The following is a 72,089-nucleotide window of genomic DNA, read 5'->3' as shown; positions in this document are numbered from 1 at the left end:
ATACTGAGATCAGCTAGAAGCGCGTCGCGAGACCTAAAGTCAGCCTCATCCTACAACGTTGAGTTTATGAAAAGCCGAATGATAGAGATATTGACAAATTGTGTAAGGGCAGATGTCGCGGTCATGATTGGCCAAGGCGTGTTGCCTGTGGCTGCATGTTAGATGTCTCAGCTATTCAAGTAAACGATTTGTGGTTCATGGTGGCATGATCATTCCAAATCCCTTTTACTTGCTTTCATCTTAGATAGGCCTTTACTATTATTGTTGTACCAATACGGGGTGTATGATTAGTCCTCAAAATCATATCTACACCCATCAGGACTAAAATGTCCCAAAATGTACTATAGGAGAACGTGATCAGTTGTTGTTTCTTCACTTTTAGCTTATAACATAGCTTTATTTGAAATTGTTTTTAACGTATTTCCTCGCTCACGTTTTCTAAAATATTTCTTCCAAACGTGATTTGAGCATACACTACTATTGTTCGTTCAGTCTAAATTTTGCATGGTTGACTTGTTCATTGGATTAGAACAAATGTCACATAATCATTGTCTCACTACTGCAAGAGTGCGATTGTGACACTTGTCTTCCGTTCAGTTGTGGGCCGCATCTTCTGACTAGTTACGTGAGTTTGGCCTGGAGCATACGTGTAGGTTGAAAAGGAAATGGTTGGATGTGGACTGCTAATAAGGGTTGGGCCACGTAAGGTTTTTTTACCACATATAGACTTTGGGCTAGTGAGTCTTAAATTTGGGTTCATTTGAAAAACATTTTGTTCGTTTTTTAGTTCAAACGAACCCAAATTAAACCTACTAGTTCCTTCTTCCTTGCACGACTCACTCCTATTCTCTGTTCTGTCTCTTCTTGCTCTCTGAAACTTCTTTAAAGGCTATTGTTCACCGATTATTTGGGAGCATCTTCCTTATAAGAATTGTGACCACAGATGACCTATGTAGAAAATTTGTACCCCCTTTCCTAAAACCTTTAGCAGACGACATACCCAAAACTGAAGCGCTGACTTGACTGCGCTACACCTCGTCTCACCCCCGCGGAGCATATGGATCCACCTAATCGATGAACACTCAAACCAAACTCGCCCATTCTTTTTGGCACAGGGGCGCAAGAACCAATCCGAGTAATCTACAGTGGGGAGACCCCTAAGCAACAAGCGAGAATGGCTAGGTTGATAGTAGGGCTAAAGAAAAGGCGAGTATGAAAAGACGTATCGCGTAACCGTCCCTGTAAGCAGCTTCATTCTTTCTTGATCTATGAACCGACTTTATGAAAAAACATCAGTCTTTCAGCTGAAAGTGTGACTGTTGGGTATGGATAAGCAGGACCTCTTGGTTTGGGAAAAATCGGAGTTGTTGGCTAAGAAAGCTAAGCAGGCAAGTATAGGACAGACAAAATGCACATACAAATTGATTGACATGATCCCTCTCCCTCTCTCTTTGGCTAGTTGGCTAGTTGCTCGATAATCGGGAAAGCATACCAGGTAGGGAAAGAAAGGTTGCTCGATCTCCTATAAGGCCAACCCTAAACGGCGAGCTCACCAGGCAATGCTATAAGTCCGATAGAAGTCCAAGGTTTTGTCTACTACGGACCAGGAAGCTCTTGGAGGAGCTATCATGAAATGAGAAATACATTCGATTACGGCAACTAATAGATAGCAAACTTTTTTGTAGAAACTGAATGATCCCTTGGCTCGGTCAAGAAAAGGAAAAGGTTGTCGTACTCCTACCTTTTTCATTGGACGATAGGAATGTTTGAGCTGAAAGATTGAATTACACCTGGTAAGAAAGGCGGGCTTAGCAGGTTTCTCCAAACGTATAAACAAAAAGAGGAAGCAACCGGTCCTAAAGAGTATACCGATATGCATACATTCTCGCATGGAAGAACCTAGCTGAACCGGATCAAACGGTCCTAACCTAGTCCGACTGACCTTCTTTGGCTGGCCCCCGCCCCTTGTAACAAGGTCAACCCGTACGTGCTTTTTCCTTTCGTTTAGCGAGATGGCTTACCAGCTCTTTCGGCTCATAGCAGCAGTATGAAAAGCGAAATCCTCATCCTGAGTCGAGTCTGCATTGCCATACGAATCGACATCGGCCAAACCAAGACCTCCTATTTTTTCTTTAATGAAAGCAGATCTAACAGTTTCGATAAAACCAACCTCTTTTAAAGAAGGAGTCACTCTGCCTTGATCACTGTGGACATATGCAGCTCCCGCTTTACCTTTGCCTACCGTGAAAAGGAAAGTTCCCTCACGATAGGCCCATCCAGCTCCCGAACGTCTTTCTATCAATCAAGAGAGATATAGAATAATACAACAAACCAACAAGACAAGAATGGACTCATAAGATGGGCGGTCAGGGAAGCGATTTCATTTGTGTTATCCGCCAAGGAAATGATCAAGGAATTCTCTATACACGGCTGAGAGATGACCGTATTATTGAACATCATGAATAAAGTACCGTAGGCAAGCGAAGCTTTTGAAAATGAAAGCGTGTAGAACTCAGATCAACTTTCTCTTCGATTCGTAAACTTCGGATCTGAACTTCCTTTCGTCTCCAGGTGACTGAGAGAGAATTTAGGCCTGGCGTGCATCCGATTCGGTCAACAATAAGGTACAGAGCGGATTGATTAAATGGGCTTGAAGTTCCATTATCATTATGTCGAAGATCTCTACTAGGTTTAGTGCACTTTGGTAGTTGCGAATGTTGTCGTAATCGAATGTCTTTCTCATTCGACATTCTCTCTTACCAAGCACTCATACTCGCCAGGGTTGAGGAGACAGTCCGTGAGCTAATTGGGTTTCAAGATTGCGTATACGCGAAAAGAGCTCGCTTTCGACTTTCTCATTCGGTGTTTTGTGCCCGATTCTGATTCAGGAAAGGGTCTGTTCTCTTTCATTAGAGCACATTGATGCCGAAGGAGTCTTCGGAACTGGTGGAGAGGCTATGATGACTTCAGGCTATTCAAATAGCATGTCTGATACCACAAAGAAAGGGTATCTAAGTCACACTAGTGGAATAGCTTTTTCATAATAATTATCTCGATATATGATACCAAAAACCTGCCTGATGACTGATAAGGTAAGGGGTTTCAAAAGACAAAAGAATGACAATTCTACGTGTGATAGAAAAGAAGATCTTTTTTTTTTTTTTAGTGTACGCGGTTCGCCTGCCTTCCTGACCACGGATAGGCTATGGGGCTTTGCACTTCGGCCCCTGAGAATACCACATCAAGGTGACAGGATTCGAACCTATGGCTCTCTAAAACTTCTTCATCAATTATTTGGGCGCATCTTTCTTAAAAGGATTGTGACGAAAGATGACCTATGTGACGACAGCGGACAACATGCCTGCCTTCCTGACCACGGATAGACTAGGGGCTTTGCACTTCGGCCCCTGAGAATACCACATCAAGGTGACAGGATTCGAGCCTATGGCTCTCTGAAACTTCGTCATCGGTTATTTGGGTGCATCTTCAACATGCCTACCTTCCTGACCACGGATAGACTACGGGGCTTTGCACTTCGGCCACTGAGAATACCACATCAAGGTGACAGGATTCGAGCCTATGGCTCTCTGAAACTTCGTCATCGGTTATTTGGGTGCATCTTCAACATGCCTACCTTCCTGACCACGGATAGACTACGGGGCTTTGCACTTCGGCCACTGAGAATACCACATCAAGGTGACAGGATTCGAGCCTATGGCTCTCTGAAACTTCGTCATCGGTTATTTGGGTGCATCTTCCTTAGAAGGATTGTGACAACAAATGACCTATTTGACGACAGCGGATAACATAATGAAAAGTTCCTAGAAAGAATATGTTTCATTCTCTATTCTCATATTCTCTAACTTGAGACCTCTCATACCCAAAATGATAATCATACCACTTAGACCAAATGCCTTTTTAGTTGATCTATAATTCTTAGTTGCTAGTCTATATATGGTTAGGCCCCATTGATAACTATTTTATAACTATTTTTTTTTTCCTTTCTCTTTCAGAGGGGCATTCGGAGAATTGAACTCGAGACAAACTCTTGCACCCAAAGCAAGTATCATACCACTAGACCGCTAGGGTTTGCGATAATTACCTAGAGAGAAGAAAAAAATAGAAGTTATTTTCTAGTCCCACTTGAGACATGTTAAATTGTTTTCACTGAGGCCCATCTTTTGAGAAATGAACACATAAGGGCATTCCGAGAATTGAACTCATGACCTCTCGCACCCTAAGCAAGAATCATACCACTAGACCAAATGCCCTTTCTAAAAGAAATGCAACATTTTTAACTCCTACTAAATATATTTTTTTCTCTCAAGTTTGAAATCTATTTTTTTGAGCGGTTGTTGGACTATAAAACAAAAAGTTGATGATCTAGTATTTTACTTGTAAGTAAGGCATGTAATATTGAATTGTTCTAATATGCAAGTGTTATCAAATAAACTACAACCCAACAAATGAATAAAACTAATCAGTTTGGGTTGGGTTGGATTTATTCGGCTCAGTTCATCAGTTTGTTTGATTTAATTCTTCTATTTTTCTTCGTATGACAAGAAAATGAAGTTGTATTGAATGTACCATAGTTTGATTTATGACAAACTCATATGAAATATAATTGCATTAATAGTACTAAGAGTTGGAGTCTATAAACATTTCATGAACTTAAGTGCAACTCATGCTTCATTAAAGACCAGATAAACTTTAGTTAAGTAACTAGAACTTTAAATTACTTCATGTGGAGCTTCAATTACTCTATGTTAGCTACTATCTTTAGGATTTACTAATTGGACACAAGTTCTTGGATTCAGGGGATTGTTTTATGTAATTTTCAACTACAACTTATGTTTTCAAATTTTTAGGTCATAATTTAGGTAGTGGTTGTATATTATGGATGAACACTAGAGTTTCTATCCCGTTCACCACAACTACTCTAGTTTTTGTTTGAAGGCTATAATTGTCATCTATATTGTATGGCAATAAAGTTTGTTTAGATGAAATTTTAGTTAAAGTTGCATATTTTACCTCTTGGTAGTAAAAAATTTGTTTCTTAGCATAATATGAATTTAGTTGCAGAGTTATTAGGAATAAGATGGAGAAAGAAATTTTCTTTAAAATGATAAACAGACCCAAGTTCATATTTGTTGTTGTCTAATTGTGATTTTACAAAAAAGCTTAAGTAATATGAAATATCAAGAATATATCCTACACGTCATTCAAGATGACAATAAATGGAGTTAAATTGAACGCAATTTTAGTTTCATGTTGAGTAGGTTCAAGATGAAGCATAATTGTATTAATGATATTAAAGAGAAATTCGTGTTTTATTAGAAGAGACCAACTTCATTTAAGGTACTAGGAGTTTAATCTACTTCCATTGTAATTTTAATCACTCCACAATGATTACAAATTTAGGGTTGGCTAATTGGACATCAATTATCAACTTTATGTTATAATTTACGTAATAGCCATTATAATGTTAATGAGCATAAGAGTTACAATTCTTCCATGGACCATATGTGTTATAGTTAAATGAACATATATACATTATGTATGTTGAGGTTTGGGTAAAGCACAAAGTAGTAAGGAATACCATTGTCAACTCTAGAGCCACCCACAACTCGTGATGGAGACCGATACAAAATAGTTTAACATCCTTTGGCATCAAGATACAGGAAAGATGAACGCCGTCAACTTGGAAGCTTTACCTGTCTTAAGAGTCACAATGAGAACTCTAATCAAGCTGGAGTCTTGGACTAGGCAAATTGTTTAGTGATAGTTGAAATGGATGACTTCAATGTCGTGTCAGGAATGAACATCCTGCTGAAACACAAAGTCATTTACATGCCCCTAACAAAATGTCTAGTAGTAATGGAGTCTAACCCGACGATCATTCAGAAAAACATCCATCAACCAAGAGGGTTGAAAATGATGTCGATACTACAGTTGAGAAAGAATCATAGCCATGATGAATCTATGTTTGCTGCTATTGTTGTAATTGAAAAGGGGAGCTCGAGTGAGCCAACCTCAATAGAAACCTTGTTGCCACTACATGAAACAAACCACTGAAGTAACACATGTTCAAACAGAAATATCATCTAGATGGATGAAGAGAAGGGTCAGTCGGAGGCGTCGACCACAATAATTTCAAGAAAAATAAAGAGTTCATATAAGTTAAGTTTAGATAAACTTCGAGTTCAAAGCAACAAGAACCAAAAACTTGTGTGAAAATACTATGGACTAGTTAAAGTTATCCATAAGATTATGAAGACATCATATAGAATCCAGTTGCTCTTATGGATGCGGACTAACCTTGTTGTCCACGTTAGTAACTTGAAACGTTATTATTTCGACCAATAAGACATCAAGCAGAAGCAGGTGGTATGATGTCATACAAATAAGAAAAAGTTTCAAGTGAAGAAAGTAGGAAAGACACGAACAGAGAAGACATGAAGACTCAACAAACTGAGAAGTGATTTTCAACAGCACCTAGTAGGTTGGAAGACACTCCTCATTATGAGATCAGCTGGAAGCGCATTGAGAGACCTAAAGTCAGCCTCATCCAATAAATTGTTTGGGGGCAGATGTCACAGTCATGATTGCCCAAGTCGTGTTGCTTGTGGTTGCATAATGCATGTCTCAGCCATTATTGAAAACGATTTGTTGTCCAAGGCGGTTATTTGGGCAATGTTATTGTTTACCGATCATTTGGGCAACACGCCTTGAGCAATCATGACCGTCACAATTGGCTAAGACATTTGTTGTCTATATGTTATTGTTGTCCAAGAGACTCCTCATTCTGAGGTCATGATTGGCTAAGACATTTAAAGAAGTTTTACCTAAGGCAACTTCTATCACAATCCTCTTCTCGCTCTTTGAAACTTCTTTAAATATTATTGTTCACTAGTTATTTGGGCGCATCTTTCTTAAAAGGATTGTGACGACAGATGACCTAGGTAAAACTTCTATTGGGAGATCAGTGCAATAGAGAATCTGTGTCCCTTTCCTGAAACCTTTAGCGGACAACATAACAAAGAGTTCCTAGAAAAAATATCATAGAACAATTTGTGTAATGCCTTTGAAGTTAGGCTCGAGGCTTTATCTTATCTCCCAAGAATATGGTTCATTCTCTATTCACATAGAAATTCTGCAATAGAAAGTGGTACCCTCATCTTCTCTTACAAAACTTTCTCAAGTCCTCATGGAATGATTTGAAAGTGGTACCCTCATCTTCTTTTATAAGACTACCTCGGCTTTCATGGAATGATTATGCTATGTTGATTCTTAGAGAAGGGAGTAGAAGTAAGAGTAGATGACTGTTTATGGTCCAAGTCCCGAAAAAGTAAGTCTTTATGTCAAGAAAGGAGAGGAATCCTCTTAGTTTCCAAGATTTGAAGAGAATCATACATACAAAAATTTCCTTTGTTTGTTTATTTTTGTTGTTTGCTCTCTTCAATTAACATGTTATAAAGACACTCGTAAATTATAATTAAATATATTTTTTTTTTCTTTCCAAATATCCATTTGAATGACTTCTTGGTTCAAGGTTTAAAAAACCTATTTGAAATCTTATTATATTGCATGCTTCAATTTGATATAATTGTTGGGGGCATTTTGAGAATCAAACTCGAGACATCTTGCACCCGAAGCGAGAATCATACCACTAGACCAAATGCCTTGTAGTGGATCTATCATTTTTAGTTGCTCGTCCATATCTTTTATGCGCCTCAATATTTGAAATTTATCCACATGTTTTTGTTTCAATTCTAGAAATAGAAATGATATCCATAGAAATACATAATTTTACAATGCAAATAAGAAAAATTGGTGATCAAGTTTTAGATAAAAGTAGCAAATATGTTGAAACTCATAATTTATCCACATATTTTGTTTGGTAATTTTAAACTCATTATTTTTATTTGTTCATTCCACCTAATTTGTAAAAAAAAAAATTATACCACTAGACCAAATGCCCTTATAGTGGATCTATCATTTTTAGTTGCTCGTGTGTATATGTTTTTCGCACCTCAATATATGAAATTTATCCAACCTCAATATATGAAATTTATCCACATATTTTTATGCTTTAGAACCTACTATTATTATCATGTTAACTTCACATGGTCTATCACACAGTTGAAGTAGTATTGCCACTAGAGCCCATGCATTCCTTTGGAATAGATATGTTAAAAATTAGGCCCATTTGATAACTATTTTGTTTTTTTATTTCAAAATTATGTGTTTTATCCTTTTATAAAAAAAAATAATAGAAGAAAAGAAAAGAAAACATTTGAATTTTAAGCAAAATTTCACACCAAACTAGATTTTTGAAAAATATTTTTATTTATTTATTTTTCTTTATTTTAGTTTTCCAAACATAGATTCATTTGGAGTGGCTAGTTTTCAAAACTACATATTTATATTGTAAAATGGGATTAACTTTCTTTAAGTTTATGTAGTTTCTTTTTATTACTATGTTTACTTCTATCTCATGTTACTCCATTTGTCTTTACTTCGTTTTATACAAAAGTTCACCGTAATTAATAAATTCATGTGCTTAATACATTCCCTACAAAAATAAACTTGTTTGTATAAGGATAAATTACAATGAATACGCACCAAAGAAATCCAAAAAATAAGTAGAAGGTAGAAAATTTCACTCAAACACATAGTGACAAAGTGTGACTGCATGGCTCACATGCAATTCTACCACAAGAATGGCATGAAACTTGCATAGATGATGCTCGGATTTTGAAGGGAAACTTCTCAACTTGAGAGATCAATTTCATCCCTCACAAATCTGATTTTTACATAATAGTGGGTATTTATAGTCTCCTACAAAAGAAGTTAGTGGCCGGGATTTAATCTCGATCCCCTTAAATCTCCAAAAAAAAAAAAAAAAAAAACGAAGTCAAGTTGACAATTCTACCATTACAAACTAACAACTCATGTAATGATGCTTGCAACTTCATTTGCTCCTTCAACGGTGTAAATATTCACTTTTGAAGTTCCAAATGGTTCTTCCTTAATCTAATAAGCTTGTAACACATGAAATAATAGTTGAACCGAGCCTATCCAATTTTGTAGATGAAGAATGAATGCTTGTTGAATCTTCTTGGCCTTGGATCGTGTAATAGATCCAGTTGGAATATTTGGAACACCGTGATCCTTATCATCTTCCCCCTCTTCAAAAGAATTCGTCCTCGAATCAGAAAATCATCACCTACATCAAAAGGACTCAAGTCAGCAACATTGAAAGTAGAATGTGCTGAAAATTCTCCTGGAAAATCATTTTATATGCATTGTTATTAATTCTTTCAAGGACTTGATAAGGGTCGTCCCCTCTTGGATGTAACTTTGTCTTCCTTTGAGATGGGAATCACTCCTTGCGAAAATGTATCAAAAGCCAGTTACGGGGTTGAAAAATGATTTCATTCCGTCCTTTGTTAATTCTTGAAGCAACATTGAAATTTTGTTTCTCAATTGTCTCCTTTCCCTCTTTATGCAATGTTTTGATCCCATTTGCCTTACTTGTGGCTGCTTTACTCACAAAAATATTAGAATGAATAGAAATCAAATCAAGACGCGTCAGTGGATTAAATCCGTAAGCAACTTCAAAAAGAGAACAATGAGTGGCAAACATTCGTCCCAAGACTTAATATTTTTACAAATAATAGCCCTAAGCAATGCTACTAATGTTCTATTAACCACCTCAGTTTGCTCATTAATATGAAAATGACATGTGATTATTCATTTTTTATGTTATCTGGGATGACTTAATTATGACTTAATTGGGAGAGCATTGTGTTTTTTTATCAACTTGACTATTCAATCTAAAACATGTGATTATTCATTTTTTATGTTATCTCGGATGACTTAATTGGGAGAGCATTAGATTGAATATTGGAATAGGTTGACTAAGTTGCATAACTTGACTATTCAATCTAAAACATGTGATTATTCATTTTTTATGTTATCTGGGATAGCTCAGTTGGGAGAGTGTCAAACTAAAAGATTTGAAGGTCACGTGTTGAATCTCCACGTTGTTCACCGCACCTGTTTCCATTTGCATAAGCTGACTTTCAATAAAAAATTAGTTATTATTTATTTTTAAAATTTCAATGAATAATGAATTAGCGGAAATACCGCACTTGGTTGCATAAGTTCATTAAGTTGCATAACTTTATTCAATCTAAAATGAGTGATTATTTCATTTTAAAATATAATGAATTAGCATAAATACCTTTGCTTATGATTTTATTTTTCAAATATTATCTTAAAAAATTAGTTATTATTTATTTTTAAAATTTCAATGAATATTGAATTAGTGGAAATACTGCACTTGGTTGGATAAGTTCATTAAGTTGCATAACTTTATTCCATCTAAAATTAGTGATTATTTCTTTTTAAAATATAATGAATTAGCAAAAATACCTTTACATATGATTTTTTTTTTTCAAATATTAGCAAAGATAACTCAATTTTGAGAGCGTGAGACTGAAAATCTGAAGGTCACGTGTTCGATCCACGTTCACCGCACCTGATCCACGTCACATAACTTGACTTTTGACTATTCAATTTAAAATTAGTGATTATTTTTTTTTAAATATCAATGAATTAGCTAAATACCTTACTAATGAGTTTTCATTTTTAATGTTAGCGGGGATAGCTTAGTTGGGAGAGCGTCATTGTAGATCTCAAGGTCACGTATTTGATCAACATTCACCGCACCTGATTCAAGTTGACTAAGTTGCATAACCTGACTATTCAATATAAAATTAGTGATTATTTCTTTTTAAAATCTGAATGAAGTAGTGAAAATATCTTTACCGATGAATTTTTATTTTTAATGTTAGTGGGGATAGCTCAATTTGGAGAGCGTCACTGAAGATCTGAAAGTCACGTGTTTGATCCACGTTCACCCCACCAAATTCAAGTTGACTAACTTGCATAACCTAAATATTCAATCTAAAATGTGTGATTATTTCTTTTTAAAATTACTTGACTATTTAATCTAAATTTAGTGATTATTTCTTTTTTCAAATTTCAGAATTTTCATTTTCAATGTTATAGGGGATAGCTGAGTTGGGAGACCCTAATATTGAAGATTTGAAAGTCACGTGTTGGTTCGACCTTCACCATATCTGATTCAAGTAGTATAACTTACTATCTTATCTAAATTTAGAGATGATTTCTTTTTAAAATTTCAATAAATTAGCATAAATAATTTTACTGATGAATTTTCATTTTAATGTTAGCGTGGATAGGTGAATTGGGAGTGAGAGTGGGTCTGTAGATCTAAAGATAGCGTGGATTCCTAATTATTTATTTGACTATAAATGCTCTATAACAATTCTTTATTTGACTATAAATGCTCTATAACAATTCTTTATTTGACTATAAATGCTCTATAAGACATTTAGTGAAATGACTCATTTTATTGCATGGAACAATAAAATTGATGTTCCCCTAGAATTGTCAATACATTCTACTTTCAATGTTGAGTCTTTTTGATGTAGGTGACGATTTTTCTGATTCGAGGACGAATCCTGAAGAGGGGGATGATGATAAGAATCACGGTGTACATTCTACTTTCAATGTTGTTGAGTTGAGTCCTTTTGATGTAGGTGATGATTTTTCTGATTTGAGGACGAATCCTTTTGAAGAGGGGGATGATGATATGAATCACGGTGTTCCAACTGGAACTATTACACAACCTAAGGCCAAGAAGATTCAACAAGCATTCATACTTCATCTACAAAATTGGATAGGCTAGGTTCAACCATCATTTCATGTGTTACAAGCGGATTCGTTTGAGTCAAGACCATTTGGAGATTCAAAAGTAAATATTTGCACGGTTGAAGTAGTGGATGAAGTTGCAAGCATCATTTAAGGAGTGATTAGAAAACTTTATTTATTATTTTAATTTCATAAAGTTTGTAATGCTCAAATTGACTTCGTCTTCTATGGAGATTTAAAGGGATCGAGATTAAATCACGGCCACTAACTTCTTTTGTTGGGAGACTATAAATACCCACAAATTATTATGTAAAAGCATATTTGTTATCAATGAAATTGATCTCTCAAGTTGAGACGATCCCCCTTATACAAATCTGAGCATATCTTTGTCATTTCTAAGTTTCATGCAATTCTTGTGGTAGATTGCATCGGAGTCATTCAATCAAGCCTTGATCAAGTTCGATTGTGAAGTGTTTCAATTTAGAAAAAGGTTCCAAATCTTGTTTCTCAATCTTGGATCTCATCATCTAACTCTAGCTTTATCTCTCGTTGATCCAAATTTTGTATAAGACGGTGTTAATTTCTATAATACAAGGGTCCTTGCTTCCTTTAATACAAGGGTTCTTGCTTCTACAAAAGCTTGGCTCGTTGGGCTGAAGATTACGGTTGGTCTATCATCCTTCAGCGGGATCTTCTATCCCCATGACTTGCTCTGATGCGGTCGTTTTTCTAACGCCGATGACACGTCCAGTTTTCAAGATTGGTAATGTGAATTTGTAACCCATCCATTGAAGTTCTTGGAATGATTCTATAGCTTATCATTTCCATGTTTGGAGTTGGATCATGGGTCTTGGGTGAAGGAATCGTTGATTTATTGCTCTTTGAGTTGAAGGAAGTGTCATAAGGTTTTTTTTTTTTTTTTTTTTTTTTTTTTTTTTTTTTTTTTTTTTTTTTTTCAGTTTTTTTCAATTTTATTGATTTTTTTTAGTGATTTTATTTCAATTTTGTCAAACTCACTCAGGTGCTCATCTCAATCATTTTAGCCTTGTTGGCCTTCAACAAGAGAGACCTTGGAAATAACCTGTAACTATTATACTGGATTATCACATTAACAATTTGAATCAAATAAAGTGACATTAACCATTTGAATCACCTCAACCCCACTTGTTGAACTTGACCAAATGTCTATAACATAACACTAACAAAGGTACAAAGTAACACAAACAAAGGTACAAAGTTCATAAAAGTCTTTTTAATCTAAAATACCATTGAACTTGACAATTATAGTGCCTCTCAAACGTAGGTAAAGTTTAAATTCTGGTCTCCTTGTCAAACTCACTCGGGTGCTCATCTCAACCATGATGGCGTTCAACAAGAGAGACCTCGAAAATAGCCGGATTATCGCATAAACCATTTGAATCACCTCAACCCCACTCGTTGAAATTGAAACAAATATCTATAACATAACACTAACATAGGTATGATGTCCATAAAAGTCTTTTTAATCTGAGATACTATTGAACTTGACCATTAAAGTTCCCCTCAAAATGAGGTAAAGTTTAAATATAATTGGTGACCAAAGATGAAACTATAAAATAAAAAGAAATAAGAACATAATATTCAATTTCAGAGAATCAAACCAGAATCTCCTAGGTGAAAGCCAAATATCCAAACGGTTGGACAACAATGAATTTTTGGTGTAGTTGTCCTAAAGTCTTTTGTCTAATCGCTGAAGAGTTTTACTATGATGTTTTGGGTAATGTCTAACTCTTCGACACGTCCTTTCATGTGTGTGATAGAGTTCTCAGAGTTACCGCGACGTTTCGAGCTGTTTGATCGTGTGGCTCTTTCTTCAAAAGGGTCAACATCAAACGTCAGGTCTTTGATTGGCAACCCATCCAGAGGAGCGTCGATTGCATCGATTCCATCAACAGTCTTCCCATGAGTTTATGGTGCATGACCCATTTTTTATACCATTCACCTTCGAGCACCACCATAGTTTTGCATCGTCCATGAGATGCATTGCGACCAACGTAACTCTTAGGTTCTATGAGCAAGTTCCAGTAACCTTCAAGTATTGTTTTACATAAAAAAATAAAGCTTTTTAATTCCTTAGCATCCCCGTTTCCATTTAAGGGGTTGTGTTCTTGGATTTTAAGTATGTTAAGCCCACATGAACTTGGCTTGAGGTGTGGTTCTCTATAGCCCAACTTGTCAAACTCACTCGGGTTCTCATCTCAACCACGATGTCGTTCAACAAGAGAGACCTCGAAAACGAATGGATTATCGCATTAACCATTTGAATCACCAGCTCATCTCAACCATGACGTCGTTCAACAAGAGAGACCTCAAAAACGACTGGATTATCACATTAACCATTGGAATCACCTGCTCATCTCAACCATGGTGTCGTTCAACAAGAGAGACCTCGAAAACGACTGGATTATCGCATTAACCATTTGAAATTGAACAAAATATCTATAACATAACTCTAACAAAGGTACGAAGTTCATAAAAGTCTTTTTAATCTAAGATAGAAACTGTAAAATAAAATGAAGTAAGAAAATAATAATCCATTGCCAAGAATCGAACCTAGGTCTCCTGGGTGAAAGCTAGATATCCAATCCACTGAACGACAATGGATTTTTGGTGTTGATGTCCTGAAGTCTTTTGTCAGATCGCTGAAGAGTTTTAGCATGATCTTTTGCTTAATGTCTAACTCTTCTACACGTCCTTCCATGTGCGTGTTAGAGTTCTCAGGGCTACCGCGACGTTTTGAGCTGTTCGATCATGTGGCTCTTTCTTCAAAAGAGTCAATATCAAATGTTAGGTCTTTCATTGGCAACCCATCCAGGGGAGCGTCGATTGCATCGATTCTATCAAGGATCTTCCCATGAGTTTACGGTGCATGACCCATTTTTTATACCATTCACCTTCGAGCACTACCATAGTTTTGCTGATGGCGTTAATATAACACATGCGGAAGCAATTTGGATCTTAGGCACTTTTAGAACATCAATTATAGTAAATAACTAGCATGTTCATAAGTATTAAAACTTAATGAGTTTAGATACTAACCTTTTGTAGTTCAAACTCCTTTTTCCTCACGAACCGGTTTCGAACCACCACTAGTGTCTTCTCCACTATTCTCCGGCCTTAGAACGGGATTGTGGAATCTGGTGAGTGACTAAACTTGGGAGGGATTTTGTATATGTGAAGAGAGTGTTTGTGAGAGGTTTTTCTCAAGGTTTTTCACCAAGAAGAAGAAGACCTTCCATGTACCATGATCACTCTATTTAAAGAGTCATGTTTGCATGTTCATGCAAATTTGAGATCACCAAATTTTGACACTCAAAATTCCACTCAAACGTGTGGGGAGGGAATTTGATGAATTCCTCAAAAGATCCATAATACTCACCGACTCGAAATTGAGGTTTGTTCATGTTCGAAAATGTGACAAACCAAAAGACAAGATGCTAATTAATATTGTTTGTGATTGTTGTTGTGACTTCTTCATCTTTGAATACATATTTTAATATTTATACTCAAATATACTAACAAGTACTAGTAACACTAGTCTCAATGACTTAAAGAATACAACTATTATCTCGAACTATAAAGAATTTAATTCCAACCTATTATAATGGACAAACGCTTTATTAAGTATTCATGAACAAAATCGGCCTAACAATGTCTCTTGGAACTATTTACCAAAGGTGTTAGAATGAGCCGTGTGGAAGGGTTGACTTTAGATGCTTTAGTACCAATTAAGGATGTCAATATCCTAGTAGTGTGGAATGCAGGAACGTTCGAAGTTGAAAAGAATAACGAGAATAGTGGACATCGTTTCATCTACAATCGTGTGGTGAACGGTCTGGTTGGTATGACTAGAGAACTTCGTCCTCGCAGAATTTATATTATTGTGATAGAAGTTATAAATAACGATGATATTCCTTGGTCTTTTATTACAAAGGTGCAGAACTTTCTTTTTGTGCATGTGATATATCCATCGCCACCTACTCATAAACTCTCATCTTTTAAAGTTCTCGAGTTCCTTGTCTCCAAGTAGCAATACAACTACTAGAATGCTATCTCTACTTATAATAAGCCCTCTCTCTCTCTAAATATATGTGTGTGTGTTTGTGGATGTATTACTCTCTTTTATTAATGAAATATGGCATAGTCATAATGATATTATGAGTATCTTTTCTATCCCTCCCTTCCTTATAGCTATATAAAGAATACGAAGATTATAAGTAAAAGTGTACAAGTAATTTGTTACTTTTGAACTTAACATGCTTATAATTCAATTTACCTATGTTATCAACAATAGTTATCAAACAGTATATAATTTTGTCCAAGTAAGGTCGATTCGCAGTCCCTGTATGATATCATAACACAAAATCGAGCGGAAGGGTTAACGATAAAATGATAACAAAAACCCATTCGTCGAACTAACTATAAAGGAAGGGTTGGTTGGAAACCATGTCTATACTTCTTTGCTTTAATCACAAGTAACTAAAGATATATAAGAACAACAGAATATGGCATGCCCAGTCAAAACATAAAAAATTTCTTGCCATGTTATAGTTAATGAATATGGTATGCACAAAGATCTGACGTCACACTTCATGATTGGAGAAATTCAGTGAGCTATGGTCGTCCATACCGTCCTTTGGTCCAATTATGTCAAGCAAATGTTGCAGCAAGCAAATAGTTTTTAATAAGTTCGCAATTGCGAAGAGCTTGGTTTAAGGCACAAATGTCTCTGATGTAAGTAACAATGAATAAGACACATGATACAGCTTGTAAACGAAACGATGTCCATGACTCTTGTTATTTTCTTCCACTACAAACCTTCTAGCCTCTTGCACTTTTTTGTCATTGACATCCTTAATTGAAATTTGAATTGAAGGAAACACTTCTCCACAACTCATGATGGAACACCTTTGATAGATAGTTTCAACAGATTTACTTTGCCGAGAAATACTTTGAAATTCGATATTTATAGTTGAACGCTACTTAAATTGTTGAAGTGAAATCTTACAAAAGAGGTTAATAAACGTTTGTCTATTAGAAGAGAGCTTGGAATTAAATTCTTTATAGTTGGGATAAGGGATGTTTTAGTCAAACAAAGTATAGTTTTTAGTTTTAAAATAAATTAATTTTTTAGTTTAAAATAAATTGATTTTTTAGTTTTAATTTTAATCCCAGTAAATTAATTTTGATGTGGTGTTATGTATTTTAATAAAATTAATATTAACTTAAGAAACAAAAATTTGTATTTTTTTTTAAATTATAATCTAAATTAATAAAAATACCATTGAACTTTGCACTTTTATCTAAAAAAAATACTCATAATTTTTTTTTAAAAAAAATACGGTTGAATTTTCCAAAAAAAAAAAAAAAAAGCTTCAAAACTACTCTTTAACTTTCAAAAGCGTTTAAAAAAAGATAGATGGGGAGAAAATTGTGTTCATGGGGAGAAAATTGAAGGTTATTTGAGAGGAAGATTTTAAGATCCTGAAAACATAACAAGAAGTAATATCCTAGCTTATGGTCGTGATTAAGAACCTACTAGTAGGCTACTTACTAAGTTTTACTCACTCCATGTTTATCATTTTTTTTTCAAGTAACTAAGAGTTGGTCATGGATGAGAGCGGACTTTGGAGTGTGGGCCATGGACTAACCTCTGTTTTTAATCTAGTATTTTTTGTTCTTCTTTTGAGTCTGCTTCTTATTTTGTGTTTATAATGAGTATGTATATGTAACATCCCATAAAGAATAAGCCACCCAGGAAAGACCCAAAGGATAGAAAGGAAAAAAATTAAAGGATTAAGCAATAACAAAGGACTTAGTCAGTCACTCGTGTACGAGTATGTATATGTAACATTCCAAAAATGAAGGAAATTATCTCCCATAAGAATAAGCCACCCAGGAAAGACCCAAAGGATAGAAAGGAAAAAAATTAAAGGATTAAGCAAGAACAAAGGACTTTGTCAAGTCACTCGTGTACCGAGTATGTATATGTAACATCCCAAAAATGAAGTAAATTATCTCCCATAAGAATAAGCCACCCATGAAAGACCCAGAGGATAGAAAGGAAAAAAATTAAAGGATTAAGCAAGAACAAAGGACTTAGTCAAGTCACTGTGTACCCTAACAAGTAATTTCAAGGAGTTAAAAGACCTTTTGAAAAGGATTGGAAAGGAAAAAGTAAATCAAAATGGCAAAAAACTCAATTTATCAATTATCAACAATCTTTCCCAATTTGGGATTCCTTATCTAGAAGGAATCTTAAGATTCAGAAAAAGGGAAAAATGAGAAAAGAGCGATGAGAAATTTGTAGAAAAATTATGGATTTTTCCAAATGCATGCTAACACCCTTATTGTTGAATAAATGACATGAAACTAGTTTCACATACTAACGTTGCCTTTTTCTCTTATTGGTGGAAGGATAATAGGTCGATTATACCTATAGGGTAGTTTTAAGCGTGACAACTAGACTAATTTTTTTTTTAGTTAAAAATTAGAATTATAACAATCTGCCTAAAACCCTCCGACTAATTTTGCTTCATTTCTAAATGCAAAGTAAAATAATGAAAACATATAAATGAAAAACTCAAACATTTCAAAGAAATAAATAAGTTTTGATGGTATCAATGCTGACCAGAAAACAATCAACCAAATTTATTTCAAACATAGAAAACTTCATCCATCTTGTAAAGCCAATAAACCAAAGGGCCTAATATAGTAGAGAAATAAAAAAAATGTTACTCTCATCTGTTTTGTGCTGTGCCATAAGTGATCAATGGAGGTTGATGTTGACTTAGACCAATTCCTACTATTTTTTTTTCTATATTTTGAAACTATTTTAAGCACTTTTCTCTTGTACTTCTTATAATTTTACCTTTTAAGGTTGTAAATATTTTTGATTATCAGTCAACTGAGTTGAGTGGAAATAAATTTTGAAAATGAAATTAAAGTATTAATTTTCATGTCATATTTACTGAGTTTTGGGATATTATTGTTACTAAGATTCAATCTAATGCCATTAGTAATTCACAATGATAATATTCAAAATACTTGATAAAAAAGAATGGTCAACATAAGATATTTGAAACAAATAAATATTTTGTCCTCTGATATATCAAATCACTCCTTTGAAATTCCTTAATAATAAACCTGAAGTCTTACATCTTTTATAGAGAAAAGTTCCTTAAATAGAAGTCTTATCAGATACTTCTAAGCATTTAGAGATTAACTAGACATAAAGCTAAACATTCTAAAAAAGAATTAGGGGTTAAACTTTCAAGTTAACGTAATTTAAGAAACTTATGATTTTTATATTATCAAGAGTTTAATTGAGCTAGGTCGATTCAATCTAGTGGACCCAAGAATTGAACCGAACCAAACCAACTAGTTAGTAACATGATTTAGTGGAAGCATTTTCACGCAAAGTAGAAGCAATAATGGAGGGTTTGAAATAATATAGTTTTCACCCCTTGTTTCTCGAGTGAATATTGAAATAATATGGTTTTCCTGTTAAGTTTTGCACGGAAGAAAGAAAGACTGGGATGTAAAGTATTATTTCAATTTGTTTGTAATATACAACAATATATAAATTAACTATAAGAAATATATAAAATTACATGTTCTTCAAGAGCTTCAGAACACTGGAGGGTTACTTTTGCAACCACTCTAAAGGTGCTCAAGATCACAACGAGTTAGATAAAACAGCTCTAGAACTTTGAATCCAATAACTTGAGTTTGACTCGTGATAGAATCTCTCTTCTTGTGGAATCTGCATAAAATAGGAAAACCATTCCAAAATCAATTTTTACAAGAGGTTCTATGGTGTAGTGGTTAGCACTTTGGACTTTGAATCCAACGACCTGGGTTCAACTCCCGGTAGGACCTTTTTAAGAAATGACCTTGATGCGAAAACACAGAATAAGGAACGACAACACAAGAACTCCCAGTAGGACCTTTTTAAGAAATGACCTTGATGCGAAAACACAGAATAAGGAACCTTTTAAGAAATGACCTTGATGCGAAAACACAGAATAAGGAACGACAACACAAGACATTTTAAAACAAAAGGGTGTTACCTAGCATTCGATGCGAAAACACAAATTTTCTTGAGGCATAAGGCGTAACATTCTCGAGTTATTCCGAACTTGCTCCGCTATCATTTGAACCCATAATAACTAGCAACTTGTTAAGCATGATGTTTGCATTAACCTAGGTGTTTTCTTGGATTCTTGGTGATCCTAGGTTTATGCATAACGTCTTGGGTCAAGCTTGGAACTTATAAGTTCTTAGGAATAGCCCAACATGATAATTTGATTACCTTATATAACCTCTCGGGATAAGGGTTCATACAACATTTCATAAAATAAGATCTATTGAGAAAACTCAAGAAAAGGTTAAATTTTGAGTTGACTTGGACAGTTTAGTTGAACTGGCCGTATCATCATTTTCTTCCTCTGAACAGAAAGGGCTAGGGATTTATTTGATAACTTCTCGTGGATCGTAGCCTAAGATATTTGATACCAAAGTTCATCCGAAATCTAATTTATCGCTGGAGATAAAACAAAGAATTTCTTATTGGGTAGCCGATTCTAAGGGTTTCAAGGCCCTATTTCTTCATTGAACCCCTTCCATATCCTATCTTCAAGCTAAAGGAATTGGTTTGGAGGAACGTCTTTGAGTGTAGGACCTTAAGTTATGTTTTTCAGGATCTTGAAAACCTTCCCCTAAAATAACCTTCAATCTTCTCCCCATGAACACAATTTTCTCCCCATCTATCTTTTTTAAACACTTTTGAAAGTTAAAGAGTAGTTTTGAAGTTTTTTTTTTTTTTTTTTTTTTTTTTTTTTTTTTTTTTTTTAATTCAACCGTATTTTTCTTAAAAAAATTATGAGTATTTTTAGATAGAGTGCAAAGTTCAATGGTATTTTTATTAATTTAGATTATAATTTAAAAAAAAAATACAAATTTTTGTTGATTAAGTTAATATTAATTTTTATAAAATACATAACACCACATCAAAATTAATTTATTCCTACAAAAATTAAAACTAAAAAATAAATTTATTTTAACACTAAAAAGTATACTCGCTTTGACTAAAACATCCCTTATCCCAACTATAAAGAATTTAATTCCAAGCTCTCTTATAATAGACAAATGATTTATTAACCTCTGTTGTAAGATTTCACTTCATCAATTTAAATAGCGTTCAACTATAAATATCGAATTTTAAAGTATTCCTCGGCAAAGTAAATCTGTTGAAACTATCTATCAAATGTGTTCCATGATTAGTTGTGGAGAAGTGTTTCCTTCAATTAAAATTTCAATTAAGGATGTCAATGAAAAAAAAGTGCAAGAGGCTAGACGGTTTGTAGTGGAAAATAATAACAAGAGTCATGGACATCGTTTCGTTTACAAGTTGTATCATGTGTCTTATTCATGGTTACTTAAATCTCGTTGAATTGGTTCTCCTTTCACATAAGAGACATTTGTGCCTTAAACCGAGCTCTTTGCAATAGCAAACGTATTAAAAACTCTTTGCTTGCTGCGAAATTTGCTTGACATAATTGGACCAAAGGACGTATGGACGACCATAGCTCACTGAATTTGTCTCCAATCATGAAGTGTGACGTCGGATCTTTGTGCATACCATATTCATTAACTATAACATGGCAAGAAATTTTTTATGTTTTGACTGGGCATTCCATATTCTGTTGTTCTTATATATCTTTAGTTACTTGTGATTAAAGCAAAGAAGTATAGACATGGTTTCCAACCAACCCTTCCTTTATAGTTAGTTCGACGAATTGGTTTTTGTTATCATTTTATCGTTAACCCTTTTGCTCGATTTTGTGTTATGATATCATACAGGGAATGAGAAGCGACCTTACTTGGACAAAATTATATACTGTTTGATAATTATTGTTGATAACAAAGATAAATTGAATTATAAGCATTTTAAGTTCAAAAGTAACAAATTACTTGTACACTTTTACTTATAATCTTCGTATTCTTTATATAGCAATAAGGAAGGGAGGGATAGAAAAGTACTCGTAATATCATTATGACTATGCCATATTTCATTAATAAAAGAGAGTAATACATCCACAAACACACACACATATATTTCGAGAGAGAGAGGGCTTATTATAAGTAGAGATAGCATTTTAGTAGTTGTATTGCTACTTGGGGATAAGGAACTCGAGAACTTCTTTAAAAGATGAGAGCTTATGAGTAGGTGACAATAGATATATCACATGCACAAAAAGAAAGTTATGCACCTTTGTAATAAAAGACCAAGGAATATCATCGTTATTTATAACTTCTATCACAATAATATAAATTTTGCGAGGACGACGTTCTCTAGTCATACAAACCAGATCGTTCACCACACGCTTGTAGATGAAACGATGTCCACTATTCTCGTTATTCTTTTCAACAACGAACGTTCCTGCATTCCGCACTACTAGGATATTGACATCTTTAATTTGTACTAAAGTATCTAAAGGCAACCCTTCCACACGACTCATTCTAACACCTTTGGTAAATAGTTCCAAGAGACATTGTTAGGCCGATTTTGTTCATGAATACTTAAGAATTTGATATTTATAGTTGTAGTTGAACGCTACTTAAATTGATGAAGTGAAATCTTACAATGGAGTCTAATAAAGCGTTTGTCCATTAGAATAGGTTGGAATTAAATTCTTTATAGTTCGAGATAATAGTTGTATTCTTTAAGTCATTAAGACTAGTGTTACTAGTACTTGTTAGTATATTTGAGTATAAATATTAAAATGATTAGTTGTTAAATATTGTTTGAATTAAAGCATTTATAATTCAAATGATCTTCATAACCTAATTCATAAAAAAGTAAATAAAATAATTAGGAAGCATTTATGTGCTAGATCAAAATAAGATGCATAAAAAGAACTTGCCGTAATTACTTATTCATCGACCTTTAATCTTAAAAGTAACTTAAAATATTGCAATATTGTGATTCAATGGACTATTATGAAATTAGGCCCGAACTAAATAAACAATATTTTTAAAAGATGGAAAAATTCATAAGCCAACCAAAATATGTATTCAAAGATGAAGAATTCACAACAACAATCACAAACAATATTAATTAGCATCTTGTCTTTTGGTTTGTCACATTTTCAAACACGAACAAACCTCAATTTCGAGTCGGTGATTATTATGGATCATAATCGACAGTATTTTGCAAGTAGCTTTTAACATTCACAAAAGGTCGAAAGTTGAATTTCTTTAGAATGGTAACCAAGTAACCGATAATTATTGTTGAATTTCCAAAAAATACACCACAAATTTCATTTATAGATATAAATGGAACCATTGATATAAAACCCTGATTATATAATTGCATATTCACTAACAAACCCACCTCGGAGTGGTCATCTTCATCAGAGGCTGCAAATTAAGAAGCCTTCCAGGATTACTCAAAAGTGAACTTTTAAGACAAATGTAGCTATATTTAAGCAAGAAAAATTATGTTACATGTGGTTGGGATACCACAGAGACACCAATGCAAGCAATCACTACCACCTGAAGTTTCTTTGATATTGTAGTTGGATCTATGAGACTCATCCCTCAGATGTGAAAGAGTAGTTATATCCAACATTATTACTTGTGTGTCTCTTACCGTACTCTCAACAAATGGATCGCTTGATCTATTCTACTATACTTTACTTCCTCTTGATAACGGTGTGGTATTGACACAACTCATATTGCTGATAATCATCATTTACATTCATTTCTTCCTCCTTTCTAACTTCTTCATTCTCACATTAAACTTTTTTTATTTAAAAAAAAAAAATTAAACGTGAAAAGGGAGAAAGAAGGAAGAAGAAAAAAGAAAACCCTTAATTTTGAAAGCTTATCAAATACTCTTTGACCAATGTAAAGAAAGCTTGAGAATAATTTATCCTAACGCTATCGTTCTATCAATCTATCATAATTCTATCCCTTTCTACCCATAACCTAATCGTATTGTTTTATGAATCCATCATGTCCATGTCGTTTTTATCAATCCGTCATACCCATAGCACTTCGATACGTAACCAAACCATAACGTTTCATGAACATGTCTTACTCCTATCGTTACATTACGTTTAGTGCATCCTTCTCGTATCTTATCGTTACATTACGTTTAGTCGCTGAAAGTGTGACTATTGGGTATGGATAAGCAGGACCTCTTGGTTCGGGGAAAACCGAAGATGTTGGATAAGAAAGCTAAGCAGGCAAGTACAGGACGGACAAAATGCACATACAAATTGATTGACATGATCCCTCTCCCTCTCTCTTTGGCTAGTTGGCTAGTTGCACGAAAATCGGGAAAGCATACCAGGTAGGGAAAGAAAGGCTGCTCGATCTCCTGTAAGGCCAACCCTCAACGGCGAGTTCACCAGGCAATACTATAAGTCCGATAGAAGTCCAAGGTTTCGTCTACTACGGACTAGGAAGCTCTTGGAGGAGCTAACATGAAATGAGAAATACATTCGATTACGGCAACTAATAGATAGCAAACTTTTTGGTAGAAACTGAATGATCCCTTGGCTCGGGCAAGAAAAGGAAAAGGTAGTCGTACTCCTACCTTTTTCGTCGGACGATAGGAAAGTTTTTGTAGCGCCCGAAAAAAAAATGGTTACAATAGGGGCAAACTAGTCATTTCGCCCTTATTAGTTGAGGGGCCTGTTTTGGCTGAGTTAAAATGGGAAAAAGAGAAAGAAGAGGGAAAGAAGATTAGGGTTTTGAGGAAGGGGAGGAGATCGGATCAGAACCGACGCCGGAGAACCGAGTCCCCAATCTAAACCGTTGAATAGCTCGAGGCAAGGTGTTCTCACGAATCGCACCTTCCTATTTCGACAAAACGTTCAAGAACTTCAGGTTAGTCCACGAGTATCTACATTGAGAAGTCATCAAGATTTTCGTGTGCTAGCAATGTTTTGTGTTGATCCTTGGACTCTTACCCCCAACCGCGCCATCTGGTTAAGTTCTGAAGTGAAGGCGGCCAAGATCGGCGTTCGAATCGGAGTTTAAAGATAACGTAATTTTCGGTAAGAACTTGTGTTTTTCTCCGAATTTGAACTCAAATAATAAGATCTGTGATCATCAGAAAAATTTAAGAAAATTCTTTCCAAGGAGTAGAATATGAGGTCTACAAGTTTCGTGAAGAAAATTTAATGAATCGGATTACGGATTGGAAGATAAAAAAAATCGAAAGAAAATAGATCGAAACGGGAAAGAGACCTGGAAAATGAAGGCAGAAGAGAGGGTGGAGGCCGCCACGCGTCGGACGGCGTGCGGAGGAGAGCGACGGAACCGGTGATCAACACGTGTCGATCACTGGCTGGTAAGGCGCGTCCTCACCCAGCAACGGGCACGCGTCAGGCGCGCGGACCCGGCCGGCCCGACCCGCGCCGCACGCGAGCGCCCGACCGGTGCCTCTGACCCGCGCCTGCGTGGGGGAGAAGCGCGTAGGGCACGCGCGCGTAGTGACCTTCCAGGGCACGTGCGTCGCGCGTGGGGGCGCGTGCGTCGCGCGTGGTGGCGCCTGAGGCACCGTTTTTCTTCCCATTCAGTCTCTGTTTGCTTGTTTTCCGACCCGATTTTGATGCTGACCCTATTATTATGTGAATTAGGACCTGTGAAGAAAATTCCAGAATTGTTGGAATCCATTCCGTCAAGAAAACTCGAACTCGGGAAGGCACGCGTCGACCAAGTAAGTAGCCATTTGGATTTCCACGTGCAGTACTTGTAGGAACCGCTAGGAACAAGCATGCATGCTACCACCTATGAAATTAGCTAGCCTGACTTAGCGTGTTATTATAGAAACTGCGAATATAAGATGATTATGGAAAGCTAGATACAAATGTGTATTAAATCTGTTTTGGTTGAGACTCTGATAATGTATGTATGCATGAGGAGGTTGGGAAACTTGTGAAATCTGCGCTCCGGGTAAAGATGGACGTTATCTTCCCGTTGAGCATGTTTTATAATTTTGCATGAACTGCTGCGTGTAAACTCTATTGTATGATGATTGCTTGGATTATCTTTCTTGATGAATAGGAAGAAATTATGAGCTTTGATTAGGATGCTTATGGCTAAATAAGCTAGACGAGACCCTAGATTGGGGAACCTCTAGAATACCGTGCAATTAGACCCGCAAAATGATTACCGGCGGAACCAGAACCCAGAATTTCAAACCCGATAGGTTTGTGACACCAGGCACGAGAATCCTAGAGAAACACGAATCTAAGTCTAAGGCACCAAGTTCCACCCTAGAACGAATAATAGGTCACCATGGTAACTATGGGTAGCCCGCTAGAGTTGAGTAGTGAAGATAGTGTCATCAGAACCTCCACTTCTCTCTCTCCTCCGATACCATACCGTCGAGATAGAGCTCCGGTACGGTGATCGTTGAGCTTTGCAGATCCGGATAGGGAAGTGTGACAGGTGTCCAGACCTAGTGGTGATAGCTAAGGGGTCTTCTGAACAGGACTCCTGGGCCGTAGAAATCCGTCCCTGAGCGGGGGACATGGAGCCACTTAGAATGACTCAGTAGCTGACCGGCACATAGGGGGTCGCACCCCGTTTTGTGGATGTATGGTCCCGTGTGAGGGTCGTCAGTTAACCTCCACGGATGATGCTCAGAGAGATAGTCACGTATTCAGATCCAGCCATACAATCCCCTCAGATTTGCTTATGAGGTCGCGCCTCACCTTAGGACACTGATCATTTCACTGCATAAGATGGGCAAGCCTTTTATGATATAGAAAAGAGAGTTGTAGCTTAGATCACCCTGCTTAGAAACCCGAGAAAGACCGTGGTTACCTACCAAGATAAGAATGCGAAAAGAGCCTACAAGTAGGCTGCTTACTGAGTATTCTTTTATACTCATTCCTTTCTACTCTTTTTTTTCAGGCGAGTGAGGCCAGGGATCGAGGCGGGAATGCATGCTGAATCTTAATGCCACAGAGGAGTGTCCCGGGGCGTCTAGGAGTCTGTGCATAATTTTGTTTAGATTGGTCATGCATCGTTTTGTAAACCGCTTACTTACTATTCATATTTAAACACCTTGTTTTGGATTTTAAACCTCCTTCATAATTGTTAAAGTTTTCTTTTGTGTAATCTCGTTTCTCTATTGGTTCTTACACGATTTCATTGCATAGTCTGTTGGTCCGGCTCTTAATTTCGAGATTCAAATTTTAGGCTGTGACAGTTTTAGCTTAAAGATTGAATCACACCTGGTAAGAAAGGCGGGCCTAGCAGGTTTCTCCGAACGTATAAACAAAAAGAGGAAGCAACCGGTCCTAAAGAGGATACTGATACGCATACATTCTCACATGGAAGAACCTAGCTGAACCGGATCAAGGGTCCTAACCTAGTCCGACTGACCTTCTTTGGCTGCCCCCGCCCCTTGTAACAAGGTCAACCCGTACGTGCTTTTTCTTTTCGTTTAGGGAGATGGCTTACCAGCACTTTCGGCTCATAGTAGCAGTATGAAAAGCAGAATCCTCATCCTGAGTTGAGTTCGCATTGCCATACTAATCGACATCATCCAAACCAAGAGCTCCTATTTTTTCTTTAACAAAAGCGGATCTAACATTTTCGATAAAACCAACCTCTTTTAAAGGAGTCGCTCTGCCTTGATCACCGTGGACATATGCAGCTTCCACTTTACTTTTGCCTACCATGAAAAGGAAAGTTCCCTCACGATAGGCCCTCCCAGCTCCCGAACGTCTTTCTATCAATCGAGAGAGGTATAGAATAGTACAACAAACCAACAAAACAAGAATGGACTCATAAGATGGGCGGTCAGGGAAGCGATTTCATTTGTGTTATCTGCCAAGGAAATGATCAAGGAATTCTCTATACACGGCTGAGAGATGACCGTATTGTTGCACATCCTGAATAAAGTACCGTAGGCAAGCGAAGCTTTTGAAAATGAAAGCGTGTAGAACTCAGATCCACTTTCTCTTCGATTCATAAACTTTGGATCTGATCTTCCTTTCATCTCCGGGTGACTAAGAGAGAATTTAGGCCTAGCGTGCATCCGATTCGGTCAAAAATAAGGTACATAGCAGATTGATTAAATGGGCTTGAAGTTCCATTATCGTTTGGTCGAAGATCTCTACTAGGTTTAGTGCACTTTGGTAGTTGCGAATGTTGTCGTAATCGAATGTCTTTCTCATTCGACATTCTCTTTTACCAAGCACTCATACTCGCCAGGGTTGATGAGACAGTTCGTGAGCTAATTGGGTTTCAAGATTGCGTATACGCAAAAATAGCTCGCTTTCGACTTTCTCCTCGGCGTTTTATGCCCGGTTCTGGTTCAAGAAAGGGCCTGATCTCTTTAATTGGAGCACATTGATGCCGAAGGAGTCTTCAGAACCGATGGGAGAGGCTATGATGAGTTCAGGCTATTGAAATAGCATGACTGATACCACAAAGAAAGGGTATCTAAGTCACACTAGTGGAATAGCTTTTTCATAATAATTATCTCGATATATGTTACCAAAAACCTGCTTGATGACTGATAAGGTAAAGGGGTTTCAAAAGACAAAAGAATGAAAATTGTATGTGTGATAGAAAAAAAGATCTTCTTTTTTTTTTCAGTGTGCGCGGTTCGCCTGCCTTCCTGACCACGGATAGGCTATGGGGCTTTGCACTTCGGCCCCTGAGAATACCACATCAAGGTGACAGGATTCGAACCTATGGCTCTCTGAAACTTCTTCATCGGTTATTTGGGCGCATCTTTCTTAAAAAGATTGTGACGACAGATGACCTATGTGACGACGGCGGACAACATGCCTGCCTTCTTGACCACGGATAAACTATGGGGCTTTGCACTTCGGCCCCTTTGAATACCACATCAAGGTGACAGGATTCGAACCTATGGCTCTCTGAAACTTCTTCATAAACTATGGGGCTTTGCACTTCGGCCCCTTTGAATACCACATCAAGGTGACAGGATTCGAACCTATGGCTCTCTGAAACTTCTTCATCGATTATTTGGGTACATCTTCCTTAAAGGGATTGTGACAACAGATGACCTATTTGACGACTGCAGATAACATAATGAAAAGTTCCTAGAAAGAATACAATAGAACAATTTGTGTAATGCTCTTTTTGAAGTCTGGCTCGAGACGATCTTTATTCTACCAAGAATATGTTTCATTCTCTATTCTCATCTTCTCCCTTTGAATACCACATCAAGGTGACAGGATTCGAACCTATGGCTCTCTGAAACTTCTTCATCGATTATTTGGGTGCATCTTCCTTAAAGGGATTGTGACAACAGATGACCTATTTGACGACTGCAGATAACATAATGAAAAGTTCCTAGAAAGAATACAATAGAACAATTTGTGTAATGTTCTTTTTGAAGTCTGGCTCGAGACGATCTTTATTCTACCAAGAATATGTTTCATTCTCTATTCTCATCTTCTCCCTTTGAATACCACATCAAGGTGACAGGATTCGAACCTATGGCTCTCTGAAACTTCTTCATCGATTATTTGGGTGCATCTTCCTTAAAGGGATTGTGACAACAGATGACCTATTTGACGACTGCAGATAACATAATGAAAAGTTCCTAGAAAGAATACAATAGAACAATTTGTGTAATGCTCTTTTTGAAGTCTGGCTCGAGACGATCTTTATTCTACCAAGAATATGTTTCATTCTCTATTCTCATCTTCTCCCTTTGAATACCACATCAAGGTGACAGGATTCGAACCTATGGCTCTCTGAAACTTCTTCATCGATTATTTGGGTGCATCTTCCTTAAAGGGATTGTGACAACAGATGACCTATTTGACGACTGCAGATAACATAATGAAAAGTTCCTAGAAAGAATACAATAGAACAATTTGTGTAATGCTCTTTTTGAAGTCTGGCTCGAGACGATCTTTATTCTACCAAGAATATGTTTCATTCTCTATTCTCATCTTCTCGGTTCAATGTTTGAAAACCACATTTTAAATCATATTATCTTGCATAATTCATTTTGATATAATATTGTTGAGGGCATTTCGAGAATCAAACTTGAGACCTCTCACACCCAAAACGACAATCATACCACTTAGACCACATTCCTTTTGGTTAGGCACCATTGATAACTATTTTATAAAAAAAAAATTCCTTTCAAAATTATGCTTTATTTTCTTTTTTGGAGGGGCATTCCGAGAATTGAACTCGACACATCTTGCACCCAAAGCAAGAATCATACCACTAGACCAAAGCCTTTACTATGGACTATATATTAAGTTGTTTATGGAATGTATCGTCATTATTTCATTTATTTTCTTTGTTAATTAAATCCATGAGCAATTATTATTATATCTTCTAGATCTAGACCGCTGTTAAATTGATCTAGAACCGCTGTTAAATTATTTACATAGGGTTAGACCGCTGTTAAATTATTTACATAGGATAGGGTTAGACCCTTAAATTATTTACATAGGGTTTGCGATAATTACGGTAGAGAGAGAAGAAAAAACAATAGAAGTTAATTACTCTAGAGGGAGAAGAAAAAACAATAGAAGTTAATTACTGTAGAGGGAGAAGAAAAAACAATAGAAGTTAATTACTGTAGAGAGAGAAGAAAAAACAATAGAAGTTAATTATTGTAGACGGAGAAGAAAAAACAATAGAAGTTAATTACGGTAGACGGAGAAGAAAAAACAATAGAAGTTAATTACTGTAGAGAGAGAAGAAAAAACAATAGAAGTTAATTACTGCAGAGAGATGAAAAAACAATAAAACTTAATGAGTTTGAATACTAACCTTTTGTAGTTCAAACTCCTTTTTCCTCACGAACCGATTTCGAACCACCATTAGTGTCTTCTCCACTATCCTCCGGCCTTAGAACGGGATTGACACTAGAAATTCCACTCAAATGTTTGGGATTATGTGGCAAGCTTGCATGTTTGAATTAACCTAATTTTGACACTCAAAATTCCACTCAAACTTGTGGGGTTTATTTGGCAAGCATGCAAGTTTGGTTAAACCAAATTTTGACACCTCAAAATTCCACTCAAACTTGTGGATTTTTCCATTAAATGAAGTCAACATTTTGACTTTCTTCATTTTAATTCGACAATTAATTTGAATAATTAATTTCAAATTAAAGTAACATTAAATGATTAATTAAACTATTTAATTAATATTTAATATTAATTCAAATGCCAATCCCAATCAATTACGGCACATAATTGATTAAGATATTTAAATAATCTCAAATTCTCTCTTTTTGTTTAATTCGTAAATAAAACAAAAATGTAGTTAAATATATCGTGTATATGTAGCGCATATTCCCTAATTTGAATTCGAACACTTCGAACTCACTCGTCACACTGTTCTATGGTTTAGTCCGATATGAGCTAGCAGAGGGACCTAATGAACCTATAGATCATGGGCTCCAACGATCCAAGATTAACCGGTTAAACTCATTAACCTGGTTCACCAACATTCGTTAACTACTAGGACACTCCACTATAGCCTAGTAATTGCACTCCCCTCACTATAGATATATTTCTATCCATTTGATATAACCATGATTAGTAAGTCGATCCTTCACAGGTTGTTCGTAACTAGAGCTAGGTCAATTTACCATTTTACCCCTGAAGTTACTTCTTGTTCCTTATGTCTTACTGATCCTGTAATGAACAATTGGTTTGTGGTCCAACCAGTAAACCGAATCCCTCTCAGACCAATGAGAGGGTGGGGCCCCTTGTTCAAGACCTGGAGTCAGTGCTTAAGGGAACTACCTCTCTTCTATCCTTAAAAGTGGGAAGGCGTGAATTCCATCTTGCACCCCACGTCCCCAGCCATTCACCCAGTCTTACCCCTGAAATGGGAGACCTATTGAATCGGCGAACTAGAGCAACTCTAACCCATGAAAATCTAAGGATAATTCCGAATAAACAGGAGTTCATGGTTAGCTCAGGATTAAAATCAAGTTACCTAGGTTATCGAATGAAAAGAAAATCAGTCTCAATAGTAAACGACATTATAAAGTGAGAGTGGTTTTCTTCATGGTCCGATCTTATGCAATACTCATTGCATAGGACGCCCCCACTCACATGTCTCCACATGTACAATTTAGTGATCACATTGTTTATATCATATACAAAAGTGGGCTGCATCCATAGTGTCCCCAGAATAAGGTACTCAGCCTTATCCTTATACTATAGATCAGTTTGACTATATACTTGAACTTGATCCACTCTTATGTCTCTACATATAGTTCAAGTAATCATACTATAGCCAGAGTGTTCTTAGTTTATTGGATTTAGATTAATGATCGTAAAGTTCACTTTATTCAATAACAATCTTTACTAAATAAACAACAATAATAACTTTATTGAAAATAGAATATGTTTTTGTTTACCAACTATGAGTTTTAGGACATAAAACCCAACCGTAAAATGAGATTAACTTCCTTTAAGTTTATGTAGTTTCTTTTTTTTATTATGTTTACTTCTATCTCATGTTACTCCGTTTGTATTTACTTCGTTTTATACAAAAGTTCACCGTAATTAATAAATCCATGTGCTTAATACATTCCCTTCAAAAATAAACTTGTTTGTATCAGGATAAATTACAATGAATACCAAGAAAAGAAATCCCAAAAATAAGTAGAAGGTTGAGAATTTCACTCAAACACAGGATGTCAAAGCGTGACTGCATGGCTCTCATGCAATTCTACCACAAGAATGACATGAAACTTGCATAGATGATGCTCGATTTTGAAGGGGGACTTCTCAACTTGAGAGATCAATTTCATTCATAACAAATCTGATTTTTACATAATAATTTGTGGGTATTTATAGTCTCCCACAAAAGAAGTTAGTGGCCGGGATTTAATCTCGATCCCCTTAAATCTCCAAATAATAATAATAATAAAAACGAAGTCAATTTGACAATTCTACCATTACAAACTTTATGAAATTTAAAATAAATAAAGTTTTCTAACAACTCATGTAATGATGCTTGCAACTTCATTTGCTCCTTCAACGGTGTAAATATTCACTTTTGACGCTCCAAATGGTCCTTCCTCAATCTAATAAACTTGTAACACATGAAATAATAGTTGAACCGAGCCTATCCAATTTTGTAGATGAAGAATGAATGGTTGTTGAATCTTCTTTGCCCTGGATCGTGAAATAGGTCCAGTTGGAACATTTGGAACACCGTGATCCTTATCATCTTCCCCCTCTACAAAAGGATTCGTCCTCGAATAAGAAAAATATCACCTACATCAAAAGGACTAAGTCAGATTGAAGAATGTGCTGAAAATTCTCCTGGAAGATCATTTTATTTTCATTGTTATTAATTCTTTCAAGGACTTGATAAGGGTCATCCCCTCTTGGATGTAACTTTGTCTTCCTTTGAGATGGGAATCACTCCTTGTGAAAATGTATCCAAACCCAGTTACCGGGTTGAAAAATGATTTCATTCCGTCCTTTGTTAATTCTTGAAGCAACATTGAAATTTTGTTTCTCAATTGTCTCCTTCCCCTCTTTATGCAATGTTTTGATCCCATTTGCCTTACTTGTGGCTGCTTTACTCACAAAAATATTAGAATGAATAGAAAGCAAATCAAGACGCGTAAGTGGATTAAATCCGTAAGCAACTTCAAAAAGAGAACAATGAGTGGCAAACATTCGTCCCAAGACTTAATATTCTTACAAATAATAGCCCTAAGCAATGCTCCTAATGTTCTATTAACCACCTCAGTTTGCTCATTAGTTTGAAGATGACATGTAGTTGAAAACAATAATTTGTTACCCAATTTATGACTTAATATTCTTATAAATAATAGCCCTAAGCAATGCTCCTAATATTTTATTAACCACCTCAGTTTGCTCACGAGTCTAAGGATGGCATGCAGTTGAAAACAATAATTTGGTACCCAATTTATCCACCATACTTTCCAAAAGTGACTTCAAAATTTAACATCCCTATCTTTTTGTGTGTGCAGCAAATATTGGTAATATTGACTACAAAAATTATAAACATCGTAATTCATGGCAAAGGTCATATGGATCGTGATGAGCATTTTCTCTCATATCTTGGTTTCGCTAACTAAAGTTTTCCAATAACTCCCAAACTTCATTTATATAACCTCTTGGGATAAGGATTCATATAACACTTCATAAAATAAGATCGACTGATGAATTTCATAGCATTTGAAGGTCATCTAGGTCAAGAACCGAAGGTAAATTACCTTAGGGGCATTATGGTCATTTTACACCATTTCTTGGTTTACCTACTTATCCTTATCCAATGACCACCAAATTTCATATCTAACCTCAACATACTATAAAATGCTCAGTATTAAAATTTGATAGGCAGCGAAGCTCATATAGTGGGTTATTTTAACGTTACTTAAATCTCGAGCTATTTGATCGGTTCAGGTCTTAACTGACGGTTCTTTGTTTTCTTTCATATATCCTTAATTCATACTTGGTTATGAAAATCCAAGCGATTTCTACAAGTATTTTTTAACAAAAAGTCCAAGGTGGCTACTTGCCTCGTCGTCGATGTTTGGGACGTCTATTCTTGAGCTTCCAGTATCTGAATTATTTCAAATTTCCTTCCACGTACTCCTTATTGTGTCTAGTATCTGAAACCATAAGATTTTCTATGAGAATCGGTCTAAAATGAGGTTAAAATTGAGAAAACCTGAGAAAAGGTCAAATTTTGAGTTGACTTAGACAGTTTAGTTAAACTGGCCATATCATCGTTTTCTTCCTCTGAACAGGAAGAAGATGCGCATTTTTCGCGTCGCCGCCATCTGAAACTCGGCCTGTACAGCAACATTTACAGCGTTTCTCTCCTCGATTTCTTCGTGAAACTTAAAGACGGGTGTTACCAGGAAGGGCCAGGGATTGATTTGATTCCTTTTAGTGGATCGTAGCCTAAGATATTCGCTTCCAAAGTTCATCCAAAATTTGATTTATCGCTGGAGATTATACAAAGGATTTCTTATTGGGTAGCCGATTCTAGGGGTTTCAAGGCCGTGTTTCTTCATTGAACCCCTTCCATATCCTATCTTCAGGCTAAAGGAATTGGTTTTGAGGAACGTCTTTGAGTGTAGGACCTTAATTTCCAAAAATCGTTCTCGGTATGCAACTCACTCGAAATGCCAAATTTTCGATCTCATGGGTAGCTTGTTCTACGATGTCTCAGCTCTCGATTCCTTCATCAAGTTTACTCAACTTCTTCCTCTGAAGCTAGAGGAATCCTTAATTTGAAGGAAAAGAGATCGTAGATAGGAATTTTGACTCTTATCCCCAATTTAATTTCGAAACCTATTTCCTTCAATTTGGCACGCTCTCGAGGTTATTTTTCTTCATGGTCTTCTATGAAAGCATTCTTCGAGGTGCAGAAACTGATTGGAATCATTCTTGCTCGACGAATCATCATGTATCCTCGGATTGGATTTTCAAGTTTTTCTTGAAGTTCTTCAATGGCTGATTGAATTGGGGGAATGGTTTCTAGGCACTTTCAGCACTCTATTTCTTCATAGAACTTGTGGGTAATCTTGTTGAGAAATGGTAAGAATAAGTTTGAAGAGAAATGGTGGAGGATTTCTCAAGAATTTGGAAGAAATCTGAGAGTAGGACACCAATAATCTAAACGCTTATTGTCTTCCATTGGGGGATCGACCTTTCTCGATTCTTATTCCATATTGTTGCTCCTACTTCAGACTTTATAGAAGGAGTTTAAACCGACATTGAGAGCTCCAAATTCTTCGTTATTTAGAAATTTGAAGAGAAATGGTGGAGGATTACTCTCGAATTTGGAAGAAATCTGAGAGTAGGAGACCCACAATCTAAACGCTTATTGCCTTCGATTGGGGGATCGACCTTTCTCGATTTTTATTCCGTATTGTTGCTCCTACTTCAGACTTTATAGGAGGAGCTTAAACCGACATTGAGAGCTCCAGAATCTTTGTATTTAGAGATCGAACTTCCTGGATAATTTCTCAGAGATATCAACTCCGATCATATCCTTACCGACTTTGGCTTTGAATACTAGTTGTTGGATGTGATGATCCGCGCGTGTTCGTTCTAGATCATATCAAATTTTGGAGGAGATCCGACGGTTGAAATTTGAGTTCGAAAGATTTTGCTTGGATTGTCACGGTAGATGCTCTGATTCTAATTAGAGTGGCATTTCTATAATTATCCATTCTTCTAGGGGTATTTTGGTAATTTGCCACTTTCTGAATATTTTATTATTATTTTTCTCGAAAAATCCATAATTTTTCTACAAATTGCTGATCGCTTTTTGATCATTTTTAGCTTATTTTGAATATTGAGATTCCTTCCAGATAAGGAATTACAAATCCCGAAAGATTCTTGATAATTGATAAAATGACTTTTTTGCCCTTTTCATATACTTTTTCCTTTCCAATCCTTCTCAAAAGGCCTTTAACTCCTTGAAATCACTTGTTAGGGTACACAAGTGACTTGACTAAGTCCTTTGTTCTTGCTTAATCCTTTAATTGTTTTCCTTTCTATGCTTTGGGTCTTTCATGAGTGGCTTATTCTTATGGGAGCTAATTTCCTTCATTTTTAGGGTGTTACATATACATACTCGTTACAAACACAAAATAAAAAGCAGACTCAAAAGAAGAACAAAAAATACTAGATTAAAAATAGAGGTTAGTCCATGGCCCACACTCCAAAGTCCACTCTCATCCACGACCAACTCTTAGTTACTTGAAAAATAAAATGATAAACATGGAGTGAGTAAAACTTAGTAAGTAGCCTACTAGTAGGTTCTTAATCGCGTCCTTAAGCTAGGATATTACTTCTTGTTATGTTTTTCAGGATCTTAGAACTTAGAGGTCATCGTGTCATGTATCATATACTGATCCTGAAAACCGTCCCTTAAAATAACCTTCAATTTTCTCCCCATGAACACATGAATGGTGTCGTCATAATCATGTAATCCTATTGGTAAATCGTGGTGCAGGACATCTCGTTTTGCTGATGGGAATGGTAGGCCTATCATAACATCCAGCTCATGATACATATTGCAGGACATCCTACCTAAAGAGGAATAAGGGCCTTTTAGTACACATTGTAATGCAGATAATGGTTACTTATGGGTATGGATCCTACCAACTTATTTAGCATGTTATTCACATAGTTCTAGGTACTTGGTACATGGATTATTGATAAATCTAGGTTTATACATAATGTCATGGGTTAGACTGTAGGAGTTGAGCTTTTAGCTTAGGAAAACATTAGAGGGTAACCTAACGTGGACTAATTCGTGTGAAAACCTACTAGCACTTTCAGGACCTCTTTCCTTCACCAAACTGATGGGTAAACTTATTTAGAAGATGCAAGAACAAGTTTGGAAATGAACAATGGACTATAGTTCTCGAATTCGAGGTAAACCCATGAACACGATACCCCAAAACAAAAAACTTGTATCTCTCGATTGGGTACTCGATTAAGCTTGCTTCTTGCCCCTAATAGTCTACCCTAATTCATAATTTATAGACGTATTTTCCACTACCATTGAAACGTATAGAATTTCTATAATTTCATTCTTGATTTTTCTGAATCTTCTGTCAGAAAAGTTTTCTCCGATCGGAGCCTTCCTTTTTTAAGCACCTTGTAATCTTATTCTATAAAAAATTTAATGGGGAAGTTTATAAAAATTAGAAAAAGTACCATTTTCTCAATGTTTTAAAAATTTTACTTGTTCTTTGCTTCTAGATACAACCTAGTAGGGATTATACACTGTCTCTTACTGGAGACCTTGAGTGTTGCAAATTCTTCTCTCCTTTGAAAACTTTCGGTCATCGAAAGTGCTTATTCTAAAATAGGTCAGGGTACGAGGTTCTTATTTGCCTTATGTTTCCCAAGTGGCTTCTTCTACTCTATGATTCTTACATAGGACCTTAACAAGAGAGATTTCCTTGTTTCTCAATCATTTGACTTTTTTGTCTATTATTTGAATCAGGTCTTCTTTATACGTTAGGTCATCTCTCAAGAAGAGAGTTTCATGAACCAGTACGTGCGAACGATCTAGGGTATACTTCCGTAGTATGGATACATGAAAGATATTATGTACTGCAGACAAGTTTGGGCATTGCTCGATTCTATAGGCCACATATCCAATACTTTCTAATATCTCAAAGGGACGGATAAACCTAGGGCTTAGCTTCCCCTTTTTACCCTACCTGAGCACCCCACTCATGGGGTGCTACCTTTAGGAATATATGATCCCCTACCTACAATTCTATGTCCTTGCGCCTTACGTCTGCATAGCTTTTATCTCTGTTTGTGCGGTTTGTATCCTAGCTTTAATCTTCTTTACTGCGGCGTTGTTAATTTGCACTAGCTCTGGCCCAATAGTTGTCGTTTGCCCCCCTTCTTCCCAAAAGATAGGGGATCGAAATCTTCGTCCATAGAGAACCTCGTAGGTGGCCATTTGTATGGTGGCTTGGCAAGTATTATTATAAGCGAATTTCATAAGGGGTAGGTACTTATCCCAACTTCCTGCCAAATCCATCACATGTACCCTCAACATGTCTTCCAATATTTGCTTGAGCATTTCTTTTTGACCATCTGTTTATGGGTGGAATGTCGTACTATAACTGCGTACCCAATGCCTTTTGTTGAATTTTCCAGAAGCGAGATTTACATTTGGCATCTTGGTCTAATACTATTGCCTTTTGTTGAACTTCCAGAAGTGTACCCAATACCTTTACTGATGAATATTCATTTTTAATGTAGCAAGAGTAGCTCAGTTGGGAGACTGTTAGACTGAAGATTTGAAGGACACGTGTTTTATCCACGTTCAACGCACCTAATACAAGTTTATTACTTGACTATACAATCTAAAAACATAACTTGATTATTCAATCTAAGATTAGTGATTATTTCTTTTTTAAACATAATGAATTACCGAAAATACCTTTACTTATGAATTTTCATTTTTAATATTAGCGGGGATAGCTCTGTTGGGAGATCGTCAGACTGAAGATTTGAAGGTCACGTGTTTGATCTCCACGTTCACCGCACCTAATTCTAGTTGCATAACCCGACTATTCAATCTAAAATTAGTCATTATTCCTTTCTAAAATCTCAATGAATTATCAGAAGTACCTAACGTGTTCTAGTTCACCGCACCTTATACAAGTTGGATAACTTGAATATCTTATTAAAAATTAGCAAAAATACCTTTACTGATGAATTTTCATTTTTAACGTTAGTGTGGATAGCTCAGTTGAGAGAGCGTTAGATTTAAGATCTGAAGGTCTTGTGTTCTCGATCCACGTTCACCACACATGGTTCACATTGCACAATTTGACTATTCAATATAAAATTAGTGATCATTTCTTTCTAAAATTTCAATTAATTAGCGAAAATACCTTTACTGATGAATTTTCATTTTTAACGTTAGTGTGGATAGCTCAGTTGAGAGAGCGTTAGATTGAAGATTTGAAGGTCTCGTGTTCGATCCACGTTCACCACACATGGTTCATGTTGCACAATTTGACTATTCAATCTAAAATTAGTGATCATTTCAATTAATTAGCGAAAATATCTTTACTTAAAAACTTTCATTTTTAATGTTAGCGGGGATAGCTCTAGCTCAGATCATTTCTTTCTAAAATTTTAATTAATTAGCGAAAATATCTTTACTTAAAAACTTTCATTTTTAATGTTAGCGAGGATAGCTCAGTTTGGAGAGCATTAGATTTAATATTTGAAGGTCACGTGTTCGACCTCCACGTTCACCGCACCTGTTTCTATTTGCATAACCTGAATATTCAATAAAAAATTTTCATTTCTAATGATTGCAGGGATAGCTCAGTTGGGAGAGGGTCAGACTGAAGATCTAAAGGTCACGTGTACGATCCACGTTCACCGCACTTGGTTCACGTTGCATAATTTGACTATTCTTTCCAAACTTAGTGATTATTAATGTTTAAAATATAATGAATTAGTGGAAATTCTAAAACATGTGATTATTCTTATTTTTATTATTATTTCTTTTTAAAATATAATGAATTAGTGGAAATAGCTTTATACTTATGAATTCTTATTTTTAACGTTAGCAGGGATAGCTCAATTGGGAGAGTGTCAAACTAAAGATTTGAAGGTCACATGTTTAATCTTCACGTTCACATTTGCTATTCAATAAAAAATAATGAATTGGCGGAAATATCGCACTTGGTTGCATAAGTTGCATAACTTTATTCAATCTAAAATTAAGGATTATTTCTTTTTAAAATATAATGAATTAGCAGAAATACCTTTACTTATGATTTTTTTTTTCAAATATTAGCGAAGATAACTCGGTTTTGAGAGCGTCAGATTGAAAATCTGAAGGTCACGTGTTCGATCCAAGTTCACCGCACCTGAAGGTCACGTGTTCGATCCAAGTTCACCGCACCTGATTCACGTCATATAAAGAGCGTCAGAATGATTCTACAGCTTATCATTTCCATGTTGGGAGTTGGATCATGGGTCTTGAGTGAAGGAATCCTTGATAGCTTATCATTTCCATGTTGGGAGTTGGATCATGGGTCTTGGGTGAAGGAATCCTTGATTTACTGCCTTGACTTGAAGGAAGTGTCATAAGGCTAATTTTTTTCCATTTTATTGATTTTTTTTTAGTGATTTTATTTCAATTTTGTCAAACTCACGTGCTCATCTCAATCACTTCAGCCTTGTTCGCGTTCAATAAGAGAGACCTTGGAAATAACCTGTAACTATTATACTGGATTATCACATTAACAATTTGAATCAAATAAAGTGACATTAACCATTTGAATCACCTCAAACCTACTTGTTGAACTTCACCAAATGTCTATAACATAACACTAACAAAGGTACAAAGTAACACAAACAAAGGTACAAAGTAACACTAACAAAGGTACAAAGTACATAAAAGTCTTTTTAATTTAAAATACCATTGAACTTGACCATTATAGTGCCTCTCAAACGTAGGTAAAGTTTAAATTCGGGTCTCCTTGTCAAACTCACTCGGGTGCTCATCTCAACCATGATGGCATTCAACAAGAGAGACCTCGAAAATAGCCGGATTATCGCATTAACCATTTGAATCACCTCAACCCCACTCGTTGAAATTGAAACAAATATCTATAACATAACACTAACATAGGTACGATGTCCATAAAAGTCTTTTTAATCAGATGGTAGAGCGCTCGCTTTGCATGCGAGAGGTATGGAGATCGATACCCCGCATCTCCAAAATTAAGACTATCTATTATTAATTATATTATTTCTTTTCAATTTTTCCTTATTCATGACATGTTGGGTAGCAATATTTCTTCATTTTCACTATTATTGATGACGGGAAATTTAGGGTTTTATGATGCAAAAATTGTGGGGATGTAGCTCAGATGGTAGAGCGCTTGCTTAGCATGCGAGAGGTACGGGGATCGATACCCCGCATCTCCAAAAGAGATAAATTATTTTTTTAAGTTTGAGTTAATTTAACATGTTATGTATAAGGTGGGTACGAGAGAAAAAGAAAAGATACTTATATAAGGATTATTATATCATTATGGCTAGAATCTCCCAAAGAGAGAAATTATTTTTTGAAGTATGAGTTAATTTAACATGTTATGTATAAGGTGGCTCCGAGAGAAAAAGAAAAGATACTTATATAAGGATTATTATATCATTATGGCTATGTAGGTACTTATATAAGGATTATTATATCATTATTATGGCTATGCCATTCTTAGTGATCGATTCATTTGGAGATGCAAGGTATCAACCCTGTACTTTCCACATCAGAAGTGAGCGCTCTACTATCTGAACTACATCCCCACGATTCTTACATCAGAAAATCCTAAACCTCCCGTCATCAATAATTGTAAAAATGAAAAACTATCTACGCTCATTATTTCATAAATAAGGAAAGATAGAATAATATATTTAGTGATAATGAAAAAACATCTCCACTCATTATTTCATAAGTTTAGTGATCGATTCATTTGGAGATGCAAGGTATCGATCTCCGTACTTTCCACATCGGAAGCGAGCGCTCTACCATCTGAGCTACATCCCCACGATTCTTACATTAAAAAATCCTAAACCTCCCGTCATCAGTAATTGTGAAAATGAAAAATATCTCCGCTCATTATGTCATAAATAAGGAAAGATGTAATAGAAATAAAATATTAATAACATAGTTTACATATGTGTCACTTGTGTTATTTTCATATGTTTATTTACTTGGTAAATGTCTTTCATACTACAATCTCTTGAAGGGGCATTTTGAGAATCGAACTTTCATACCACTAGACCAAATGCCCTTGTTATACCACTTGAAACATATGTATGAAGCCTTAGGCCTATGTGATAAGGTCATATTTTGTCGTATTGCAGGAAACACGTGAAGTCCTCGGATGTAGAATTTGTCTCGGAGAATAAAGCCTTGGGATGGGATGTTAAGAAAGACTATGAGTATTAAGAGCATGATGGTAAGTATAAAATGTCGAATATGAAGTTAGGTTGATTTCGAATATGAAATCCTTAGATAAGAAAAGATTTAGAGATAGGGGCATTTCAAGAATTGAACTCAAAAACCTCTTGCACCCCAAGTCCAAGTGAGATACCACTAAACCAAATGCCTTTTCTTAAACACCTAATATTTTTAGCTTCTACTAAAATATATTTTTCTCTTAGTAGTTGGAGGGCTATAAAACGAAAAGTTGAATTGTTATAATATACTAGGGTTATCAAATAAACCAACAAACCAACAAAAAAAACAAACTAATCAATTTTGGTTGGATTGATTCGGTTTAGTTCATCAGTTTGTTTGATTTAATTTTTCTATTTGTCCTCGTATGACAAGAAAATAAAGTTGTATTGAATGCACCTTAGTTTCATTTATGACAAACTCATATGAAACATAATTGCATTAATAGTACTCAGAGTTGGAGTCTATAAGCATTTCATGAACTTCAGTGCAATTCGTGCTTCATTAAAGATGAGATGAACTTTAGTTAGGTAAGGGGAACTTTAAATTACTTCATGTGGAGCTTCAATTACTATATGCTAGTTACAATCTTTAGGATTGACTAATTGGACATGAATTCATGGATTTAGGGAAATTTTTGTGTAATTATCAACTACAACTTATGTTTTCACATTTTTAGGACATAATTTAGGTAGTTGTTTTTATGAGTCGTTAACTTGTTTCTTTGCATAATATGGATTTAGTTGAACTATTATTATCGATAAGATGGAGAGAAATTGTCTTTGAATTGACTAATAGACCTAGGTTCATCGTTGTTGTCTTTTAACTTGTGATTTTGCAAAGAGCTTAACTAATATGAACTGTCATGTCACAAGAACTTTAAGGTGAATCAAGAATATACCCTACACATCATTCAAGATGGCAATAAAATGGAGTTAAATTGAATGCACTTTAGTTTCATGTTCGGCGTGTTCAAGATAAAACATAATTGTATTAATGATATTGAGCCTGGAGTCTATAAGAATTTAATGATCTTAGGAGAAATTCTTGTTTTATTAGAGGATACCAACTTTATTTAAGGTACTAGGAGTTAAAGAATCCCGATTTGAATCTGGTTAAGGAACAGTAAAATTTGAAAGTTTTGAATTCTAGACCAAATTTGTACCTAATTATTTCTTTTTATGACTAATTATAAATTAAGAGAAAAATATTTTTGTAAAGATAGATTTATCTCTAAAGCTTTCGTGACTAAACCATGTTTAGACTAGCAGTTTAAAGTCAGGAGATGCGGTCACAGGTGTGATTATTTTGGATTGGTTCGTAATAGAACTTACCATTGAGATGAGGGAGCCTTCAAAGGTTGTGGACTCACAGATGGGGTTGTTATGTAGCGTTAGTCTGTTTTTGTGTTTGATTTTTTTTGTACTTTTTTTTTTTTTTTTTTTTTTTTTGTAATTGTATCCCAAACATTTTTTTTTTGTTTGGATAAATTTGAACAATACGGTCTTATAATTTTATTTTATTTTATATTTAATGTTGTGTTGTTTTCTCAATCTCATTTTAATTTTACAACATTTTCTTATTTTATATTAATTTACTTTTAGCTTATAACAGGACGGACAAAATGCACATACAAATTGATTCACATGATCCCTCTCCCTCTCTCTTTGGCTAGTTGGCTAGTTGCACGACAATCGGGAAAGCATACCAGGTAGGGAAAGAAAGGCTGCTCGATCTTCTGTAAGGCCAACCCTAAACAGCCAGCTCACCAGGCAATGCTATAAGTCCGATAGAAGTCCAAGATTTCGTCTAATACGGACCAGGAAGCTCTTGGAGGAGCTATCATGAAATGAGAAATACATTCGATTACGGCAACTAATAGATAGCAAACTTTTTGGTAGAAACTGAATGATCCCTTTGGCTCGGTCAAGAAAAGGAAAAGGTAGTCGTACTCCTACCTTTTCCATGGGACGATAGGAATGTTTGAGCTGAAAGATTGAATCACACCTAGTAAGAAAGACGGGCTTAGCAGGTTTCTCCAAACGTATAAACAAAAAGAGGAAGCAACCGGTCCTAAAGATTATACCGATACGCATACATTCTCGCATGGAAGAACCTAGCTGAACCGGATTAACGGTCCTAACCTAGTCCGACTGACCTTCTTTGGCTGGCCCCCGCCCCTTGTAACAAGGTCAACCCGTACGTGCTTTTTCCTTTCGTTTAGCGAGATGGCTTACCAGCTCTTTCGGCTCATAGCAGCAGTATGAAAAGCAGAATCCTCATCCTGAGTCGAGTCCACATTGCCATACGAATCGACATCGGCCAAACCAAGAACTCCTATTTTTTCTTTAACGAAAGCGGATCTAATAGTTTCGATAAAACCAACCTCTTTTAAAGAAGGAGTCACACTGCCTTGATCACCGTGGACATATGCAGCTCCTGCTTTACCTTTGCCTACCGTGAAAAGGAAAGTTCCCTCACGATAGGCCCTCCCAGCTCTCGAACTTCTTTCTATCAATCGAGAGAGGTATAGAATAATACAACAAACCAACAAGACAATAATGGACTCATAAGATGGGCGGTCAGGGAAGCGATTTCATTTGTGTTATCCGCCAAGGAAATGATCAAGGAATTCTCTATACACGGCTGAGAGATGACCGTATTGTTGCACATCATGAATAAAGTACCGTAGGCAAGCGAAGCTTTTGAAAATGAAAGTGTGTAGAACTCAGATCCACTTTCTCTTCGATTCGTAAACTTCGGATCTGATCTTCCTTTAGTCTCCGGGTGACTGAGAGAGAATTTAGGCCTGACGTGCATCCGATTCGGTCAACAATAAGGTACAGAGCGGATTGATTAAATGGGCTTGAAGTTCCATTATCGTTATATCGAAGATCTCTACTAGGTTTAGTGCACTTTGGTAGTTGCAAATGTTGTCGTAATCGAATGTCTTTCTCATTCGACATTCTCTCTTACCAAGCACTCATGCTCGCCAGGGTTGAGGAGACAGTCCGTGAGCTAATTGGGTTTCAAGATTGCGTATACGCGAAAAGAGCTCGCTTTCGACTTTCTCATTCGGCATTTTGTGCCCGGTTCTGGTTCGGGAAAGGGTCTGATCTCTTTCATTAGAACACATTGATGCCGAAGGAGTGTTCGGAACTGGTGGAGAGGCTATGATGACTTTAGGCTATTCAAATAGCATGACTAATACCACAAAGAAAGGGTATCTAAGTCACACTAGTGGAATAGCTTTTTCATAATAATTATCTCGAAATATGATACCAAAAACCTGCCTGATGACTGATAAGGTAAGGGGTTTCAAAAGACAAAAGAATGACAATTCTACGTGTGATAGAAAAGAAGATCTTTTTTTTTTTTTTTTTCAGTGTACGCAGTTCGCCTGCCTTCCTGACCACGGATAGGCAATGGGGCTTTGCACTTCGGCCCCTGAGAATACCACATCAAGGTGACAGGATTCGAACCTATGGCTCTCTAAAACTTCTTCATCAGTTATTTGGGTGCATCTTTCTTAAAAGGATTGTGACGAAAGATGACCTATGTGACGACAGCGGACAACATGCCTTCCTTCCTGACCACGGATAGACTACGGGGCTTTGCACTTCGGCCCCTGAGAATACCACATCAAGGTGACAGGATTCGAGCCTATGGCTCTCTGAAACTTCGTCATCAGTTATTTGGGTGCATCTTCCTTAAAAGGATTGTGACAACAAATGACCTATTTGACGACAGCGGATAACATAATGAAAAGTTCATAGAAAGAATACAATATAACAATTTGTATAATACTCTTTTTGAAGTCTGGCTCGAGACGATCTTTATTTTGCCAAGAATATGTTTCATTCTCTATTCTCATATTCTCTAACTTGAGACCTCTCACACCCAAAACGATAATCATACCACTTAGACCAAATGCCTTTTTAGTAGATCTATAATTCTTAGTTGCTAGTCTATTTTTTCTTTCGGAGGGGCATTCAGAGAATTGAACTCGAGACCTCTTGCACTCGAAGAAAAAAGAATAGAAAATTCTAGTGTAAGTTTTATAATTCCATTTGAGACATATATCGTGAGTAGTAAGGTTGCTGTTGAATTTTGCTTTCTCTGAGGCTCATCTTTTGAGAAATGAACATAAAAGGCTCATCTTTTGAGAAATGAACCTAGGGGCATTCCGAGAATTGAACTCGAGACCTCTCGCACCCTAAGCGAGAATCATACCACTAGACCAAATGCCCTTTAAAAAAAAAAATGGAACATTTTTAACTCCTACTCAAAATATTTTTTTCTCTCAAGTTTGAAATCTATTTTTTTGAGCGGTTGTTGGACTATAAAACAAAAAGTTGATGATCTAGTATTTTACTTGTAAGTAAGGCATGTAATATTGAATTGTTCTAATATGCAAGTATTATCAAATAAACTACAACCCAACAAATGAATCAAACTAATCAGTTTGGGTTGGGTTGGATTTATTCGGCTCAGTTCATCAGTTTGTTTGATTTAATTCTTCTATTTTTCTTTGTATGACAAGCAAATTAAGTTGTGTTGAATGTACCATAGTTTGATTTATGACAAACTCATATGAAATATAATTGCATTAATAGTACTAAGAGTTGGAGTCTATAAACATTTCATGAACTTAAGTGCAACTCATGCTTCATTAAAGACGAGATAAACTTTAGTTAAGTAACTAGAACTTTAAATTACTTCATGTGGAGCTTCAATTACTCTATGTTAGCTACTACATCCATCAACCAAGAGGGTTGAAAATGATGTCGATACTACAGTTGAGAAAGAATCATAGCCATGATGAATCTATGCTTGCTGCTATTGTTGTAATTGAAGAGGGGAGCTCGAGTGAGCCAACCTCAATAGAAACGTTGTTGCCACTACATGAAACAAACCACTGAAGTAACAGATGTTCACACAGAAATATCATCTAGATGGATGAAGAGAAGGGTCAGTCGGAAGCGTCAACGACAATAATTTCAAGAAAAATAAAGAGTTCATATAAGTTAAGTTCAGATAAACTTCGAGTTCAAAGCAACAAGAACCAAAAACTTGTGTGAAAATACTATGGACTAGTTAAAGTTATCCATAAGATTATGAAGACATCATATAGAATCCAATTGCTCTTTTGGATGCGGACTAACCTTGTTGTCCACGTTAGTAACTTGAAACATTATTATTTCGACCAATAAGACATCAAGCAGAAGCAGGTGGTATGACGTCATACAAATAAGAAAAAGTTTCAAGCGAAGAAAGTAGGAAAGACACGAACAGAGAAGACATGAAGACTCAACAAATCGAGAAATGATTTTCAACAGCACCTAGTAGGTTGGAAGAGACTTCTCATTATGAGATCAGCTGGAAGCGCATTGAGAGATCTAAAGTCAGCCTCATCCAATAAATTGTGTGGGGGCAGATGTCACAGTCATGATTGCCCAAGGCGTGTTGCCTATGGTTGCATGTTGCATGTCTCAGCCATTCTTGTAAACGATTTATTGTCCAAGGCGGTTATTTGGGCAATGTTATTGTTTACCGATCATTTGGGCAACACGCCTTGAGCAATCATGACCGTCACAATTGGCTAAGACATTTGTTGTCCATATGTTATTGTTGTCCAAGAGACTCCTCATTCTGAGGTCATGATTGGCTAAGACATTTAAAGAAGTTTTACCTAGGGCAACTTCTATCACAATCCTCTTCTCGCTCTTTGAAACTTCTTTAAATGTTATTGTTCACTGGTTATTTGGGCGCATCTTTCTTAAAAGAATTGTGACGACAGATGACCTAGGTATAACTTCTATTGGGAGATCAGTGCAATAGAGAATCTGTGTCCCTTTCTTGAAACCTTCAGCGGACAACATAACAAAGAGTTCCTAGAAAAAATATCATAGAACAATTTGTGTAATGCCTTTGAAGTTAGGCTCGAGGCTTTATCTTATCTCCCAAGAATATGGTTCATTCTCTATTCACATAGAAATTTTGCAATAGAAAGTGGTACCCTCATCTTCTATTACAAAACTTTCTCAAGTCCTCATGGAATGATTTGAAAGTGGTACCCTCATCTTCTTTTATAAGACTACCTCGACCTTCATGGAATGATTATGCTATGTTGATTCTTAGAGAAGGGAGAAGGAGTAAGAGTAGATGACTGTTTATGGTCCAAGTCCCGAAAAAGTAAAGATGCTATGTTGATTTTTTTTTCTTCAAATATTAGCAAAGATAACTCAGTTTTAAGAGCGTTAGACTGAAAATCTTAAGGTCACGTGTTTGATCCACGTTCACCGCACTTGATCCACGTCACATAACTTGACTTCTAACTATTCAATTTAAAATATCAATGAATTAGCTAAATACCTTACTAATGAGTTTTCATTTTTAATGGTAGCGGGGATAACTTAGTTGGGAGAGCATCATTGTAGATCTCAAGGTCACGTATTTGATCCACGTTCACCGCACCTGATTCAAGTTGACTAAGTTGCATAACTTTTCTATTCAATCTAACATTACTGATTATTTCTTTTTAAAATCTCAATGAAGTAGTGAAAATATCATTACCCGATGATTTTTATTTTTAATTTTAGTGGGGATAGCTCAGTTTGGAGAGGAAGATTTGAAAGTCACGTGTTTGATCCACGTTCACCCCACCAAATTCAAGTTGACTAACTTGCATAACCTAAATATTCAATCTAAAATGTGTGATTATTTCTTTTTAAAATTACTTGACTATTTAATCTAAATTTAGTGATTATTTCTTTTTTCAAATGTGAGAATTTTCATTATCAATGTCACAGGGGATAGCTGAGTTGGGAGACTATAATATTGAAGATTTGAAGGTCACGTGTTCGTTCGACCTTCACCAGACCTGATTCAAGTAGTATAACTTACTATCTTATCTAAATTTAGCGATGATTTCTTTTTAAAATTTCAATGAATTAGCATAAAAAAATTTACTGATGAATTTTCAATTTAATGTTAACGTGGATAGGTGAATTGGGAGTGGGAGTGGGTGTGTAGATCTAAAGATAGGGTGGATTCCTAATTATTTATTTGACTATAAATGCTCTATAAGAATTCTTTATTTGACTATAAATGCTCTATAATACATTTAGTAAAATGACTCATTTTATTGCATGGAACAATAAAATTGATGTTCCTGTAGAATTGTCAATACATTCTACTTTCAATGTTGAGTCCTTTTGATGTAGGTGATGATTTTTCTTATTCGAGGACTAATCTAGAAGAGGGGGATGATGATAAGAATCACGGTGTATATTCTACTTTCAATGTTGCTGAGTTGAGTCCTTTTGACGTAGGTGATGATTTTTCTGATTCGAGGACGAATCCTTTTGAAGAGGGGGATGATGATATGAATCACGGTGTTCCAACTGAACCTATTACACAACCCAAGGCCAAGAAGATTCAACAAGCATTCATATTTCATCTACAAAATTGGATAGGCTAGGTTCAACCATCATTCATGTGTTACAAGCTGATTCGTTTGAGTCAAGACCATTTGGAGATTCAAAAGTAAATATTTTCACGGTTGAAGTAGTGGATGAAGTTGCAAGCATCATTTCATGAGTGGTTAGAAAACTTTATTTATTATTTTAATTTCATAAAGTTTGTAATGCTCAAATTGACTTCGTCTTCTGTGGAGATTTGAGATTTAAAGGGATCGAGATTAAATCACGGCCACTAACTTCTTTTGTTGCGAGATTATAAATACCTACAAATTATTATGTAAAAGCATATTTGTGATCAATGAAATTGACCTCTCAAGTTGAGACGATCCCCCTTATAGAAATCTGAGCATATCTTTGTCATTTCTAAGTTTCATGCAATTCTTGCGGTAGATTGCATCTGAGTCATTCAATCAAGCCTTGATCAAGTTCGATTGTGAAGTGACTCAATTTAGAAAAAGGTTCCAAATCTTGTTTCTCAATCTTGGATCTCATGATCTAATTCTAGCTTTATCTCTTGGTTGAATCAAATTTTGTATAAGAAGGTGTTAATTTCTTTAATACAAGGGTTCTTGCTTCTACAAAAGCTTGGCTCGTTGGGCTGAAGATTACGGTTGGTCTATCATCCTTCAACGGGATCCTCTATCCCCATGACTTGCTCTGATGCGGTCGTTCTTCTAACGTCGATGACACGTCCAGTTGTCGAGATTGGTAATGTGAGTTTGTAACCCATCCATTGAGGTTCTTGGAATGATTCTATAGCTTATCATTTCCATGTTGGGAGTTGGATCATGGGTCTTGGGCGAAGGAATCCCTGATTTACCACCCTTCTCTTGAAGGAAGTGTCATAAGGCTAATTTTTTTTCAATTTTTTTCAATTTTATTGATTTTTTTTAGTGATTTTATTTTATTATAATTCAATTTTGTCAAACTCACTCACGTGCTCATCTCAATCATTTCAGCCTTGTTGGCGTTCAATAAGAGAGACCTTGGAAATAACCTGTAACTATTCAACTGGATTATCACATTAACAATTTGAATCAAATAAAGTGACATTAACCATTTGAATCACCTCAACCCTACTTGTTGAACTTGACCAAATGTCTATAACATAACACTAACAAAGGTACAAAGTAACACTAACAAAGGTACAAAGTTCATAAAAGTCTTCTTAATCTAAAATACCATTGAACTTGACCATTATAGTGCCTCTCAAACGTAGGTAAAGTTTAAATTCGAGTCTCCTAGTCAAACTCACTCGGGTGCTCATCTCAACCATGATGGCGTTCAACAAGATAGACCTCGAAAATAGCCGGATTATTACATTAACCATTTGAATCACCTCAACCCCACTTGTTGAAATTGAAACAAATATCTATAACATAACACTAACATAGGTACAATGTTCATAAAAGTCTTTAATCTAACATACAATTGAACTTGACCATTAAAGTGCCCCTCAAAATGAGGTAAAGTTTAAATATAATTGGTGACAAAAGATGAAACTATAAAATAAAAAGAAACAAGAAAATAATATTCAATTTCAGAGAATCAAACCCGAATCTCCTAGGTGAAAGCCAAATATCCAAACCGTTGGACAACAACGAATTTTTGGTGTAGTTGTCCTCAAGTCTTTTGTCTAATCGCTCAAGAGTTTTACTATGATGTTTTGGGTAATGTCTAACTCTTCGACACGTCCTTTCATGTGTGTGATAGAGTTCTCAGAGTTACCGCGACGTTTCGAGCTGTTCGATCGTGTGTGGCTCTTTCTTCAAAAGGGTCAACATCAAACGTCAGGTCTTTGATTGGCAGCCCATCCAGAGGAGCGTCGATTGCATCGATTCCATCAACAGTCTTCCCTTGAGTTTATGGTGCATGACCCATTTTTTATACCATTTACTTTCGAGCACCACCATAGTTTTGCATCGTCCATGAGATGCATTGCGACCAACGTAACTCTTAGGTCCTATGAGCAAGTTCTAGTAAACTTCAAGTATTGTTCTACGTCAAAGATAAAGCTTTTTAATTCCTTAGCATCCCCGTTTCCATTTAAGGGGTTGTGTTCTTGGATTTTAAGTTTGTTAAGTCCACATGAACTTGACATGAGGTGTGGTTCTCTACAGCCCAACTTGTCAAACTCACACGGGTGCTCATCTCAACCATGATGTCGTTCAACAAGAGAGACCTCGAAAACGACTGGATTATCGCATTAACCATTTGAATCACCTGCTCATCTCAACCATGATGTCGTTCAACAAGAGAGACCTCGAAAACGACTGGATTATCGCATTAACCATTTGAAATTGAACAAAATATCTATAACATAACTATAACAAAGGTACGAAGTTCATAAAAGTCTTTTTAATCTAAGATAGAAACTGTAAAATAAAATGAAATAAGAAAATAATATTCTATCGCTGGAATCAAACCTGGGTCTCCTAAGTGAAAGCCAAATATCCTGACCCCTGGACGACAATGGATTTTTGGTGTTGATGTCCTGAAGTCTTTTGTCAGATCGCTGAAGAGTTTTAGCATGATCTTTTGCTTAATATCTAACTCTTCGACACGTCTTTCCCTGTGTGTGTTAGAGTTCTCAGGGCTACCGCGACGTTTCGAGCTGTTCGATTGTGTGGCTCTTTCTTCAAAAGAGTCACTATCAAATGTTAGGTCTTTGATTGGCAACCCATCCAAGGAAGCGTCGATTGCATCGATTCCATCAACGATCTTCCCATGAGTTTATGGTGCATGACCCATTTTTTATACCATTCACCTTCGAGCACTACCATAGTTTTGCATCGTCCATGAGATGCATTGCGGCTAACGTAACTCTCAGGTCGTATGAGAAAGTTCCTGTAGCCCTCAACTCTCAGGTCGTATGATAGAGTTCTTAGAGCTACCGCGACATTCGAGGTGTTCGATCGTGTGGCTTTTTCTTCAAAAGAGTCAACATCAAACGTCAGGTCTTTAATTCGCAACACACCAAGGGGAGCGTCGATTGCATCGATTCCATCGACGATCTTCCCATGAGTTTATGGTGCATGACCCATTTTTTATATCATCCACCTTCGAGCGCCACCGTCCATGAGATGCATTGTGGCCAACGTAACTCTTAGGTCCTATGAGCAAATTCCTGTAACCTTCAAGTATTGTTCTACGTCAAAAATAAAGTTTTTTAATTCCTCAGCCGCCCGGTTCCCATTTAAGGGTTCGTGTTTTTTGATTTTCAGTTTGTTAAGCCCAACATGAGCTTGGCTTGGGGTGTGGTTCTCTACGACTCTCCTTGTCAAACTCACTTTGGTGCTCATCTCAGTCATCTCAGCCATGATGGCATTCAACAAAAGAGACCTTGAAAATGACCGGATTATCACATTAACCATTTGAATGACCTCAACCTTACTGGTTGAAATTGAACTAAATATCTATGACATAACACTATTAAAGGTTCAAAGTTCATAAAAGTCTTTTTAATCTAGGATACTATTGAACTTGAGAATTATAGTGCCTCTCAAACCAAGTTCATAAAAGTCTTTTGAATTTAAGATATTATTGAACTCATCCATTACAGTGCTTCTCAAACCTAGGTAAAGTTTAAATATAATTGGTGAGAAAAGATGAAACTATAAAATAAAAGAAATAAGAAAATAAAATTTCATTGTCGAGAATCAAACTCGGGTCTCCTCGATGAAAGCCAGATCTTCTGTGTAATGTCTAACTCTTCGACACGTTTTTTTATGTGTGTGATAGAGTTCTCAGAGCTACCGCCACGTTTCTTGTTGTTCGATCCTGTGGCTTTTTCTTCAAAAGAGTCAACATCAAACATTAGGTCTTTGATTGGAAACCCATCCAGGGGAGAGCCGATTGCTTTAATTCCATCAATGGTCTTCCCATGATTTTTTGGTGCATGACCAGTTTTTTATACCATTCACCTTCAGGCGTGTAACGACCCGAAATTTTTTACTTAATTTATGGTCGCTACTGTATACATACCATAAACATTGAATGCGGAAGACTTCATTTAAATTCCATAAAACATAACCTTTAACTTAAAAACACAGCCATGGACTTACGTGTTTCGAAAACATCTTTAAAACGACACAACAAAAGACCCGAAATAAAATAAATAAGCGTTTAAGTTTAAAACATCCTATTCTATCCTAAGCCTAAGAAAATAAATACCACTATCCTATGCATGTGCCATGATCTCGAGTTGCGATGCCGTCGTCAGCCGTACAGGAATGCCTTGCCTTAACCTGTAAAATGTAGTAGCACATGGCCTGAGTATTTAAAGAAATACTCAGTAAGTGACCCCACTATGGGGGTTAAATGCAACAATCACATGCAATGAAATGATGGGACCTATCTTTCATTTCGTTTCGTTTCATTGCATTTCGTTTTCCCTACGGTGTAATCCTAACAGGTAATCGTGGACGTGTATCATATACTCTACACGCAGCCCATACGTGCGAGTATGGGCTCACCAACTAGTTCGCACACCGCTAGGCCACTGTCCCTAGCCGGTGGGCATGCTCTGGGGGCCCACCGGGACCCGTTAAAACTAAAACCGTCACGGCAGCGCTATGCAGGGCATAACGATCGTTGTCCTGCCATTTGGATGTACGCGTCCGTACGCTCGTGATGGGATAGGGGTATCCCCCCAAATGCATGATCACACAATATGCATGAGGTCCTACTAGTCCTACAGTCATCATTTAATGAACATAACTGATATGGAAATCAACCCAAGGGAAAGTATGGAACGGATTACCTTGATGATCAAGATCAAGAGTAAAGAAAACTCGTTTCTAAACTCGTGATTCGAATCACTCCACAAGAGGTTTGATCAATACCACTTGAATGACTCTACATGCAAGTTCTAAACACAAGAATTTGCAAAGAAAGTTTAGCTCTCAACAAAGCTAAAATAGAAATTCTATTCTCAATTCCAAAATCTGATGTCTAATCAAAGAAAAGAAGGCTTTATATAGCCTTTACAAACCTTAACCTATGTGATACATAACTCCAAAATTAAATGGGCTAGTAAATGAGAAATACCCATAACCTCCATATTAAAATGGCTGGTTAATGGTGGAATATAGTAACCTATGTGGGTTACAATATATCCTTAACTCCTATATTTAAAACTAGCTTAAATATGAAAACAAATAGTTAAACTATAATTAAATAATGCAAATAATAAAATGTGCTTATTAGTCATCCTTGGACTATTGATAAATTCAGCGGAGTTCATTAAATGCAACTTAAAGTGCATTTAATTCATCTCTGTCTTGAAGCTCAACTTTGCATAACATATAAGGGAGGTCACCAACGTCTTCTAGAATTTCCTTTGATGAGCTCACCATAGCTTGAATATAACTGTATAAGGTTTGTTGTAGCTTCTTGGCTCTCGTCCTTGTAATTGGACCTTGAGGTATGGAAATTCCTTGGTCGTTGTTCATATCATTCTCCCCCTCTTGAGAAGGATTCGTCCTCGAATCCAAGCCATCACCTACATCAAAAGGACTCAAATCAGCAACATTAAAAGTTGCACTAACACCGTACTTACCTGGTAAATCAATTTTATAAGCATTGTCATTGATACGCTCAAGAACTTGAAAAGGTCCATCTCCTCGTGGTAAAAGCTTAGATTTTCTTTGAGTAGGAAATCTTTCTTTTCGAAAATGCACCCAAACCCAATCTCCTGGCTTGAAGATGACAATCTTACGTCCTTTATTAATTCGGGTGGCAACCTTGAAATTTTGTTTCTCAATTTGTTCTTTTACTTGCTTGTGCAATTTATGAACAAACTCAACCTTGGTATTTGCATCAAAATTCACAAATTCTTTTGATGGTATAGGTAACAAGTCAATGGGGGTTAAAGGATTAAAGCCATAAACAATTTCAAAAGGTGTGCATTTAGTAGTGCTATGAACAACCCTATTATATGCAAATTCTATAAATGGCAAACAATCCTCCCAAGTCTTAAGATTCTTATCAATAATAGCCCTAAGCATAGTAGTCATGGTTCTGTTAACAACTTCAGTTTGTCCATCCGTTTGAGGATGACAAGTAGTTGAATATACGAGCTTAGTTCCTAACTTACCCCATAAAACACGCCAAAAGTGGCTTAAAAATTTGACATCACGATCACTAACGATGCTTTTAGGAATACCATGCAATCGTACAACTTCCCTAAAGAACAGGTCTGCAATATGTTTTGCATCATCAGTTTTGTGACAAGGAATAAAATGAGCCATTTTACTAAATCGATCAACCACAACAAAGATGCTATCATAACCTTTTCTAGTCCTAGGTAAACCTAAAACAAAATCCATTGATATATCAATCCAAGGACCATTAGGAACTGGTAATGGGGAGTATAAACCATGTGGTTGAAGCCTAGACTTAGCTTGTTTACATGCTATGCAACGAGCACAAACTTTATGAACATCATGTCTCATTTTAGGCCAAAAAAAATGTTCAGACAGCATATCATAAGTTTTAGAAACTCCATGGTGTGCCATTAAACCACCTCCATGAGCTTCCCTCACAAGTAGCTCACGTATGGAACAAGATGGTATGCAAAGTTTGCCTTTTCGGAACAAAAATCCATCTAACAACAAGTAATTATCCACAATGAGTCCTTTTTCACAAGATTCAACAAAAGGAGCAAAGAACATGTCATGTTGATACAAATCCTTTATGTGTTCAAAACCCAACAACCTAGCATTCAAAGTATTGAGGAGGACATACCTTCGTGATAAAGCATCGGCAACAATGTTCTCCTTACCTTGTTTATATCTTATGACATAAGGGAATGTTTCAATAAATTCTAACCACTTAGCATGTCGTCTGTTGAGTTTATTTTGTACTCTCAAATGCTTTAAACTTTCATGATCCGTATGAATAATGAACTCCTTAGGCCAAAGATAATGTTGCCAGGTTTGCAATGCACGAACCAAAGCATAAAGCTCTTTGTCATAAGTTGGATACCTCAAAGATGCACCAGTCAACTTCTCACTAAAGAACATTAAAGGTCTTTGATTTTGCATTAATACAGCACCTATCCCTACTCCACTTGCATCGCATTCAATTTCAAAAGTAGACTCAAAATTAGGTAATGCAAGCAAAGGAGCAGAACTCAATTTTTCTTTCAAAGTATTAAAAGCAAGTTCTGGATCTTTTTCCCATATAAAGGATACATTTTTCTTAATAAGTTCATTCAAGGGTGAAGCAATTGTACTAAAATTCTTAATGAACCTACGGTAGAAACTTGCAAGACCATGAAAACTTCTTACCTCACTTACATTTTTAGGTGTAGGCCACTCTTTTATAGCCTTCACTTTCTCCTCATCAACCTCAACACCATTAGATGAAACTACAAACCCAAGAAAGTTAACTTTTTCCATGCAAAAGCTACATTTCTTTAAATTTACATACAAACATTCATTTCTTAAAGTAGTCAAAACATTGCGTACATGGGTAATATGATCATCTAAAGATTTAGAGTAAACAAGGATGTCATCAAAATAAACAACCACAAACTTACCTAAGTATTCTCGTAAGACATGGTTCATTAGTCTCATGAATGTACTAGGTGCATTAGTTAATCCAAAAGGCATAACCAACCATTCATAAAGACCATACTTGGTTTTAAAAGCTGTTTTCCACTCATCCCCAATATGCATGCGAATTTGATGATAACCCGATTTTAAATCAATCTTAGTAAAAAGACTACATCCATGCAATTCATCAAGCATATCATCTAATCTAGGAATTGGATGCCTATACTTTATAGTTATCTTGTTTATAGCCCTACAATCAACACACATACGCCAAGAACCATCTTTCTTAGGTACTAGAATAACTGGAACAGAACAAGGACTCAAACTTTCACGTACATACCCTTTAGCAAGGAGTTCACTTACTTGCCTTTGTATCTCTTCAGCCTCCTTTGGATTAGTCCTATATGCTGGTCGGTTTGGAATGGGCGCGCCAGGAATGAAGTCAATCTTGTGTTCAATCCCTCTAAGTGGTGGCAAACTACTAGGCATCTCCTCAGAAAATAAATCTTCAAACTCTTGCAAAAGCACAACAAAATCACTAGGCAAAGAAGGGTTAAGCATGTTAGTAAAGTAACAAGACCCCTTGCACATAAGTACAAGAATAGTCTGGTTAGAGAGCAAAACATTCCTAGCCTCACTTGATCTAACATACAAGCTTACTGATTTGGCTTTTCTCTCTTTTTTTTTCTCTAGGCTGAGTGTTACTCTCTTGCTTTTCACTCAAGCTCATTTTTTCACTTGATTCTTTTTCAATCTCTGCTTTTGCATCAGCCTCTTGCCTTTTCTTTTCAAGTTTGCAATGATCAATAAATACATCTTTTGGAGACAATGGAACAAGAGTAGTTTTTCTACCATTGTGAGTAAAAGAGTATCGATTTGCATACCCATCATACATTACCCGACGATCAAATTGCCATGGCCTCCCCAGTAGTAAATCTCCAACATGCATGGATACAACATCACATAAAACATCATCAACATATTTTCCAATAGTAAATGAAACAAGAGTTTGTTGAGTTACCCGTACTTCCCCACAATCATTCAACCATTGAAGCTTGTAGGGTCTTGGATGTGGTTGTGTCTTCAAATTAAGTCTTTTGACCAGAATGGAACTCACAACATTGGTGCAACTACCGCTATCAATGACAACACTACAAGGTACAGATTGAACAAGACAACGAGTTTGAAACAAGTTCTCTCTTTGGTCTAGGCCGTCCTCCTTAATGTGGGTGTTTAGAGCTCGTCGAGTAACCAAAGATATATGTGTAGGGTCCTCTTCGCTAAACTCCTCACTCTCATCAGTTTCCTCATTTATGTCGTCATGTGCCTCGTCATCCGTAACAATTTCTCCCTCCTTGATGGTCATAATTCTTGCATTTGGGCAATCTCTACTATAGTGTCCTACCCCTTGACATCTCCAACACTTTAAATCCCTATTTCGAACATTAGACTTTTCTACTTTTTCTTTCCCTGTTCTAGAACTCTCCCCTTTCTCAAATTTAGCTTGAGGCTTCTCATTAATCTCTGGATTTCTATGCTTATAATCAATGTTCTTACTATCCTTTTTCCATGTAGAAGTAGAATTGGGAAAAGTTTTAGAAGAATACCGTTGAGATCTTCTTTGGATTTGCCTCTCGATCTTAATTGCAATGTGCAACAACTCCTCAATATTAGAATAAGGCTGTAAATCAGTCTTGTCTGCAATCTCTGTGTTTAACCCATTAAGAAACCGTGCCATGAGAGCCTCCATGTCCTCATCGAGATCAAGTCGATCCATCAATGTATCCATCTCCTTGTAATAATCTTCCACAGACTTGCGTCCTTGTTTCAATGCTTGAAGCTTTTGCGCCATGTCCCGTTGAAAATATTGTGGAACAAAACGCTTCCTCATGGACTCTTTGAACTCGTACCATGAATCAATTGGTGCTTCAAGGTTTCTTCTCCTACTTGACATCAATTTATCCCACCAAATTTGAGCATATTGTTTGAATTGAGCAATGCATAACAGTACCTTCTTTTTATCACTAAAATTATGACAGTTGAACACCGACTCCACCGTTTTCTCCCATTGAAGGTACTCCTCTGGATCGGTTTTGCCATAAAACTTGGGAAGTTTTAATTTGATGCTCCCCACGTTACGATCAATTCTATCATCATAAGGAACTCGTTGTTGTAAATTATGATACCTTTTTCCATGGTCTCGCCCTCGCATCAAGCCATGACCAACCCCATGTGGATTATCCTCGTGGTGATCAGAATTGTCGCCCTCATATGTATCGGTTGAGGGCGTAGGTTGTGGAATCCTCTGTCGTGCTTGATTTTGAATCTCCAATCTTCCTATTCGATCAGTCAACTCTTCTATTCCTCGAATTAGTCTTTCCATGGTTCGTTGTTGTGCTTCTCTCAATCGTGCATCAGTAATGTTAGTATTGTCGTCTGGATTTTCCATGCTACAAAAGAAAGGTAAAAGAAAAGAAAAGGACCTCACAAGCGCTCCCTCACGTGTATTCACTCGTAAATGTAGTTCACTCGTGTTTAGCACTCAACACTCGAATCAATGTGTCACTCCCTTACAAACTCACCCTCACAATTGAGCACACACAAATCACACTCCAAAAAACAAATTGGGATGTGAGACAAGCTATGTTGTAGAGCTAAGTGCAATTCAATGTGAATAGACAGCACGCACACTCAATACATAAACAAGGGTATTGAAGGAGCAATCCGAATAACGACAAAGAAACGAATTACAGAAAGAAAATGATTAAGGACTAATTTAGACGTAGGAACATATGAGAGTTACATATAATAATCAAGAGGAAAAAAGAAAGACATTTAACATCAATATGCTTTCTTTCTTTCAATGGTTTTTTTTTTTTCTTCTTATTCGCAAAATCTAATCAATTTATCAACAAGAAAATTGATTTAGAAGATCTTAAAGAAGAATATAGTGTTGATAAGATCGAGATCTAACACTTTAAAGAACAGAAAAAAAAATGTATTTTCTTTTTTTTGTTATATATTTTTGTGATAGAATATGAACATTCTACACAAACTGAGAAAAAAAAATAATAAGAGAATTAAAAGAGATAAGCGAAATGAAACATATATCCGATCTTGAGCCTAAAGCTCTGATACCAAAATGATATGGAAATCAACCCAAGGGAAAGTATGGAACGGATTACCTTGATGATCAAGATCAAGAGTAAAGAAAACTCGTTTCTAAACTCGTGATTCGAATCACTCCACAAGAGGTTTGATCAATACCACTTGAATGACTCTACATGCAAGTTCTAAACACAAGAATTTGCAAAGAAAGTTTAGCTCTCAACAAAACTAAAATAGAAATTCTATTCTCAATTCCAAAATCTGATGTCTAATCAAAGAAAAGAAGGCTTTATATAGCCTTTACAAACCTTAACCTATGTGATACATAACTCCAAAATTAAATGGGCTAGTAAATGAGAAATACCCATAACCTCCATATTAAAATGGCTGGTTAATGGTGGAATATAGTAACCTATGTGGGTTACAATATAACCTTAACTCCTATATTTAAAACTAGCTTAAATATGAAAACAAATAGTTAAACTATAATTAAATAATGCAAATAATAAAATGTGCTTATTAGTCATCCTTGGACTATTGATAAATTCAGCGGAGTTCATTAAATGCAACTTAAAGTGCATTTAATTCATCTCTGTCTTGAAGCTCAACTTTGCATAACATATAAGGGAGGTCACCAACGTCTTCTAGAATTTCCTTTGATGAGCTCACCATAGCTTGAATATAACTGTATAAGGTTTGTTGTAGCTTCTTGGCTCTCGTCCTTGTAATTGGACCTTGAGGTATGGAAATTCCTTGGTCGTTGTTCATATCAATAACCCCGTGTCACGTTTTCATGCTTACATGTCATTCTCATTCTCATTTCGTTACATATCATACATATTCCTAGCGGGGTTATGTATCATGCAATTTACCGTATTTCATGTCATACAATTCATTCAGTTACATTTCAATACTCATACAACAAGCCATAATCGTATAAGGGCCACACATAGTCACATGCATTCATATCACATCAACTAAGCAGCATAAATAACATACATTCACGTTCACATGATTTCGTACTTAAGCACAATAATCTAGTACAATGTATCATATCATAACCGAGTCAATAACGCAAACACTTCATAGTCATATCGTTCTCTAACTTACCACAACCTTAACGTTCTTATACCTATCACAGACATATCATTACGTGACGTACTTTAGTCATATCGTCACAAGAATGTACCCTAATGCTATCGTTCTATCAATCTATCACCAACCTATCCCTTTCTACCTATAACCTAACCGTATTCTTTCATCAATATCTCCTATCCATAGCACTCCGGTATGTAACCTAACTCTAACGTTTCATGAACGTATCTTACTCCTATCGTTACATTTCGTTTTGTGCATCCTTCTCGTACCCTATCTAAACCTATCCTTGAGCACATCGTACCATAATTATTATCATACAAACCACATAGCATAACATAGCATAACATATAGGAAGCATATCAATCCACAGACAATTCACACATATCAATATATATGACACATGCAGAACCACAGGGCACGTGTCAACATCAAATATAACCACGCCGATAGTAAGGTCACTTACCTGGTTAGCTTAAGTCGTTGTCCTTAATGAAAGTCCATTGAACTCCAAGTCAACCTATGTGAGCCCATGACATCAGTTCCGAGTTTGAATTTCTACAAAATTGTTTCTCTAATTTATATTGATCCATGTGTTATACTTCATGTGAACGTTAGAGTCTTTGCCTGAGTTAGGTCTTGAAATATTTATATACGTTTGTTATAGTATTATTTTCATATAAACCATTTAATACCCATTAAAATTTTCCAGATATTCTATTTTCTCTCGCAGTGTTTAATACTCTTTAACATTTTCCAGATAATTTCAATTATATTCACAATCTTCCCTCCCTGTCTCTTACTGTATTTCCCTTCTTTTAAATTATCCCATGTGTTTGAGGATGACTTTTAATATCATTAAATAATATAATAGGAAAACTACTGCAAAATCCTTTTAATATCATTAAATAAAATAAAAGGAAAACTATTGACCTATGCAAAATTTTTTTCTTTCAAAATATCTCTCACTGCCAAAACTAAATCTCAACCTTTTTTTTGTGTTTGTTTTTGCCGAGAGGAAATTCTGATAAGTTAAATCTCTTTAACCCTTCTTGTTTAGTTTTGTTTGCTACCTTTTCAATTAGGTTAGCAATTATTTTTGCCAATTTAATGGATTCTATTTTTTCTGCTATTGATCGTGACTATTTAGAGGTAAATTGCTAAATAAAACTAAATAATGGGATAAAAAAAAAGGAAAACTAAAGAATTGGATAAAAATAGGAGATCTCAGATATAACTTACAGAGAAATCTCAAATCTCTCTCCCATGTAAATTTTGATCATCTCTGCAAACCCATCTCCTATAAATTTGACGCAGGTATTTCTGTTTTCTCAAATCTGACATTTTTCATTGCTCTTTCATTCTTGCAGGGACTATCAGGTGGGTTGAGGAGAGATGGTTGGGGGGAGTGACTAGCAAAAATGAGGGAATAATTATTTTTATTTACTCATTTATTATTTTATTATTATTATTATTATTTTTTACCTAATAATAATTTTTTGTTTTTTATAATAATTTTTATTTATTTATTTATTATTATTTTTTTTGGCTGTTACAAGGCGCCACCATAGTTTTGCATGGTCCGTGAGATGCATCGTAGGCCAATGTAACTCTCAGGTCCTCAGAGCAAGTTCCTATAGTCTTGAAGTATAATATCAAAACATATTAACGTATTTGATATTTTATATATTAAAATAATTGATGTGTTTCATAAACATTAAATAAAAATATATATTTGAAATTTGAATGAGATTCATATTAATTAAACATATATTATGATATTCTACGACATTTTAATATTATTTAAATAAGATATTATATCTTAATGTATTAGGTATTCAAATATATAATTTGACAAAAATTATCCCAAGTTCACTTTAAATAGAACTCTAGGGTTAAGTCAAAAAGCATCAAACACTAAATACTGTGACATTTTAGGTGATACTTTGCAAAGGAAGCTGCTAAGGTCTTCAAAGAGCATGTGATCATGTCTCACATTTTAGGTTAACAACATGGTGAAAAGAAACCAGAAATTCTGATACTCGTAATTAACTACAAACCTTTGAATAATGTTTTAGAATAAATAAGATATCCAATGCAAACCAAAAATGATTTGATAAAAAGAATTTAGAGTCAAATGTTTTTATAAATTCGACAATGAAATTGGGATTTCAGAAAATTCTAATTTCCTAAAAGGACAAATATAAAATAGCATTTATTTCCAATTTAGAAAATATGAGAGTAACGTTATGCCATTTAGGCTAAAAAACGCTCCATCCGAATTTAAGAAGATTATGAATGATATTTTCAATCCTTTCAAAAAAATTCGATAGTTTATATTGATGATGTGTTGATATTTTCTAAAACCATTAAGATCAACACTTTAAACATCTACATACATTCATTAATGTAATCAAAAGAAATCAGCTAGTTGTGTCAATTCCCAAAATCAATAATATTAACACTAGATCCGTTTTCTTGGATTTTAGATTTATTTGAGCCTTATTAAAACCCATCCAATGGTCTTTGTCTCAAACTTTTGTGATGACATATCCTAGAAAAAGCCAACTTCAAAAAAAAATTTAGGTTCTCTCAACTACATGTCTTATATCCTTCAAGATATCAAGCACATTTACAAATGTCTTGATGAGTGTCTTCAAAATAATACAAAGTCTTGATTTGTAAGAGATATCTCTACAACCCAAAAAAATCAAATCATTAGTCAAATAAACTCTCTGCAAAATCCAACGTTGTTGGCGCTTATCAAAATCGTTGCCAAGATAAAGTTTGACAAGTGGTTCTATGGTGTAGTGGTTAGCACTTTCGACTTTGAATCTAACGTCCTGTGTTTAATTCCCGATAGGTAATCCACCAAATTATACAAAATTGGTCCATAGCTGATTCGGTAGGGTCACTTTTGGACCGATAATCTGTAGAAGGGGTCACTAAGGTTGAGAACATACAAAATGGGTTCATAGCTCAATGTTAAAGCATTTGATTGTAGATCAAGAGGTCACCAATTCGAACCTAGTTGGGCCCTTCTATCTTGGATAAAAATTTGTTACACTTTTTGGACCGACACTATGTCTAAGGAGTCACTAAGGTTAAAATCGTACAAAATGGATCCATGGCTCAGTGGTAGAGAATTTGACTCGTCACCCGTTTGAACTTGGTTGGGCCCTTTTATTTTGGACAGACACTTTTTACACTTTTGGACTGATACTCTGTAGAAGGGGTCACTAAGGTTGAAATCATGCAAAATGGGTCCATTGTTCAGTTGTAGAGCATTTGACTGCAGATTAAGAGGTCATTAGTTCGAATCTGGTTGGGGCTCTTTTATTTGGACAGACACTTTGTTCGATTTACTTTCGACTACCGAGTGTCTAAAGGAAAAGAGATAAGAATAATTAACGATTCCAAACCTTATTCCAAAGTCCTCCATCACTTAGAACCTAAGGGCCACTATTCTCGGACAAGAACCAATTTAATCATTAAGAAAAGAGTGTGGTACCAAGCACCCACTATGAACATAGTTAAAAACTTCTACTTACTAAGTACAATGTAAATATATATGTTCATTATATTTTAATTTTTTTTTATTTCGATAAAACATTTTATTTTGTTTTCAACCTTCTTTAACTTCAATCCGTGCTTCAAGAACCCACCGAAAATGGGTCATGACTCCCTTTTTGTTTTCACTTTCTCCTAAATCTATAAAATGTCTCCTATTTTTATTCATTTTCTCTTTTCTTAAATATTAAAATCTTAAATAAGAAGGAAGAGCTCTCTTAAATATTAAAATCCTATTTTTATTCTTCCTACATTGATATATTCGTAATTTCATGTAGTCTTCCAAATGCATGCTAACACCCTTATTGTTGAATAAATGACATGAAACTAGTTTCACATAGTAACGTTGCCTTTTTCTCCTATTGGTTGACAACCAGATTAATTATTTTTTTTTAGTTAAAAATCAGAATTATAACAATTTGCCTAAAACCCTCAACTAATTTTGCTTCATTTCTAAATGCAAAGTAGAATAATGAAAACATATAAATGGTAAGCTCAAACATTTCAAAGAAATAAATAAGTTTTGATGGTATCAATGCTGACGAGAAAACAATCAACCAAATTTATTTCAAACATAGAAAACTTCATGTCTCCATCTTGTAAAGCCATAAACCAAAGGGCCTAATATAGTAGAGAAATAAAAAAAAAATGTTACTCTCATCTGTTTTGTGCTTTGTGCTGTGCCATAAGTGATCAATGGATGTTGAGGTTGACTTTGACCAATTCCTACTATTTTTTTTTCTATATTTTGAAACTAGCACTTTTCTCTTGTACTTCTTCTAATTTTAGCTTTTTAGGTTGTAAATATTTGTGATTATCAGTCAACTGAGTTAAGTGGAAATAAATTTTGAAGATGAAATTAAAGTATTAATTTTGATGTCATCTTTACTGAGTTTTGGGATATTGTTGTTACTAAGATTCAATCTAATGCCATTAGTAATTCACAATGATAATATTCAAAATACTTGACAAAAAAGAATGGTCAACATAAGATATTTGAAACAAATAAATATTTTGTCCTCTGATATATCAAATCACTCATTTGAAATTCCTTAATAATAAACCTCAAGTCTTACATCTTTTATAGAAAAAAGTTCCTTAAATAGAAGTCTTATTAGATACTTCTAAGCATTTAGAGATCAACTAGACACAAAGCTAAACATTCTATAAAAAAAAATTAGGGGTTAAACTTTTAAGTTAAAGTAATTTAAGAAACTTATGATTTTTATATTATCAAGAGTTTAATTGAGATAGGTCGATTCAATCTAGTGGACCCAAGAATTGAACCGAACCAAACAATCTAGTTAGTAACATGATTTAGTGGAAGCATTTTCATGCAAAGTAGAAGCAATAATGGAGGGTTTGAAATAATATAGTTTTCACCCCATGTTTCTCGAGTGAATATTGAAATAATATAGTTTTCATGTTAAGTTTTGCACGGAAGAAAGATAGACGGGGATGTAAAGTATTATTTCAATTTGTTTGTAATATATAACAATATATAAATTAACTATAAGAAATATATAAAATTACATGTTCTCCAAGAGCTTCAATCAACACTGGAGGGTTACTTCTGCAACCACTCTAAAGGTGCTCAAAATCACAACGAGTTAGATAAAACAGCTCTAGAACTTTGAATCCAATAACTTGAGTTTGACTTGTGATACGATCTCTCTTCTTGTGGAATCTGCATAAAATAGGAAAACCATTCCAAAATCAATTTTTACAAGGGGTTCTATGGTGTAGTGGTTAGCACTTTGGACTTTGAATCCAACGACGACCTGGGTTCAACTCCCGATAGGACCTTTAAGAAATGACCTTGATGTGAAAACATAGAATAAGGAACAACAACACATTGGTAATAAAATAGTTGGTAATTTAGAGCATGTCTAAACCTTGAGCTAGGATAATATGACTTCGAGGTTTCAGGAACTAAACCTTAGAGGTTGTCGTATTTTAACCATGATGCAGGGCATCTCATTTAGGTGAGGGAGATAATAAGTTCATCATGGAATTCTACTCATGGTACATATACCATTGCATCCCAACTAAACCTTAAAGGTTGTCATGTCATGCATCGTATTTTAACCATGAAAACTCTTCCGAAGTACTCTTAATTTTCTCCCCATGAGTGCATAATCGTGGCATCCTGCTAGCAAATCGTGGTGCAGAGCATCTGATTTAGGTGAGGGAGATAATAAGTTCATCATGGAATCCTGCTCATGGTACATATACCATAGCATCCCACCTAAAGAGAAATAGGGGCCTCGCGGTTCACTTCGTGAAGTGAGATAATGGTTACTTCAGGCATGGATCCTAGCAACTTGTTATGCATGATGTTTGCATTAACCTAGGTGTTTTCTTGGATTCTTGGTGATCCTAGGTTTATGCATAACGTCTTGGTTCAAGCTTGGAACTTATAAGTTCTTAGGAATAGCCCAGCATTATATTGTGCATGTAGTATCTATTAGAGACCAATGGTACATCTAGGGAATCTATTATTTCAGGGATACCACTTTAGTTATCCTAGGAGGTAAAGTCATATGAATCTTGATGAGCATTTTCTCCCATATCTTGGTTTCGCTAACTAAAGTTTTCCAATAACTCCCAAACTTCATTACCTTATATAACCTCTCGGGATAAGGATTCATACAACATTTCTTAAAATAAGATCTACTGAGAAAACTCGAGAAAATATCAAATTTTGAGTTGACTTGGACAGTTTAGTTGAACTGGCCGTATCATCGTTTTCTTCCTCTAAACAGGAAGAAGATGCGCATTTTTCACATCGCCGCCATCTGAAACTCGGCCTGTACAGCCACATTTACAGCGTTTCTCTCCTCGATTTCTTCGTGAAACTTAAAGATGGATGTTACAAGAAAGGGCTAGGGATTTATTTGATAACTTCTCGTGGATCGTAGCCTAAGATATTTGTTACCAAAGTTCATCCAAAATCTGATTTATCGCTGGAGATAAAACAAAGGATTTCTTATTGGGTAGCCGATTCTATGGGTTTCAAGGCCCTATTTCTTCATTGAACCCCTTCCATATCCTATCTACAGGCTAAAGGAATTGGTTTGGAGGAACGTCTTTGAGTGTAGGACCTTAATTTCCAAAAATTGTTCTCGGTATGCAACTCACTCGAAACGCTAGATTTTCGATCTCATGGGTAGCTTGTTCTATGATGTCTCAACTCTTGATTCCTTCGTCAAGTTTACTCAACATCTTCCTCTGAAGCTAGAGGAATCCTTAATTTGAAGGAAAAGAGATCGTAGATAGGAATTTTGACTCTTATCCCCAATTTAATTTCGAAACCTATTTTCTTCAATTTGGCACGCTCTCGAGGTCATTTTTCTTCATGGTCTTCTATGGAAGCATTCCTTGGAGGTGCAGAAACTGATTAGAATCATTCTTGCTCAACGAGTCATCATGTATCCTCGAATTGGATTTCCAAGTTTTTCTTGAAGTTCTTCAATGACGGATTGAATTGGGGGAATGGTTTCTGGGCACTTTCAGCACTCTATTCCTTCATAGAACTTGTGGGTAATCTTGTTGAGAAACTATAGGAATAAGTTTGAAGAGAAATGGTGGAGGATTGCTCTCGAATTTGGAAGAAATCTGAGAGTAGGAGACCCATAATCTAAATGCTTATTGCCTTCGATTTGGGGATCGACCTTTCTCGATTCTTATTCCGTATTGTTGCTCCTACTTCAGACTTTATAGGAGGAGCTTAAACCGACATTGAGAGCTCCAAATTCTTCGTTATTTAGAAGTTTGAAGAGAAATGGTGGAGGATTGCTCTCGAATTTGGATGAAATCTGAGAGTAGGAGATCCACAATCTAAAAGCTTATTGCCTTCAATTGGGGGATTGACCTTTCTCGATTCTTATTCCGTATTGTTGCTCCTACTTCCGACCTTACAGGAGGAGCTTAAACCGACATTGAGAGCTCCAGAATCTTCGTTATTTAGAGTTCAAACTTTCTGGATAATTTTTTGGAGATATCAACTCCGATCATAGCCTTACCGACCATGGCTTTGAATACAAGTCGTTGGACGTGATGATCCGTGCGTGTTCGTTCTAGATCATATCAAATTTTGGAGGAGATATGACGGTTGAGATTTGAGTTCGAAAGATTTTTCCCACATGATCACGGTAGATGCTCTGATTCGAATTAGAGTGGTATTTTTGTAATTATCTAGTCTTCCAGGGGTATTTTGGTAATTTGCCACTTTCTGAATATTTTATTATTATTTTTCTCGAAAAATCCATAATTTTTCTACAAATTTCTCATCGCTCTTTTATCATTTTTCCCTTTTTCTGAATCTTGAGATTCCTTCTAGATAAGGAATTACAAATCGGGAAAGATTCTTGATAATTGATAAAATGACTTTTTTGCCCTTTTGATTTACTTTTTCCTTTCCAATCTTTTTCAAAAGGCCTTTTAACTCCTTGCTATCACTTGTTAAGGTACACGAGTGACCTGACTAAGTCCTTTGTTCTTGCTTAATCCTTTAATTTTTTTTCCTTTCTATGCTTTGGGTCTTTCATGAGTGGCTTATTCTTATGGGAGATAATTTCCTTCATTTTTTGGGTGTTACATATACATACTCGTTACAAACACAAAATAAGAAGCAGACTCAAAAGAAGAACAAAAAAATACTAGATTAAAAGCAGAGGTTAGTCCATGGCCCACACTCCAAAGTCTGCTCTCATCCATGACCAACTCTTAGTTACTTGAAAAAAAATGAACAACATGGAGTGAGTAAAACTTAATCGCCACCATAAGCTTCCCCTAAAATAACCAAAAGAGGTATGGGGATATTATTTCTTGTTATGTTTTCAGGATCTTATACTGATCTTGAAACCTTCCCCTAAAATAACCTTCAATTTTCTCCCCATGAACACAATCTTCTCCCCATCTATCTTTTTTAAACACTTTTGAAAGTTAAAAAGTAGTTTTGAAGTTTTTTTTTTTTTTTTTTTTAGAAAATTCAACCGCATTTTTTTTTAAAAAAATTATGAATATTTTTTTTAGATAAAATGCAAAGTTCAATTGTATTTTTATTAATTTAGATTATAATTTAAAAAAAAATACAAAGTTTTGTTGATTAAGTTAATATTAATATTATTAAAATACATAACACCACATCAAAATTAATTTATTCAGACTAAAATTAAAACTAAAAAATCAATTTATTTTAAACTTAAAAATTAATTTATTTTAAAACAAAAAAGTATCCTTTGTTTGACTAAAACGTCCCTTATCCCAACCATAAAGAATTTTATTCCAAGCTCTCTTCTAATAGACAAACGATTTATTAACTTCTGTTGTAAGATTTCACTTCATCAATTTAAGTAGCATTCAACTATAAATATCGAATTTTAAAGTATTCCTCGACAAAGTAAATCTGTTGAAACTATCTATCAAAGGTATTCCATAATGAGTTGTGGAGAAGTGTTTCCTTCAATTCAAATTTCAATTAAGGATGTCAATGACAAAAAAGTGCAAGAGGCTAGAAGGTTTGTAGTGGAAGAAAATAACAAGAGTTATCGACATCGTTTCGTTTACAAGTTGTATCATGTGTCTTATTCATGGTTACTAAAATCTCGTTGAATTGGTGCGCCTTTCACATCAGAGACATTTGTGCCTTAAACCGAGCTCTTTGCAATAGCGAACTTATTAAAAACTCTTTGCTTGCTGCAACATTTGCTTGACATAATTGGACCAAAGGACGGTATGGACGACCATAGCTCACTGTATTTGTCTCCAATCATGAAGTGTGACATCCGATCTTTGTGCATACCATATTCATTAACTATAACATGGCAAGAAATTTTTTATGTTTTGACTGGGCATGCCATATTCATATTCTGTTGTTCTTATATATCTTTAGTTACTTGTGATTAAAGTCAAGAAGTATAGACATGGTTTCCAACCAACCCTTCCTTTTATATAGTTAGTTCGACCAATGTGTTTTTGTTATCATTTTATCGTTAACCCTTCTGCTCGATTTTGTGTTATGATATCATACAGGGAATGAGAATCGACCTTACATGGACAAAATTATATACTGTTTGATAATTATTGTTGATAACAAAGATAAATTGAATTATAAGCATTTTAAGGTCAAAAGTAACTAATAATGTTTGATTAATCCACCACACCTAAATAGTGTCAAAGTTATCTTATTTATAATCAAATAAATTACAAGGATATGAAAATAACAATAAATGGATACCTATGGTAATAAGGCAAATATTAGATATTTGCCTTATAATAAAATATCAAATATAATATATGGTAAATTATAATTTATTACTAAATATCCTTAACACCCCACTGCAAGCTGAGCGTCCGATTTGAACGAACGTGAATCTTGGATATGAAAAATTCAAAGAGGTTGAGAAACACTTATCGTGAAAATGTCAACAACCTAGTTCACAGGAGGCGTAGAGAAACACTTTCTTGGCCATCGAAAATTGCAGAGGGATTGTCGCTTAGCGACGATGCTGCCTTGGCTTCGGCGAGAATATGTCTAACCTATGAAGAGGGATTGTCGCTTAGCGACGATGCTGGCTTGACTTCGGCGAGAATATGTCTAACCCATGAAGAGGAATATGTCTTTAACCCATGAAGAGGAATATGTCTTACTTGGACAAAATTATATACTGTTTGATAATTATTGTTGATAACAAAGATAAATTGAATTATAAGCCTTTTAAGTTCAAAAGTAATAAATTACTTGTACATTTTTACTTATAATCTTCGTATTCTTTATATAGCAATAATGAAGGGAGGGATAGAAAAGATACTCATAATATCATTATGACTATGTCATATTTCATTAATAAATGAGAGCAATACATCCACAAACACACATATATATTTCGAGAAAGAGAGTGGGCTTATTATAAGTAGAGATAGCATTCTAGTAGTTGTATTGCTTCTTGGAGACAAGGAACTTGAGAACTTC

At 35.6% G+C, this 72,089-nt stretch overlaps 1 long non-coding RNA gene and 4 other non-coding genes across 5 annotated transcripts; 4 read left to right on the top strand and 1 right to left on the bottom strand.

Annotated features, from left to right (window-relative positions):
- Positions 1-19,593: 19,593 nt before the first annotated feature.
- On the top strand, positions 19,594-19,665 carry TRNAQ-UUG (transfer RNA glutamine (anticodon UUG)). Its single transcript has one exon. It is a non-coding gene; the product is annotated as a tRNA-Gln (tRNA).
- A 5,121-nt stretch (positions 19,666-24,786) lies between these two features.
- Positions 24,787-26,866, top strand: LOC147790793 (uncharacterized). Its single transcript, XR_015422566.1, has 3 exons — positions 24,787-24,854; positions 25,440-25,519; positions 26,722-26,866. It is a non-coding gene; the product is annotated as an uncharacterized LOC147790793 (long non-coding RNA).
- A 14,328-nt stretch (positions 26,867-41,194) lies between these two features.
- TRNAA-AGC (transfer RNA alanine (anticodon AGC)) lies at positions 41,195-41,267 on the top strand. The gene has a single exon. It is a non-coding gene; the product is annotated as a tRNA-Ala (tRNA).
- Positions 41,268-46,475: 5,208 nt separating this feature from the next.
- On the bottom strand, positions 46,476-46,547 carry TRNAP-AGG (transfer RNA proline (anticodon AGG)). Its single transcript has one exon. It is a non-coding gene; the product is annotated as a tRNA-Pro (tRNA).
- Positions 46,548-66,844: 20,297 nt separating this feature from the next.
- On the top strand, positions 66,845-66,919 carry TRNAQ-UUG (transfer RNA glutamine (anticodon UUG)). Its single transcript has one exon. It is a non-coding gene; the product is annotated as a tRNA-Gln (tRNA).
- The last annotated feature ends 5,170 nt before the right edge of the window (positions 66,920-72,089 follow it).

The sequence above is a fragment of the Cucurbita pepo genome, chromosome 10, assembly GCF_057944985.1.
Source record: "Cucurbita pepo subsp. pepo isolate OVF chromosome 10, ASM5794498v1, whole genome shotgun sequence".
NCBI classification, from domain to species: domain Eukaryota; kingdom Viridiplantae; phylum Streptophyta; class Magnoliopsida; order Cucurbitales; family Cucurbitaceae; genus Cucurbita; species Cucurbita pepo.
This window is presented reverse-complemented; position numbering and strand designations above follow the sequence as displayed.